Source organism: Bidens hawaiensis, unplaced genomic scaffold (genome assembly GCF_021521415.1).
Source record: "Bidens hawaiensis isolate Kalapana, Puna unplaced genomic scaffold, B.hawaiensis_p1.1 tig00012182_1, whole genome shotgun sequence".
NCBI classification, from domain to species: domain Eukaryota; kingdom Viridiplantae; phylum Streptophyta; class Magnoliopsida; order Asterales; family Asteraceae; genus Bidens; species Bidens hawaiensis.
In genome coordinates this window covers 362,583-426,606 of record NW_027491980.1, presented here as the reverse complement: position 1 = coordinate 426,606, position 64,024 = coordinate 362,583, and the positions used below count along the sequence as shown (strand labels likewise).

Genomic DNA, 64,024 nt, shown 5'->3' with positions numbered 1-64,024 from the left:
ATACCTTATCAAAAAAGAAAAAAATGTCACCATGTTTGTTCGCAAGGGCCACAATAACTAGTTGAAGCTGGTGAGCAAAACAATGTATATAATACGCCGAAGAATTATCCTTCAAAACTAAAGCTTTCAAACCATTAAACTCACCAGCCATATTGCTAGCACCATCATACCCTTGACCTCTAACCCTTGCCAAACTCAAATTATATTGTGAAATAATTCATCAATAGCCGATTTCAGACAAGCCGCAGATGTTTCCATGCTATGAACAAGGCCAATGAATCGTTCTTTAACAACTCCATATTTGTCAACATATCTCAAAACGACAGCCATTTGTTCCATTTTAGATATATCCCGAGACTCATCAACTAATATAGAAAACACATCATCACCTAGTTCTTCAAAAATCCTTTTTAAAACTTCTTGTGCAAAACAATTACATATGTCTTTCTGAATTTTGGGAGACGTCATTTGATTATTCCCCGGAGCATTTCCTAATATAACTTTACCAATGGACTCGTTTAATTCACCCAATAATCTTAAAAACTCCAAGAAATGTCCTTTATAAATTGAAGTTTCAGACTCATCATGACCACAGAAAGCTATTGCACCATTCAAAAAAGCTTTAGCAAGAATAACCGAGGTGCTTAATCGGATTCTATACTCGTCACTATTTTTTTTGCTTTTCTTTTGAAAGGCAAAACCTATAGATTGTTTTGGTCGAATCAAGTCTTCACATATTTTAAGTGCTCTGTTGTGGTAACTATTCGGCTTACCCACATGACCAACCAATCTCTCTCGTTTGTTCCAACCACAAAATCCATCGGTCACAAATGCATCTTTTTGACCATTTTTTTGACCATTTTATTAGGGTAAATATGGGTTAAGAATATAGCCATAATTATAATTATTAGGGTGTGTATAAAATTGAAAAAACAAATCCAATACCGAAAAAATAAACCGAAATAATCAAATTGAAACAAAAGTTGACATTTGGGTTTTATGTTTACGTAAAAACTGAACCGAATCAAACTTATAGATTTTAATTTTTTGTTTTAAACTTTAAGAACTTTATAATAGTTTAATATAAAGTTTAACCCAAATCTCTACCCCAAATGTATAATAATAAATTAATCATTAACTAACCAAAATTTAGGCCAGTATTCATTATTTTTGGACAACTTTTTTTCGGTCCAGAATTTTCAACCCATATGGTAAAACGAAACCGCATCAAACTCAAACAAAAAACCGAAACCAAATTATTTCAAAAATTCAAAAACTCGAAACAAGCCGAGCCCGGGTGTCAAATAAAGCTAGTATAGTTATCGAGCCAGGGCATGAGCCTTGTATGGAAACTCGTTTAGGCTTGTCGAGCCTTAACGAGCCTTGTTTTTTAAGTTTTACCTGGACTTCTCTATATTAATTCCTCATTGCATAGTGGAGCTCAAGCCAAACTTTGGCTCATTTAAGGTACAACATGAACTCAAGCCGAGCTTAGGCTCGTTTTAGGTCTTTCTTAAAATATATAAATATAAGTAAAAGCATATATAAATTAATTAATAAATAAATAATAAACGAGTGATCCCGAGCTCGAAAAAGTTAACTCCTGAGCCGAACTCGAGCTCCAGTAAGTTAAAATGAGCTGAGTTCAAGCCTAGCCAGCCCAGGCTCGGCTCGTTTACACTCATGCACACCATCATTTACACACACTTAAAAGAGTTTAACTACACCTTATTCTTCGGATGGCTGCAGTTATACAACACCATCGACGACCAATTCTTCCGCGGGTAACTCGTTTGAACCGCCCAGTCCGTCTTCGTACTCTCCTTTGGAGCGTAATCATGTTGTATACACATCAATGCATATTTCTCATCAACCAGCTCACTCAACTCCTTAACATCTCCAAGATACAAGAAATCGCAGTCCACGAACATGGCCCAGCCCTCGTAACCCGCCAGAAACGGCGTCAGGAAGCGCGTGAACGAGAACTCGGTACTCTCAAGTTTGTTACGTTCCCGCCAAAAGTAGTTATTCTTGCGCAATTCGGATTGTTTGATTGGAATGACTTCTACGGGGATCGAAGAGCGTTTGATGATCGAGTAGCGGCACACCTCGAACGCGACGTGTTCGCGTGTGTCGTAGCCGACGAAGATTCGAAATGGTTTGTTGATATTAACATTGACATTGATATCGACCAACATTTCGGCCTGTAAATATGAAAAAATTAGCAAGGTAGTGATTAAATCAAAAAAATTTATTAGAATATTAAACAAATACTTTAATTCTAGTGAAAATAATTCATTAGAATATTAAGAAATTGGCAATGTATGGGAGAATATATGATTTTACCGTTGGAAGAATGCAAAGATTGTCTTTTGGGATTGAGATGTTTTTATGTTAAAGAGTGAGATGGCAATGGTTGCTTTGGTTTGTTGATCACTAAATAGTAAATGCAGTCATGTAGTTTTATAGAGTGGAGCTAGAGCGGTAGATTTGTTGACCAATGATTTAAGGTTATTACGAGGGCCCTTGTGTATTTTTAAACATTTCCATCCATTAGGCTATGTGTAGTGATTTGTATATCAATATTATCTCATCGTCACGCTGTGGGGGGGGGGGGGGGGTGGTAACCCCATTTCGCTCAAAAAACTTCCCACATTTTGCCCACTACGCTTACTCTTAGGGTGGACGGAGTGCACTCCTCAAAGGTCTCGGGAAAACCTCTCGGGTCTCTTGGGGCAGAAAAAACTTGGCTACTGGATGACTACCCCAACTTCTCTCTCTATACAAATTAAAAATACAATAGGCGAAAGATTGATTTGGGTGAAATATGAATATTTTCATGGTTGAAAGATGGGCTGAGAGAGAATGATGTGATGCTGACGTGAATGGGAGAAAAGGTGAAAGATGGTTAGGGGTGCGTTAGGCAGTCCCACCACCTTTAGAAAATTACAACGTTACCCTCTAATATTTACTCAAGTTTAAAATTTTAATAAATGCTTGCAACTTTCTCCTTTCATCTTTATCTGCACATATCATTTAATTTTATTCTCAAACCAACGTCCCCACAATTTTTAAACACTTATAATTATTTAATACGCTTTTATATGTGTTTTAAATTACACTATAAAATAATCATTTTATTCTCTTTGATCTAATATGCTATTACTATCGATTTTTTCAATTCAATAAAACCTAAAATGTTACGTGATTAGTAGGGTTTGTGTTTACCGCCGCACCGCACGAACACCCGTTTAACAGTGTATGAAAGATTATCATGCTAGTGAAGAGAGAAGGTGTGAAGCTTACGTAACCGCTTTATGTATTACTTTTAAAGCACTATGTATAAATTTTTATAAATACATATAATCTAGTTATCTAACTTATACTACTAAAAGAGAAGATAATTGTTCACATGACATTCAACTAAACTATTCACATAAGATGCCAAGTAAATGTCGTGTTAGCGATTTCCTATTATATAATGACCAATGATCTGTTTTCTTATTATAACTCATGATCCGTTTTCCATGACAGTAAGACATTGTAAAAATTTGAAAAATAAATTATTGTGTGATACAGGTCTTGAATCCAAGACCTCATATTTCAAAATAAAGATGGTTACTAACTCCACTTAAGTGGTAATTGTGTTAGATTTGTTAACTTAACATATATAATAATGCATTTTCAAGTATAAAACCAAAATTATATTTAGTTATTGAGGTTTTTCATAATTCACAATATACAAATTGTATAATATTCAAACGATTTATATCTTCTTTTTCTTATTCTTGTTAACCAAAATCAAATAATTATTTATGTTTTAATTAAATTTATAAATTATTTAAAATTATCCATTCTTATAACTATAATATTTGAAGTTCATTAAAATATATTACATACACATATTGCGTTCTCTTTATTTTCCACCTGTATATGTAACACGGGTAACTAACCTAGTTTTACAATAAATCTATACTTGATAGTTATTGATAATATTAATGGTCAAGTTAAGAACATGTTTAGAATTGAGTTTGAAAAATGCTTATTGGCTTTTTAAAAGTCAGATTTAAGGTTTTTGGAAAACTGTTTTTTAACCATATCAAAAAGCTAAAATAAAAAAGATTTTTGTGATTGCCAAACACAATTTAACTTATTGGCTTTTGAAAACACCAATAAGCATTTTTCAAACTTAATTCTAAGCATGCTCTAAATGACACTTAAGAAGACAAAGAGGTGTTTGTAATATGATTAAAGTTGGATAAAGCTACGTATTAACAGAAGATTGGATAAAAATATCTGAGCTTCATCTAACGTTTGTAGGGTGTTCACAAGCCGAGTCGAGTCGAGCGATTTTTCGATCAAATATCGAGCGATTTTCAAGCATTATTTATTTCTTTTTTACTTTAAAATTTTCAGTAAGAAACAAGATTGAAGGTTGTAAATAATGTATTTTGTAAACAAATTAGTAGTTTTCAGACAAACGTATAATAGGTTGTAATTTTTTATAAGAAATAAATTTGAACTGAGATATAATAAACATGTAAACAAGCTTCTGGTATTCTGAAAACTTAAAGTGAACAAATAAAACTATAAATCTGACAGAATTGGGAAAATTTTAAAGGGTTTAAAGAATTATATACTTACATTTATGTATGTTGTCTATATATTTATATATTTGTTCATAAATAATTAATTATATATAAAATAAATTAAAAATATTCGAGCCGAACCGAACCGAACTGAGCAGACCTTTGCTCGTTTCTTGGCTCGTTTACAAACTGAACCAAGCAAAGCGACTCGTTTACAATCGAACGAAAAAACGAACAAGCATTTTCTGAGCGAGCAGCGAACGGTTTGCACGGCCCTAAACGTTTGGCTGGAAAAGAGGAAAAAAAGAGTAAAAAAAGGAAACAAAAAGGTGTGTTGGGCTTGGCGACCAACAGGCCACAAACAAAGCAGCCCACGATTAACAAGAACTGGGCTAAATAGAGTCGGTGAAGCCGTGACGTGAGTGTTCATCGATTAATTATGTGAAGAGAATCAACTTATTAGTTTTTTCTAATAAAGTTCATAATTTTGTAAAATCCTAATCAAGCTATAATTTTTAATATAAACATTTCGAAGGATGAGGTGTGTGATTAATTATAATTGATACTTGTATCACGGCGAACTACGCTAAGATAAGAACCAACGTGAGGTTAGAGTAGCGGGTGACTAATTGCCGAGCTTCGCTTGTTTAGACATTAGATAGACTGATGTTCGAATGGCGTGATTTTGGTATTCATACAACCCGTTTAAATAGAGGATCATTACACCATGATTTTTAGTGATCATAACTCGAATCCGTTCAAGAATTTGTCTTTGTGTTGGAATTAGTTTTGAAATGTCTAAATTCACCCTACGATTTAATCAACGTTTTAAAATAATTAAATATCCAATTTTGTTAATAAATTAACCAGCTGTTAATTTTAAGTTTATTTAAAACCCCCTTTTTCTTTCAAAATACTTCCACTAATACTAGTCAATGAGAGTCATATTAGGTCATACGTTATACCCACCGTTATCTATTCACAGTCTTAGCAAATCCTATACCATTCATCCCCACTACTCGATATTTGTTACACCTATCATTCGTCATTCTTAATTCTTTATATTATTTAAATGTAGAGAGAGAGAGAGAGAGAGAGAGAAAGAGAATGTTGTGTGGGTTGTGGAATGGACCAAGTGCACCATTCCACCGGTGGAATGGAGATTGTGGGGGGGGGGGGTTAATATTCCGTTGACCATTCTGGTGCCACGTCAGACTAGTGGTCATCTCATGACCATACTACTTGGCCTTAGGTTTCAGTTACCATTTATTATATTTGCTTGGTTTGGCACTCATCAAATTATCAAACCAATGTCGGTGCTGGAGATGCTATAAATTTAAGTGTTTTAGGCAAGCTCTTTTGTTTAAGTGCACCGCTTATCATTGACCCAAAGATATCGAAAACAACAAAGAGATAAAGGAAGCAAGCAAAAGACCAAGAAAAAAATGTTTACAAGCCCCTCAACCGCTACATCGATCCTCCCCTCCCGTTATCAACATCTGGCAAGACAAATCTGAAACTGAATCACCATCATTTCTACTAACTCCACCAGAGTCACCCACCCAAGAACCACATGCACTCACATACTCAGACCACCAAAATATTTAAGATCGATAGATCTTTAAAGAAACTCTTACGTTGAACCACTAATTGCGGTTTTTGAAACGAGTCAACAAAAATCCAATCCGACCAAGTGGAGTGAATCCGTACTCCGTAGGACCATACAACTTTTACACTGTATTCTTGAGATTTTTATTTAAGGGTTTGGAAAAGAAAAGATAAGAAAATTTTTCTTTTTTCATTCTTGAGTTTTTTCATTAAAAGAAAAGAAAGAGAATAGAAAGAAAAGTTAGTGTTTTTTTCCTCCAAAACTTTCCAGCCAAATATGGCCGGATTCGGAAGGAAAGTTTATAGTCATGTATAATATTACTAATTTACCCCATATTTTCCATCCTATCTAACTCAATAATAAGGACATGATTGTAAAGTTACAATTTTTTTCCTTCATATCTAACTCAAGAATGTAATTGACACTTTCTTTTCCATTCTTTTATTTTAACTCGAGAATTTCTTTTACATATATATATTTTTTTCATTTCTTCCGCTATCCAATCTTATCATTTCTTTTCCTTGTATTTTAAACCCGAAAATGCAGTGTTAATGATTTGGGGGGGTTAATGGTTAGTCCTTAGTAGCTAGTAGCATAGTACTACACGTTTTATTTTAATTTTATTAATTTATATAAAAAAATTTAAAGTGATAAAGATGGTTCATGAATACAATAATTATACATAACATTCGTAACTCCATACATGACGCTTTTAAAGTCCAGACATGAAAGAATATGCCAAGACAAATGGTTAAAATCTCAAATCAGTCATAACAAAACAGGCAACTTAATACTTCACCAAGGTTATATAAGTTGGTGCATATCTTTATAACAAAAATAGAAAAAGAAAAAAAAATGATAAGGTTGATTTACTCAATCTTGTTATAACATTTACGTATTATAAGTTTATACTTTGTACCATCATTTTCCACTAGTCTTCTTCTATCAAAATCCAAAAAACATCTTCACATCAATCTCAAAAGTTCTTCAACATGAGACTGTGCAAGTTTTGAACTTATTCTGGAGCTACATTTACCTAAATACTCCATTATCCATTAATCGCTTCCGAGCTTCTCATTAACCTTATTCGCCTACAAGTCTGGACGAACATCCTGCTATTAACAAAATAAACAAAAGAAAGTTGTTAGATTCATTCTAAAATTGTGAGTTTTTGACATAATATGAAATGAGACTAGATTAAATTTTGGGAATTAATTAACTTACTTCCATGGAACATCACCAACAAGCATCCAATCCCCATCATTATCCTCATATGTTGATACATAATTTATTTGATTCACAAGATTATCCATCCACTTTTTCTCAATCAATGCATTTCCTGTGATATGAATTAATGTAGTCACTACATTAATTAATCATCACAACCTTTTACAAATTCGAATCAAAAAAATCAAACTAAAGCAAAAAACACTTTGTTTTTTATGTTATGTAAAACCCCTACTTTCGATTCAATTTCGGTTTTGTATGGACCTTACAGGAGTGTCTCCTTTTGTCGGGCTCAGGGACGCTGATTTGTTGTGGGTCAGGCTGCGTTGAAGGCCGAATCGGGCAAAGTTGTCAAACACGAGAAGGCCTGTTTAAAAAATCAACATGTGTTTCTCCCTTTTGCTTTTGATACATTTGGGTTTCTGGCCCCGGAGGCTGTGAATTTTCTAAACTGGGTTCAGCGTGTCGTACATAGTACTTTTTCGTCTCCTACGACCCAACACTTTGTTTTTAGTAGAATTGGTTTTGCTATTCAGAAGAGGGTTGCGGCGCAGCTTATTGCCCGTTTGTCTGTCCCTTTATTGTAATCGTTTCGATTTTAATGAGAATGAGATGTTTATTATATAGTTTAACCTAGATATTTTTGCCAAAATGTATAATACCCAATGCTAGATGCTGAGGCGTATAATAGATCGATATGAACATTATGAGCTATCCACAATAAGACCAGTTGTTGCTAATCAATTAAATATTAACTAACAAAAAAATTTAAACCCGAATTCACTCTTTTCTTTAACTAACAAAAAAATTTCAAGCCTTAATCACAAAACCCAAAAAAATAAAAAGAAAAAAACGAAGCTGGAGTGCTGGACCAAACCCAAATAAAATATAACCGAAGAACCTGAATGGTTTCAAAATCTCCAAAACCGACATTTCGGTTTTAGCACAAAACCAAACCGAATCAAATTGTTGAATTAATGATGCAAAAGATGAACATTTATCACAATTTTGGAAGTGTAGATCATAAGATATATAATTACCAAGTGTGAAATAAGAAAATTTGTCCACCAGATCACATTGAAGCTGCTGATATCCATCGTATGATTCCAGATCTACCTTTCTCATATACGGTGCACCATCAACCGCCACCTTTACAAACTTATTATTACTCTTCACCACGTTCTTCCTGTACAATGCCACCGGCGGCCATCCGGCCACTTGTTCCCTGTAACATTCATAACATGTATGCAGCAGTCGATAAGTTTTAATTCGTTAACATTGTATCAATTTATATTTTTTATTTGAACGACAAAGTTAGAATACTTTTAATAATATTAATGCTCCCAAAAATTTTAAAAAACGACACCGGAGAGACTGAGAGAGACCTTATTTGATGATATTATGTACTTTTCTTTTGGTATGATTATTGTTATCGTAAATTTAGAATTTCATGGATAGAGTGGTTCAAAAACCATTGGCACTGTTTACGAAATTAAAAAAAAATTCTGAGCCCGTCACTGTTTACGAAAATAGGACACCGTTGTTTATGTCAATTTATTTGCTTATAACTTCTTGCTAGAAGTTTTTGTCTTAATAAAATCCACCATTAAAAAAAAACATGCGACAAGAACCTCTGCCAAATAAGCCAGCCTGCCCACATTGGCATGTGCCAAAAATGAGTTACAAGATTAAAACTTACTCATCCGGAGGAGGTTTTGTAGCCGCATCGTAATTTTCATCGCTACTTGAATTTACATTAATTGCATCCGATAATCCTCGCTTTCTCCTTGACTTTCCGCCTAGTGATCCACCCGGTAGACCTAATGTAAGTTCGGTTTCGTTGAGATCAAGAGCGTAAGTGGTGAACTCGGACGTGATTTCGGACGTGTCCGACGACATTATTATAGACAGTGGTGGATATATTTTTGTTATGATATGAGTTTTGTAAAAAGGTTTTTGGTGTTAATAATATAGATGTGTTGTGGTACTCATGTTGCGTAGTTACAATTGTGTGAGACCACAATCAATGGTACAGTTAGGAGTTGACACGTGGACATGTGGACGGTGGAGATGGGTTCGTGTGGGTGATGGATAGCTGGTAGATTGGTTGGTGGGGGTACCGAATCATAGCCATTTGCTCGTGTGTGTGTTGATGTTAAAGGAAGTTAAATGGATCCACATGTGGGTCTTTAGTTTGGTTATTGTTATTTTTGTAATTGTGTTTTGATGCATAAGTCTTCTTGAATTAATGATTGAATGCAATTTTTAATTATCTATTTAGCAATGGGTATAAAAATATATGAGTATGTGTTATGTGAAGACTTAGGTTTTTCGGTGGAGACTAAAGTACAATCTTTACTTGTGCTATTTTTGACGGATTCAGTCATTCCGGTAATAAAGGATTTGAGCTGGGCCTTGTGAGACTAGCGGTTCAAATTGTGAGTCCATCTGGGTTTTCGTCCCACCGTATGTTACGCTAGAGAGTTCTGCTCATGTGGCGGCACAACGGCTATCAAGTGGCAGTAAGTGGTGTGGTTTCCTGGGGGAACGCCAAAGCCAAACTTTGAAGCCAACGATGGCCCGATTAAGACAATATAGTCTAGCCAGAGTGAGGCAACGAGGCTCTTCAATTTAAGGAGTGTGGTGACCTAAATACAAAAAGAAAGTCGTCGTTATAAAAAAGATGTGGTATGGGAGTGTGACTAGACGTGATAAGAAGCCATGGTGGCAAGTTTAGGTGCGTCATCTAGACACAATGGAGAAAGAGGGTGTCGTGAGAGGAATAGCAGGCGTGAGAGGTACTGTGATCGTTGGCTTGCTTTGAAAACTGAGCCCAACAGTACTCTACAGTAAATAAAAAAAGTTTACTAAAATTAGTTACATATAAAGCTTTATATGCTAATCAAGTCGACACATTTATTTTTTACAACTCTACTGCCCTTAACCTTCAACTTTTCTTTACACCTATACTACGCTAAATCTTCATAAAATAAAATAGAAAACGAATATTTATTATCTTCAGATTCTTTTAAAGAAGACGAGTTATTCATGAAAGTTGCTCTAGTCAGTCGTCACTATCCAATATATTAACCATAATGCGGAAAGTTGATGTGTACCGTCTTGTACATGACCACATATACTAAATTTTATTTAAAAAATATTATAAATTTGAATTCCTTAATATTCTAATTCCAATTCCAATTCCAATTCCAATTCTTTTTTATTTACTTAAAACAAATTCTTGAATGACAAAACTCCTAATTTTCCAATAAAACAAATAAAAAGCCACATATATTGAGTTATTATTTATGAACATGCTTTTCATCATGTGATGGCCCTCCTTTTGTCTTTTTCCAAACATGCATAGGAACCAATGATTACGTGATAGAGAAGCAAGGCAGACCTCCAAGTGATAGACAACGTTGATACTTTAATTTCTGATCTTTGTATGTTTAATTTATTGAGTTTATGAATTTAAGTTAATATAAATAAAGGGATCAAGAAAATTAAAGTAAATGAAGGTACTTTAATCATTTTGTTTAGATGATTGACCCTAAAGGCGAATGTATGAAATTTTATAGAATAAGAACTATCAATATATAAAACATAACCTAAGAGCCTAAACTATAAAGTTATAAAATCATATGATGAGAGCAATAATTTAGTCCTTCAACTTTTATGAATAATGTTTTATAATATTGACAATGAGATATAATCGTTGATATCAAACCTGTCTGGTTACATTTGGGCCAACTGGTTATAATACTTGTCGCGCGCCTATCGGCTAAGTCAACGAAGCAAATAGGTTGTTAGAGAAAATTTTTAAAACGATCCTTATTTTTTCTTTTAGAGTTAATCACATGTATGATTCATTTATTACTTCTCAGTCTATATATATTTTTATTAGCGTTCATATTTCACGATTAAATTACTTCTGTCATTTATTTTAAATTAATTACATTTATATTTTTATTTAATTTTAACTTTGTATGGTATGGTGCTACTCGGTATTTAATACCGGTTGATCAATCAATGAGAACCAAAAAGGTAGATTTTTTTTTCTTCATAACGATGACTTTCATTAAAAAATTATTAAAAGAAAAAAAAAACTAGCAAAACGCTAGAGGTCCGAACAACAAACAATAATTAGAAATTGAAATTTCGAACTCGCAATCCACGACAATGATTTAAACGAAGACCTATTTTAATTCAAAAATACCGCAATGTTTTCATGTTCTTCACCAAGGGTCAGCTAAACAATTTAGAAGAAGAAATAACAGATGAGGTTAAACATTGGATATGCATATACGTACACCTATTGATGTTTGACTATTACAAAAGATATTTAAAAATTAAAGAACAGTGTAGTGATGAATTCGGGTCGGGGCTGGACAAGCATGTGAAGCTGTTGGTTTGTCGGATAATCTCATGAATATCAAAATAAAGTTACTAGTTTATTTTAATATCTTTAATAAAAGCTTATAATTTGAAAGGTTTTTAGAAAAACAATATAACTATGATGAAAAATAGTAATAAACAAAATAACTTTTTAGTAAAAGTTATTTATAAAATGTACACATTCAAAAGAAAAAAAAGTTATTATTGCTATCGTTTACCTTATTTTAACTCGACTCTTCTGTTCTATCTAGGGGTGTAAAACGGGTCATGTTTGTAGGTTGACGGGTTCAACTTGATATGAACTCGAAAATTAGACAAGAATCGGAACATGACCCGAATTCTAAAATCGTGCAAGATATGTGAACCCGAACACTGCACGCATATTTGCAAGTTGACCCGAACACGGCACGTTTGACCCGTAAGTTTTATTTACTTTTTAATTTTTAAATATAAATACTTTAAATTTACATTTTTACAACAAAAAAATAATACAAAATTATGTAAAACAATTGCATTTTAGTTATAAAATTTTATGCCAATTTACATTTTAGTTTTAATATTTAATAAAATATTTTCAAAAACTAAAATAAAAAATAATACGTTAAATGGGTCAACCCGAATACAGCCCGCTTTACTAAATGGGTTTGTAAGTTCGACCTGAAACTGACCCAAACCCGTAAGTTTCATGTTAGATTTGTATCGTGTTTTCAGATCATGTCCGAAAATTCAAACCCCTAATTTTGTTATGAACTAATTGTGTTATTAATTGTATAAAATATTATGTATCCCTTTTTGCTTTCTAGAAAACAAATTGTGTTATTGAAACTCATGTACATTTTTTTGAGTGAACCTTGAATATGATGGCATAACTATAAAGTATCCATTTTCACTAAAATCAATGCCTTTCAATTAATATTGTGTAGAATTCATAGTGTTTAGCCAACTTCATGTATTAACCAAACTTAGTGTTGAAAGTGACAATTGAGTGTGGTTTCGTCTCTTTTAGGAGAACAAGAGGTGGTTAGGTCTTTAAAACCTTTCTATATTGGCCTAAACATTGCATGTGCGTACACATACATCTTCCTCTTTAACCCTTTGAGCAAAGACAACATAATTAAAATGATAATTAAAGTGACACGCAAATAATTACGTTACGTTTCTTAATGTTTCTTTAGATTCTTTTCTCTTTAGAGTCTATCTGTGATTGGATTTCAATAATTATTTAAAAAATCGGTTTATACTGGCCTGTAATACCGGTTAAACTGGATTTCAGGTAGCTTTCTGATATGTTTTAGCCCGGTAAACTGGACGAATGGTTTGTAATTTGAACAAATACTGGTTTATAGCACCGTGCCAGTTTAAGCACAAGGAAAATTTATTGTTTAGACTTTAGCGTACCCATATTTACCTCAGATTAATAAATGTAACCTAGCATTTTCTATATCATCGAATCGATCAAATTTGGCATAACGGCTTTTCCTATACTATACAATCAAGTACTTTTGGATTACTTTTTGAGTTGAAGTTGTATGCTTATTGAATTATAGGGTTAACTAGCTAACCCGGGTTGAATCGTCTAGTACAACTGACCGCACTATTTTTTAGCCCAACATGGTAAGGTTCAAAACCGGTTTTAAAACATTGATTTCAACAATCATTAGTTTTTTAACGCTTCGGATCCAACTTGAAACTTCTCACAGGAAAAACAACGGGACTACCACTAAGCCAGAATTGAATGATTCTTTAGATTCTTTTTAAAAGGATGAATGAGACATTTAAGCTAAAGTATGTTAGATTGCTTTTAAGTGACATTTATCTACTTCAATCAAAACACAAAGACATGTTATATATCTATTTATTTTCCATTCAATATGGTTACACTTCAAATGCACACTAATCATGACTAGGTACTATAACATATTCTTGCCTCGTGCATGTTTCTCTCCTTTGTGCTTCAACTTTCACGACCATTTAATGTATCACTTTATTAGGTACTAGATTTTATCCTCCGTATTATGGGGTTTTTTACACTATTCATTTTTAATATTTATATATGTATATTTGGATTTTAATCTTATTTGTTGTAAGAAAGTTAATAATTAATATACTTGGGTTTGATGATGAAACAGTTTCACAAATAAATGATATGTTATAATCCGGTTTAAAAGCTATCTGGGTTTGGTGATACATATTACCCGTTTATTTTCTTTATTATAAAATTGTTTCTTAATTATAAATAATATATTTTTTTAAAATAAAATAGGATATTAATTTTTAGTATATTCTAATTTTATAGGAATTTCATATCAAATATTTGATTATATTATTTTTTTAATATAATGAGATGTTATAACCTGTTTAAAAGCTATCTGGGTTTGGTGAGACATTTACCTGTGAATTTGGGTCAAATGCGTGAGAAGCCTTCATTTACAAATAAAGTAATCTGATGGCTTGAGAGAATGGTTGTTTTATATTGTTTGTTTTTTAATATTAATTTTTTGGATTTTAATTTTCTTTATTGTAAGAAAGTTAATAATATACTTAGGGTTTGATGATGAAAGTGTTTCATAAATAAATGATATGTTATAATACGTTTAAAAGCTATCTGAATTTGGTGACCCATGACCCGCTTATGTTTTTTACTATAAAATTGTTTATTAATTATAAATAATATCTTTTTCTTTTTAAATTGGATATTAAATTTTAGTATATTCCTATTTTATAGGATTTTCATATCAAATAGTTGATAAGATTAATTTTTAATTTAATGAGATGTTATAACCCGTTTAAGAGCTATCTGGTTTTGGTAAGACCCAACCCATGAATTTGGGTTAAATCAATGATAGACATCCATTTAAAAATCAAGAAATCTGGTGGCTTTCACAAAAGGGGGGAGCGACCACATCGCAACACGTATGATTTTTGAGTTTTCGTTTATATATATTATTATAGATATATAAAGTGCGTAGCACGCAATTGTTTGTCAAATAAGTGCAAGCAGCAAGCTATGGTGTGCGTATATATGTATATTCGCATATAGTTATGATGCTCGACACCAATCTATTAGGTGTTTAATGAAAAGATAACCAATCCGAATTTTGTATACTTTTAGTTTTTTTAATGCTATGTAATTAATAAATAGTTGATCCAAATAATTTATCCAAAACGTATAATTATTAATTTATAAAAAAGATTTAATATTAAAATATGGCTTACATTCATTATCATGAACGGAGTTTTTTTCAGCCTAAAAATTTAAGCCCAAACGGTGGAAAAAAAAGCCGAACCAACTCAAAACGAAAACAAAAAATTGAAATTAAATAATTTTCAAGAACTTAGAAACCGAATTTTCGGTGTTTGGTTTGATTTGACCAAAACACAACCTATACACACTAGAAAAGTAATATAAACCTAAGAGAGAGAAGCGATTAGCATGTTCTTGACAGTGTGTAAGAGCATGTGTTGTAAAATTGTATGCGGGCTTGTGAGAGATGGAGCTCAATACCACATACGTGAGGTGCGCCATGGGCGCAGACACCGCAACAAGTGGCTCGGAAAGGGCAAGGGATCAGCTGGAGTTAAGGGCGTAAAGAAGGTTGATGGGTTTTTTCTTAATATCAAATAATATAACCAGTCAATCATATCTAGCCACCTCAACGCAATGCTACATTTTACATATATAAAGGCCCACAACACCCCGCTGGTTGTGTCATATATGAAAAAAATTATATACAACATCTACAAAGAAAACCTAAGTACAGTTAACCATATATTATGTCGACAAATAAAACATATTTGAGTACGTACATATATAAAAAGGTCTCATGCATCACCAACTTTATAGTAACTTAATTAAATAATTTAACATATGCTTGATGACATTATTAATCAAAATATTTAACTATAGATAATTGAACTTAATCAACTAATGATCATCATTAATATAACTTTCATTCTTCAGTCTGACCGGCTTCGATCATCAAGTTTGGGTTTGAAATCCTCCGTCTGACACTCTTTTCTTCATCCTCAGCCTCTTGCATGTTTCAGTAAACATCCTGTAATTAATTTCAACTTTATCATTACATTATGTATATGTATATTAACTGTACGTATGTATACATGTACACGTTGTTTAAATTAATTAGCTTCTAAACTCGTATATTTTTCATAAACCATTCTTTTAAAAATGTCCTTTTCATCTCCAAGTTTTCATGTTTATTTCGTTGTTAAAATTTACATAAATCCAATCAGGTCATTTCAGGTTTTTTGGGTCAAAGTAGGGGTGTAAACGAGCCGAACCGAACCCGAGCTTGACTAGGCTTAAGCTCGGCTCGTTTCGAGCTCTATTTTCAAGCTCGGGCTCGGCCCGTTTATATTTATCAATTATTTTTATATAATTTTAATTATCTTTATATACTTTTTTCTATTATAATTTTATGTATAAAATAATATATATTATTTAGTTATTTTTAAAAATAATATATATATATATATAAAAATAATTATTAAATATATATTCTTAAAATTCATTTAAATGGCAGGCTTGTTTAGCCGGTTCGAACTAGATAAGTGAAGCTCAGGCTTGGGCTCGTTTATTAAACGAGCTTACTTTTAGGCTCGAGCTCAATTAAGCTCGGCTCAATCGAGCTTTTTAACGAGTTGATCTCGAGTAGCTTGTGAGCAACTCAGCTCGTTTGCACCCCTAGTCCAAAGTGAATAATAAAATATGTAAAAAAAAATGCATTGTATACTAAGATATACTTGTATCGTTTGTGTATACGCATAACTATAGACCACAAACCTACCACGACAATAATCGATCCAAGCCCAAATTAACTACTAAAAATTCATGGGCCCTAGAAAGTTGCGTTCAAATCACTTGCTTTGTTTCATTTCCCATTAAGCCAAACCCCATAATTCAACATGATTAGCATCACAAATCAAAAGACTTAATTACACAATATTACACTGATTGTAGAGATGTCAGTGATCTTAGACAGATCACTAACTAATATTTACAAACTAACAATTTTGGTTGTCGGTTAAGTTGGTTGCTTTGTTAGTAATTAATTCTTTGTAACATCAAAGTTTCAATGCACTCTTAAATAATACACTAGTAGTCCGGGTTACAACCCACGACTCTTATCAAGAGTCAAGTACCTCTATCAAGTGAGATCAGTAATTACTTACGAACGATAGTTTTCTCTAAGATCATGTTTTATTGCCACAAATTCTTTTATAGGCAAAAGATGTTTTATTTTCCTACTATATATATGTTCGATGTCCAATTTGCAATGTACAGTCGATTTCTTTTTAAATATTATTCATCATGTGCTTATGCCGAACTTTTTAGGGTTCATTTATGGTATTGATGAAAACCATTATTTTATAAAATTTAAAAAAAAAACGTACACATGGTACAACCTGTTGATACATGAAATTAATGTATCGGGTAGGGGCTGTGTGTACAACTATCTACAAGCATTTATTGCATTTAAATAATTTAACGACAAAAAATAAACTTTAAATGATTAAAAGTTAAAAAATAATAAAATAAATAAGAAACTTACTCCCATGGAACGTCCCCCACAAGCATCCAATCTCCATCCTTGTCTTCATATATTGGTATGTACTCACATTCATCACCTTTTTAAGGAACAAAAAAAATATTATCATCATATCCATTTCTCACTTTTGACCATAATTAAAGGACTTGTCGGGCCAAATATAATCTCGTGCTGGTTAAAAATAAATTGAATATTCATTTACTGTTTAGTAAAAGGCGAAAGAATAGTTTATTTGTGTTCATTACACCCCATCTATTGTGAATTGAGTTTAGAGTGAAACCCTGAGTAGTATACTAAAATTTTTCAGGAATTCTGTCGGTTATCCATCGATGAAGGTGTTGAGGGTAGTACTAGTGTTATATATATAATATATGTGTGTGTATGTATACATGAGTAGTTTACAACACATCTTAGGTGGAGTGATCCAAATCTAGTAGTAACTAATTAATAAGCATAGTGGAGTTTTTGGATTATGTCATTCAATATAAATGCAAACTTTTAATGCTAAAAATATCATAAAATAAATGGAAAATAGGGTTAATTTTGTGTTCTTTTTAGTATATTCAGAGAATCACAGAGATAGAAAGCAAATTAATTTGCTTTTCTTTCTATTAATAACTTACTAACTGTAAAATAACAATATTATTTTAATAAATTATGATAAAGAAGCTTAATTAAAATCCACAAACTAAACTTGTGACTATCTTCCATACCAGAAAATTTATTTATATTGACGAAATTTTTTTATAATGTTGGTGCTTTTCTTTCAAAAGATTGATATTTTCTTGTTTAGGTATTTTAAATTTTTTAAGTTATGCATGGGGAGTAATTTCTTTAGATTTTGCCAAAAACTAACTTGTTCATAACTTTTATAAAAAAAAAAGAATATAAGTGTGACATTTGGCATAACTTATAGTTACTAAATACATCAATGACTGTTCATTTACAAGTACAACCCACTAATTAACTTGTTAATGAACCCTAGCAAATATTTAATATATACAAAGAATGAAAACCTACCAAGGCCAAAGAGGTTCTCAAGAGCCCTAACGAAATCCGAATACCCTTTGTAACCATTAAGATCAATCTTGCGAAGAAATGGCGCCCCGTCCATGCTAACTTTCACGTACATTTTAATTATAGTTCTCTTCCTATATGAACAAACCGGTGGCCATCCCACCGCCACTCCAGTATTTCTATTTTTTCCATGGCCACTACCACCACCGTTACCACTGTCCCCACCAAGAATATCCAAAAACACCCTCTTTTTCTCTTTCCTCTCACCACCACCGCCCGGTAACCCTAGCCGAAGCTCGGTGATCTCAAGCCCAAGCCCTTCTGTACCCATGTTTCCACAACTTATAATTAGGGTTTGTGTGGTTTAACAATATAAAGAAAAGCAATGAGTTGTGTTTGTACACAATGCTTGTTATATATAGGCAAAGATAATTAAATGAGAAGACATGGGGAGGACAATCATGTTAGATGTTGGTCACATGAGTTACAAGTGTGGGGTAGGGTGTAGGTGGGGTGGGGGTAGGGGTGTACTCATATTACTATATGTATTCCAACCAACAAGACACTAAAAGGCCGGCAAAGATATAAAAATAGACTTGGATATTAGGCAAGATCGTAGGGTTAAAGATTTTCTTGATTATTTGGTGGGTTTCAATTGTGGCCGTGTGATGTAGAAATTTTTTCAAAATAGGAAGAAAGAGAGGAAATGGTTTCTAGGATAAAAGAATTTCGTTTTTAGTTTTTGGGTGATCCGTTATTTGAAATGACGGTTCTTAAAAATTGTACAAATGTTATTAACTGTTGTCTTGTGACATAAAATGTTTTTTTTTGAACGACCAACGAATCTTTCAAATGGGCTACTGACTAAATTCACTGTATTGGGATACACTCGTCTTTCAACCCGGAAAAAATCCTCACCTAAGGCCAACGTCCGTGAACACTCACTCGAAGGCACGATAGTGCGGTAAGATAAAACCGTTTAGTTCAAGGATCTAACTAGTGAAAGCCACATAATTGTGTAGCCTCTCATTATCCTGGTGTCTCTAAAATTAAATGTTGTGGGCAGGAATCGAACCTGGGTCACATGAAACACCAAGTCTCTTCCTTTCCACTCCACCACTAGCTCATTGGAGACAAAAAATGCTTTGAATAGTCAAACGTATTCACCAGACGTATTTTTGAAACAATTTTCTGGTAACCAGTAAAGAAATTGTCATGATTGGGGAAGATTATCGTTAGAAGCAGATCTGATTGCTCAGGTATTTTGAAAATATTTAACTAATGTAAATTATGTTTTTAAAGTTAAACAATGTTTTGTAATCAACTACGATTGTTTAATTACCGCTTTATTTTAATGAGGGTTTTGCATGGTTGCCAAGTTCGTGATCAATCACCGACGATTTTTAATAATAATAAATGTATTTGTGAATATTGTTTGATCATCAGTGATTATCGACAAAATCAGGGATCAAGCCGAACATTTCTCACCAAGCAAAGTAAAAACATTGCTCATAAACATCATATGCTCATAACCCTCCCTCATCAAGACAATAATGGGTAGCAAGTAAATTACATTCTATACAAGTTAGGGATTAGAGATCGATCCATTGGTGTTCACTTGGACACAACCTTCAATCGATTTCACCTAAGGGGGTGTTTTGGTGAACTTTTAGAATTGTTTTTTAGCTGATTTGTTTTTTGAAAAGCAAAACACACTTTTGAAAAGCTCCAATATGAAGCTTTTGTAGGAGCTTTTCTAAACATCTTTTGCTTTTCAACAAACAAATAGCAAATAAACAAGTTTTAAAAGCTCACCCAAACACCCCCTAAAGATGTACAACCGTTGATCAATTCAAATGGCCATCGCCTCCTTTTTTTAATAGCGACAATATTTTACATTAACTTAACCAAACAAAACTAATAGGTTGGTCATTTGGATTGAAATGAAAAAAAAATGAAACCGTAAGGAAGAAAATGACAAAAAAAGTTTGAACGAAATTGAAATTTTTCACCAAATCTAAAGGACGTAAATGACAATTTACTCTTTTTATTAATGTTATCTTCGTTTCAATTCATTCAATTAAAAGAGGGTTGCGACGCAACTTGTTGTCTGCTTACATGTCTTCGTTTCAATTTATATCGTGTGGTTTAACAATATAAAGAAAAGCAATGAGTTGTGTTTGTACACAATGCTTGTTAGGCTGAGGGGTGTGGAGCGCGAGAGGGGGCGCGTGAGCCCATCCGGGGCGCGAGCACCACACCACCGAGGCGCGAGAGGGGCGCGAGAGGGGCGCGAGCGCGGAAATTCAGGCAGGCGCAAGAGGGCTAGCGGGTGAAAATGGGCGTAAAGGGGTATTGGGAAGTGAAATAGAGCCGTTGGAGAAGTTTTTCCTATATTAATAATAAATTAATCATCTTTATTATCCAAATCAACAAACAAAGGCATAATATATAATAAAAGCGGGTCTCTGGAAATAAACTTCCGGCAAACCCAGTTGGCGAATTGGTAAAAGCAGAAGCCGAATAGGAGTGGGAGAAGCTCGGTGCGTTGGTTGAATAAAATTTCGAAGAAAACAGAGACCGCCCACATGATTAAAGTGGCCATGAAGAAGAAGAAAGCACCGGTGGCGTTCTTCTTCCGGTGATCGGTCGCCATGACCTTCAAGATTTGGTGGTTGGGTTTTGTTGACTGTGTGATGGAAACGATGTGGGCTATCTTATACAGCAAGCCTTTTTTCTTTACCTTTTCTAATAATACGTTTTTTAATACATTTTTAAAAAAATAAAAAAAAAATCCGCTGGAGCCCCTGCTCGCGCCCCTCCACACCAGGGCCAGGGGCTCCAACACCCATCTTATCAAGTTTCTCTCTCTGCCACACGTCACAATATTATTGGCTGGAGCCCCCACTTGCGCCCCCTCTCGCGCCCCCCACACCCCTTAGCCTTATATATAGGCAAAGATAATTAAATGAGAAGACATGGGGAGGACAATCATGTTAGATGTTGGTCACATGAGTTACAAGTGTGGGGTAGGGTGTAGGTGGGGTGGGGGTAGGGGTGTACTCATATTACTATATGTATTCCAACCAACAAGACACTAAAAGGCCGGCAAAGATATAAAAATAGACTTGGATATTAGGCAAGATCGTAGGGTTAAAGATTTTCTTGATTATTTGGTGGGTTTCAATTGTGGCCGTGTGATGTAGACATTTTTTCAAAATAGGAAGAAAGAGAGGAAATGGTTTCTAGGATAAAAGAATTTCGTTTTTAGTTTTTGGGTGATCCGTTATTTGAAATGACGGTTCTTAAAAATTGTACAAATGTTATTAACTGTTGTCTTGTGACATAAAATGTTTTTTTTTTGAACGGCCAACGAATCTTTCAAATGGGCTACTGACTAAATTCACTGTATTGGGATACACTCGTCTTTCAACCCGGAAAAAATCCTCACCTAAGGCCAACGTCCGTGAACACTCACTCGAAGGCACGATAGTGCGGTAAGATAAAACCGTTTAGTTCAAGGATCTAACTAGTGAAAGCCACATAATTGTGTAGCCTCTCATTATCCTGGTGCCTCTAAAATTAAATGTTGTGGGCAGGAATCGAACCTGGGTCACATGAAACACCAAGTCTCTTCCTTTCCACTCCACCACTAGCTCATTGGAGACAAAAAATGCGTTGAATAGTCAAACGTATTCACCAGACGTATTTTTGAAACAATTTTCTGGTAACCAGTTAAGAAATTGTCATGATTGGGGAAGATTATCGTTAGAAGCAGATCTGATTGCTCAGGTATTTTGAAAATATTTAACTAATGTAAATTATGTTTTTAAAGTTAAACAATGTTTTGTAATCAACTAAGATTGTTTAATTACCGCTTTATTTTAATGAATATCTGGTGCTTAAATCCTTGATAAGGATCTATATAAAGTAAAAATATTTTTTCATGCGTATTCAAACGCTGATAAATTAACAAAAGTAATATCAACTGTTGGCCACACTCCTAGGCCTATGTGTCGGATGTTCCAGAAACCATTTATTCCCTAGTTTTGATTAAAAAAAATCTTGGGACTTGGGTTTGAGGGGACAAACCATGTGGTTTTTGCCTTTTTAAACTGGGAGTAGACTTGGACCAGATTTGCAGACCATACGTAATATTAGTTCACACCAATGATCACTTGATTAAAAAAATACGAACCTTTAGTATCTTTTTGAAATTATATAGTATTATGGTTATCATCACCTTGGAAGTTTAAAATATTAATTTATTGTTGAATGTCGTTTGTTGTTTCGAGACCAAAACCATATGTTGGTATGTACTCTAGCCCTACTATGCTTCTTTGAGTGGAGCAGCTATTAGATTTGTGTTAATTAGTTGGATAAATATACGATTAAATATGTTATATTATTATGTGATGTTTGTTGGCAATAAATATTATTACTATTCTTAATTGAGGGTTTTGCATGGTTGCCAAGTTCGTGATCAATCACCGACGATTTTTAATAATAATAAATGTATTTGTGAATATTGTTTGATCATCAGTGATTATCGACAAAATCAGGGATCAAGCCGAACATTTCTCACCAAGCAAAGTAAAAACATTGCTCATAAACATCATATGCTCATAACCCTCCCTCATCAAGACAATAATGGGTAGCAAGTAAATTACATTCTATACAAGTTAGGGATTAGAGATCGATCCATTGGTGTTCACTTGGACACAACCTTCAATCGATTTCACCTAAGGGGGTGTTTTGGTGAACTTTTAGAATTGTTTTTTAGCTGATTTGTTTTTTGAAAAGCAAAACACACTTTTGAAAAGCTTCAATATGAAGCTTTTGTAGGAGCTTTTCTAAACATCTTTTGCTTTTCAACAAACAAATAGCAAATAAACAAGTTTTAAAAGCTCACCCAAACACCCCCTAAAGATGTACAACCGTTGATCAATTCAAATGGCCATCGCCTCCTTTTTTTAATAGCGACAATATTTTACATTAACTTAACCAAACAAAACTAATAGGTTGGTCATTTGGATTGAAATGAAAAAAAAAATGAAACCGTAAGGAAGAAAATGACAAAAAAAGTTTGAACGAAATTGAAATTTTTCACCAAATCTAAAGGACGTAAATGACAATTTACTCTTTTTATTAATGTTATCTTCGTTTCAATTCATTCAATTAAAAGAGGGTTGCGACGCAACTTGTTGTCTGCTTACATGTCTCTCTATTGTGACCGAATCATTTTATGAAATTGTCAATGAATCAAAATTCAAACTAAAAATAATAATAAAAACTCTGGAACACAACTATTTTTCAGTTTCTTTTCAATTTTTTTTCACTTCTCTTTGTAATAAGGACTCAAGAACGCATTAACCGGCTGCCTCTCTTTTCCGCGCCAATTTTCCATTAGAGTTACTCTAACAAAATACAATTCAACAAAATATTTATTCAAAAAAATTTACTTACATATATAAAACTTAAAATTGTATTTGATCTGTTCATTATTTTATATATAACAATTTAAAACATGAACAATCCAAATTCAAGAGTGGGACAATAATTCTTTTTTAAGCGATTTATGTTTTTACTCTTAAACTTTAATAGAGTTATCAGTTTAATAAATTCTTTTATTCTAACTTTTTTAACAAATATTTATGTGCAGTTCTTCATTTAACTTTTTTCTTTATTTACCTTTTATAGTTAAAGCTAATTTTCAACTTTAGTCATTCTTATTTATACCGTTGTTTAAGTTAAAGTCTACATGATTTATATTAATTAATAATTAAATAATACCATGTATCAAATACATCCTTGCCAGGAAAACGCGAGCTTCAAAGCTAGCTACACACAAAACATTCAATAACATTTAAACAAAAAGATATGTAGTTATTAATCAGTCAATTTAACTCAACTTGTATGATGGAAAAAGGGGGTGATGTATTTATTCTAGATGATTGTGGGAATCCATTTACATGTTACGTTTGAAGACCTCCTTCTATTAAGTCCACCGACAACTTAAATTTTATGTTGGGAAGACTTTGAATATTCATTTGTTTTCTTTTTCTTTTTGTTGGTTTTTAAACTTTAAATTTTTAAAGTTCAAAACAGATGACTTTTATGAGTCGAATTATTTGGTAGGGTAGCAATTTCATCAAGATTATATTAGTTAAGAGATGCAGTAAAGAATAATTTAATCAGGGTCTGTTTAGTATGTGCTGGCGCTATTATTAATGGCACGTCAACTAACAAACTAATGACAAGTCAGGCGAGCTCCATATCAGCATAACACGTCATTAATAATAGAGCCAACAGTATGCCGCATGTAGTACGTAGTGTCTGATTTTTAGGTCAGGATTTTATGGGATGGACTGGCCGATCATGCTTGTTGGATCCAAGTCGGATTCCCTGCCTGTTTGATTCAGTAAGATTGAATCGGTTTTAACTTTTTTTCATACCTTACTTTTTATCTCGTCTGTCTTGCAACTCTCTCTCCATATAAACATCAAATCTCAGTTTTTCTATCTTATCATTTTGTTTCCAAAACCCTGGAAATGCACAATCCTTTCAGACAACAATTTTTAATATTTAACTCAAATTAATAAAACTACTATTATTAATAAGTTATTAATAATAACAACAAAATGATATGAGTATAGGGCGTTCAATATTTGAATTGAACTCTAAATTCGATTCAAATTGAATTCGAAATTAAAGCTTCGAATTTGGCTTTCGAAGCTGATTTGTTTCGAATTCAAAGTTACACAAACAAAAAATGCTTCTAACGATTTTAATTACATTTAAGCCACTAATATAATATCCAACCGAATTAACCAAATTTAAGTTGAAACTAGGTTCGTTGAACACATACAGTGAAGCTTAATAATACCATAACAATGTTATATACCTAAAAAGGATAGCTGGGTTACGAAAACTCTTTGAATCAAGACAATTTCATCCCAAAAATAATGAAACTTTCGGTTTCAACCCATCCCGACAACAATGTGTGCCATTAGAGTCGAATTGGTGAGTAGTATACTTTGACCGGATTTTTAACTATTATAAAATTTGGCACGTATTTTAGTATGATATCGAACTATAACCAAAATCGAAAAGTAATCAAGTTAAAATTTATGTTGTTAAACTGTCAAAACACTAGGAATATTATGTCAGCGTTTTAAAGTAGTTTTCTTTAACACGGATATTGGAAAGATTTTACTTTTATCGTATATTCGTGAAAAGACAATACTAGGTATAATGGAGAGAAATGTCGTTGACAAGCGTGTTGAATAAGTTGTAATATAGTCATCTTTTAAGTGGAGAATTGTCAATAAAAGCCGCTCTAGCATGTTACAAGACGTGGAAATTTCGACTTAAAGTAAAAAAGAGGATTAATACCACACGTTTTGCGTAGTGTCTAATTATTAAGGAACCTAAAAACAGCTATTACTAATGAAATAAAATATTTTAAGTTGATATGAGTGTTAAAAAGAAAAGTAAAGAAAAATATAGCAGTAAATAGTTCACTGAATTAAATCACAAAAATGTCCATTGTTAAGGGACTTCTACATTATAATTCACACCTCAAATTTTGAATAAAATTTACATTGAAACGTCGATAAAAATAAGTAAATCGTAAATGTACGTTTAATTTTTTTTTTTTAAATATCTTATTTAAAAAGACAGAAGAAAACAAATTAAAGGTGTTGTGGGCTTGTGGCTGGGACACATGTAATCGTATTATCAGTTAAGAATGAAATAAAAAAAAACAGATTACAAACTGTACAGGTTTTGTTGGACATATTCTTAGGTTATTAAAGACTCGTAACATACGCAAACAAGATTGTAAATCAAGTAACGTAACATTTTGTGGGATACTCAAATTTTCATAATTTGACCAAACATAGTGGTGGAGGTGGAAATGCCTCTCCTTCTCCGTTGGTCCAAAATACACAGGCCCCGCCTCCCAATTTTAAGCGCTTTATACACAATGGTGAGAGACATTTGAGCCCTCAAAACTCCCTCAAATCGTCCCAAAAGACGGTGTATCTAGGCGTTTTAGGTTATTTTCCTCTCTAAAATGCCCCACTACGGATAATATAAGTACATAATCAACTAGCGTGCAACAAGACCTAATGATTTCTTATACGTGAACTGTAGCAAACCGAATCAATACGGATCAAATTCGTAAGAAAATCCACGGGTTAATATGAAAACTGTTGCTTTCTTTCAGCACTTATTTTTCTGATATTAAATTTGCACACATTTGTCAAAAGTCTTGTGTGACGGTTGGGAAACACTAAACGAATATTCATTATGATAAGGTGGAAGTCAAAGATTTGTTATTTAATCATTATATGTAAATTTTTCTAATAGTTTACACATGACAGTTCCAAGTCATATTATTAGTGTTAATATAATAGTTTATAATAAGAAAATATGATGAATCTATTTTAATTGCACGAGCATAAAACTGGGTGCTATAATTGTTGACACGACCTGATCCTAGTATGAAATAAAATAAGTTTTGAGTTGACTAAGAGGTTAACCTGTATAAATATGGGTTGACTCGTTAACCTGTTTAAGTATTTGAAAAAAACTTCTATAATTTTATTTTTGTTTTTGTTTTTTCTATTTTTTTATTTTTTTAATATGCACTTGCAATATCCAATTCATTTTCAATATTTTTAATAATGTTTGAAAAGAATAACCATATTACTCATTTACTCGATCTACCGACACTAAATTATATAAATTTTGTTTCTAATCTTTCTTTTTGATAATTTGGTTAAATAGGTCGTGTTCATGTTGACTCGAATTTTTGTGTGTGCGGGTTAGAGTAGAAATATTTGACACGAATAATAATATTGGTCAGGTTGCACATTTTAACCCATCAACCCGCCAACCTGCAACATGCTAACCAGCGAACCCGACCATTAACACAATAACACCCCTACATAAAACTCATATTTAGAAAAGTAAGGTTTATGGTGGTTGGAGACTGATTATTACATGCTTTTGAAATGCTAGCTTCAATTTGAGTTTCAGTATAAGCATATTTGTTGCATATATTTCATTCAATTCCGTTTAAGATAGGGTTTTAATTATAGATTGTACATCAATGCGTTTGCTTGTTAGGCTGGTCGTTATGGAGGTCTTGGAGCCGATGCTATGGCTGATCTGGTAGGCCCTTAATGCCGGCTACACCACGCCTCAGCGCTAAGGACCCTGAATTATGGCTAGGATGTTAACGTGGTAGCGGGCATGACAATGGTTGGAAGGTGGGTCCACCCCCAAACAAAAAACAAATAACCAATCAATTTTTATTTTATTTTTTTGCTTTTTTGTTTCTTTATTTTCTCCATCATTATAACTAGCTAGTTAACGGTTGTGCTAGTAAGTTAGTTAAAGGTTGCTGCATGCGTGACAATGACAACGCTTTAACAACCAAAACACATAACCTTATGGAGGTTTTGTGAATTGTGTATAATTAACTCTAAGTTTAAAATATATATTTCCAAGCTGATTTCTAGTCTTACCATTCAGTTATGAGAACATTGCGTACTTCTAAAGAGAAAATTAGTAACTTAATTACAGTTTCAAAACTTCTTAGATATTACTTGTCTCTTTTTTTTTCTCTGAACCACATAGATTTTATAGAATAAATATACCACAACATGCATCATACGTGATCCAAACCCCCAACCTTTTGATCATAGGGGACACCACTTAACCATCAGAACGTCTCTTTAAACACACCATTTATATATCCTTTACATACCCTATGAATTGAAATTGATTCCAGCCTGGTTCTACCCTACTCAAACCAAGCAAATCCTGAAAATAAACCCGGGATCCATAATCAAACTGAACCCACTACTTCCCTCTTCAAAGACCGGTTCCATACCCATCCGGGTTCTACCAAAGCCAAGTCATTGGCTCATTGACTCAGATATATAATTTATATAATTTTTGTAAAAGTATTTGCTAAACTGAACAACGATTCATCTCAGACGTTAGCATGCGTTTGTCTTCCCCTTAATATGATTAAATATTTGTTTTATATAAAAAATAAAACGAATAATAACTATTTTCTACTTATAAACGTTATTGTTTCTCACCAACCCAACATATTCTGTCTTGAGGGTCACTGAATTTTCTTGGCCATATGATATATTTACAAACGTAAATTCAAACAAAAACCATTTAATATTTAAAATGTATTTTATTCATCCTTATATACATTTGTGTGCTCTACCTTGTATCAAAATAGCATGTTAAATAGCGTGTTCGGAAGCATTACGTGCTTTTACTTTCTTTGAAAGAAAAATTTCTTTTACTTTTTGAGGCTCAAACCCAAGACCTCTAAATATTTAAGATACATCATCTCTACCACTGGGTCACATATTTCAAACTAACAAATAATGGTCTGTCCCCGACAACTCGACGAGCAACAACCTTGAAAAGATTGAGGGACGACAAGTCAAGCTTACCAGTTTTTCTTATCTTTCCAAAATAACATTCAACAAAATATGTCAACCACTAATATGTACATATTCTTGGTTTTAAAACAAATAATGCATCATATTTGTTCAAAAAAAAATAATTTATCCTAATTTTTAATAATATATATATATATATATATATATATATATATATATATATATATATATATATATATATATATATATATATATATATATAATTATTAATATTTTGATACCTAAATTAATACAGTTAATTAATATATTTATATAAAGAATATGAAAATATAGCTGTTTCTTTAAAGGCAGCACAGCCCAATACAGCTATGGTGTTGGTGGTTCCAGCTTTAACTGTAACTGATACCCCATCCCTGGCCCTAATGTTCTAGGGCCCAAGCCCAATACCAACATCACGGCCCACAACTTCTGGCTTCTGCTTTGTTTTTTCTTCCGTCAATATTAATCACACGGTTTGACCAAACCTGTCGGCCCAAACGCGGGCCACTAACTAGGAGTCGGGACCCTGTACTGTCCGGTTCACGGCTCGTGCACGGTCCTAAATGTTTCAGTCATGCTCTCTTTGACCGAGTATGGCCAAATGATTTAGCTAGCGATCAAAGTTACGCAATTCGGTGTTTAAATGTTTAAATCACTTATCATAAGATCTAAATTCCAAAACTTTTGCGGATTAATATAGCATTTATACAACATGAATGAAAAGAACCAGCCAGTACAACATACTCTCAAGATTCACAACCCCGATCGGTGTGTACTTGCCTAGCATCGGGTCCGGTGGACACAAGAAACCGTTGTCTCATGTTCTGTTTCCTTTTCTCAAGGGGACCGTGTCCTATAAATTCTGATTAAACTTTTTTTCCCCTAAATGGCTAGATTCTTCATGATGTCCACTGTACCATTTAACGAAATAGACCCGTTTTCAGCATTCGGTTTGGAAGCTTTGTTTGTGGTTACAGCAGACAAAAGGCTGCCTTCAAAGTAGGTAGAGTACGGAAACTCTATTGCACACCGGTGTTTCCATCCTACCACAAGACAAAAAAGCCCTTCAGAAATAGAATTGGCAGATGCGCGATAAAGAAAAAAATAAGAGAAAAGGAGTAAGACGGACTTAGTGCAGCTTCTTGATCATCGAAAGTGGCCTTTACAATTTTATGAACTGTAACACAATCTTTCAGCTTCCATTGTTTCACAGGTCCGAGTGGTCCGTTGCTAATTTGGTTACAAAACAGACATGTGCAAAATCAGGCTCCGAAACCGTATCTGGTTAATGAAATTATGAAATCATTTTATTAGATTGGCTAACCTTGAAACGGGGTTATTAGTAGATGCTTCGATCAATTTGATCGCCTCTGATTTCTTATTTGGTTCTAAGCAATACATCATTTCGGCTGCTGCCGCCCTGTGCATCAAGGAGTCTGCAAAAAATCAAAAGCATAGTGTCTTAAAAGGTGTTCATAGTATGTAATTTCACGCGCATGCGTATTAGAAAAAAGATGACCTTTATGTTGCTCAAGGAAGGCCGTATTTGCCTCCATCAGCGATTTGTCTTGCAGTTGACTACAAATAAAAAAGACGAAAATATAATAAAATATTACTTAACGAAACAGATAAGAATGCATTAAAATGCACAAAATAAGTTTAAAATTTAACCTGAAAGTAAGTCGTTCTGCTTCTAATACCCCTGAAATGAGTTTTTCAGCCTCAGTTGTAGGAGTGGGCCTTGATGCCATTTTGTGAAAGAATCTTATCTGTGAAATCCACAGTTATTAATCAATATATCGCCTATTTCAAGATGAGATATAAAGAAAAGAATAAAGAATTGACATACCAAGCACCGATGAGTGTCTGGATTTTCAGCATCTAGTTGTACAAGGTGCTTCAAAGCCTTGATGAAATACAAAAGCAGTCAATAGGTTTAGTATTTAACTCAAATGCTTAAGTTTTCTCACTAAAAGTAAAATTACCTGCAAGCCGAGCAAGATCTTTTCCTTTCTCATGTTAACTTCAAACGCCATTAAATGTGTCTCCAAGTATTCAGATGAGTGCTTCTGAAGCGGTTTCAGGTACTTTCCAGTTTCCATTAAAGGATCTTCAATCTAGCTCAGACACAAAATATTACTTAACAAACTGCTTAAAAAAGACATTATTTTCACAACATAAATAGTATTTAAAAAACCTGCAACAATTTGTCTCCATGAGGATCCAAATCAACTGTCTTGGCATTTCGTTTCCCATACTTTGAACCGCCACCGGCATGTGCTTCCTCATTCTTCACCTCTTCCTCCTGACAGAACATCAAAGTATATATACTAACAAGTTAACCAAGAAAAATAAAAACCGTTAAAAGATGAAACAGAGTAAGGGTGTAAATACCTTTTTCGCCCTTGCTTCAGCCTTCCTCTGTTTTTGCCTCATTTTCTTCTTTTGAGAAGCAGGTAATTTTGCTAATTCACCGTCTTCCTCTTTTGATGTCTTTGGAGTATCAAAAAGCTTGATGTAGCATCTACATCATTCAGTGGATCACAAAAAGTATCAAACAATAATAATGTATAAGGCACAAGAACTCAAATGCCTAAAGAGGTAACCGACTTTGGTCCAATTAAATTCAAGATAACAAGCCTCTATAGGCCAAAAAACCAAAAAAATGTTAGAAACAAAAATGATTTGAGATAACCGGCTTCCAAACGTTGTGATATAAGGTAATATGATCCAGTAACATGTCAAACTGAATAACTGATGATATGGCAGTAACTTTGACTTTGTTGACTTCTGTTTTTAAAACACGACTACAGAAACTTCACCTTATAGCTCCAGTGGCTGCCTTGCGAAAGTAAGCATGAGCATGAAGCCGATCTTGGAATCTTAACATTTCAATATAGGACCGCAGAGTCATTTTTCTTAAACAATAAGAGTGGAAATCAAACTGGTCTTCGGTTATATCTGCATAATGTTTCTCAACCGTCACAAAGTTTTTCAATGACCGTCCAAGCTCACCCTGCCGAAAGTAACTTTCACCAGAAGCAAGTTCATACCTTCAAAAAGAAAGATTCAGTAGATTATTCATATATTTCTGTTTGGTATATATAAATATATAGGGTAACAAGCTTGTAATAACACTAACCACATGCATTGCATATCATGCAAGTTAGTATGTTGTTCACCGTCTTTTGTGAACAATACAGCTGTCTTTTCTGCAAGGGGAACCTAACAAAATGCATATAAAACCAAAATAACAAAATATGTACAAACGTTTAAATTCAGTAAGCGATTGACATAAACATATAGCGTATGTGGAGGTTTGAACCTGATCAGCCTGAAGCATTCTTTTAACACACTGGCTATTTACATAACGATCTGCAAGATCCATGCACCTAGCTTCATCTGCTAATGCAGCTGCTGCTGTAAAGTCCCCGGCATGTTTTAATATCTTGCTCTAGAGTAAACAGAAAGACATTAACACCCTAAGATTATCTATAAAAAACTAAGAGAAAAAAAGGATATCATAAGCAGACCTTGACAGAGTATAAATCAATAACTGTTGGAGTATGTTGCATAGCTTCCTCGATTTTAGCAAGGGCTATATCGTACTGGGCCCGCCTATCAAAATGCTGCATAGTCACAGCATAAGAATAATAATAATATGATATGCAAATTAATTCAAATCCAAACAAAATGTGCAGCAAGAACAAACCTGAGCCAAGTAAAACAAGGTCCACAGAAGTGTCGAAGGTGGCTCTTTTTCTGATCTGGACAATAGATTTAACAGAATATTACACTAAACGCACGAAAAAGGGACCCAAAGAACAAAGCTCGTGATCAAGTTTTACCTTCCAGGGTATCCACCTGTCTTTTTAAGTGATTCTTCCAAGCTAAGGACCAATTTTTCAAGAATATCGGCCTATAAAAAGATCAGAATATGTCACAATAAATGCAAAATTCTAGAACCTTCAATGAGGTAGCTTGCACAAACCTTGCCAGCATGATCATACAGTGGAGAAAGGTCAGAAAACAGAGACGGGACTCCCTACATTTTCCATTGAAAAATATAAGTTCGCGTTAAAAAATGTCACCAAATAATCAAAACTCAAACTGCAAGTACCTTTGTTAACAGAGGCCTGACATAATTATCCGCCGCATCCCGAAGCTTTTCACCATGCAAAAAATCTAGTGGGATCCTCTAAAAGATAACATTTTGATTTTAAAGCATCACTCAAGACTTAATAATGACATTTTTATTGAGTATTGAGTCAGAAATTGGTAAAAGTATAGAAAATTTTGTCACCTTAACAGCTGAAGACCAGGTGTACTGCTCTGCGAGAGACTTGTACAAAGCATCCAACTTATCTACCTCATCCGAGGAATATTGACCAGTCTCTGAATGCAGCCCAACAGACTTCTGTAATCCCTCATAGTATCTAAATTAAAAAGGGTCAATTCAATATTTTTTGTATTGTTTCAGAGTGTGAAATCAAAAAACCAAATCAAGTATCAGTGTTTCATGTACCTGTAGTTGTCAGGATTCATAGTAAGTAGTACCCTGTACAATTTTTCACCTTCCTCAAGACAATTAAGCTTCATAAGAAGAGAAGCTTCCATTTCCTTGTAGGATAGTTTATCAACCTGTTAACACAGAATACGTTATGAAAAGAAGTTAATTGACCTAGTCAGCGATTTCATCTTAAAAATTATACAAAGTAAATGAAAAAAAACTTACAATCTTGGGCTCTTTCCTGCGCAACTCCTCAAGTGCTTTCTCAAAAGAACCACACTCATCCAATAAAGATACCTAGATAAAGAATTTTCTAAATTAGTTCTTAAAAAAAGTTATGCATAATGGTTTTAAAACAATCAATGAACAGGTTTCAGTGTTGTTAGAACTAGCCACTATTACTTATCATAAATATTACCTTGTATAACAGCATTTCCCCGTGCTCACAGCGTTCGCTTTCTGGAGGATAATCATCTTCAAGAGTCCCTTCATATGCTTCCAGAATATCAATTGCTTTTGATGCACTTGTAAAAAATTTCAAAAAATGCATGATAAACATTTGTACCCCACATGTATATAAGATGTAAACAAGTTGTGTGTATTAACTACCAAGAACTTAAAACAACTTACTTTGAGTTTAGATGATGAGAAACAGCAAAACCAATCCAATTCATACGATGATTAGGTTTTAAAGTCAGCAATCGTTGTCTTGTTTCAACAAAACCTGCCAAATCACGCATTTGTGCCTGTAATCGAATGGAAAAGGCTCTGTTAGCTACCCAATACAAAGAAAACATGGGATGACAAATCTAACATCATTTATGCTGATAATTTATGATATGCTAAATAAACATTAAGGATACATACCTGTAAGAGAGATAGGTCCCTAAGTATTTCGATGTTGTCGGGATCTATCCTTAGAGCATTCCTGTAACATTTTATTGCCTCCCTATACTCTCTGTCTGATCGATAGAGAAGACCAAAAACGTGCCAGCAAACATGGCTTTTCAGGTCATTCTACAGTTAAACACTAGTGAATTCAATATGTGGCAATAGACTGATATAATAAATGATTTCAAATAAGTATACTTTAATGTATAGTTAATAGTTTGCAAGTTAGCCAACCTTCAATCCTAGCTTTACAAGCTCATATGCTTCCGGCTTACGGTCCATGCAGTTCAATGTCAATCCCTTCATCGAGAGGGTTTCTAGTAACAAGAAAAGTTAAACAGATGAAAATATAATATACTTAAATGTTTCTACTGGATTAATAAACTCTTCACAAACCTCCATGATTTGGGAACTTCTTCAATATAGCATCTGCAGCCTTAAGCCCCTTTTTATACTGTTTTATTTCATAAGATTTCTGCCAAAGTGACAATCGAAATACTATGTATCATTTTCTCAGTATACAATAAAATATATTTGGTTTCAAAGGTATAGCAGCAGCATCAAAGCAATAAAATACAATGATCATTTGCAGTTTAACCCTCATAAGGGGGTCAAATACTATGAGGAAATGAATATCAGAATGTATTTGCATAAACTAAAATAGCAGGAGCGACATATAAGTGAGTATGCTTTTCGCCTATGATATCATTTGAATGATGGCATTTGCAAATATTGAGGTGGTGTATGTCTTCTTAATTATAACTAACATATTTAAAAGATTGTCAAGTGGCATTCTTTAAAAAGCTGAGAGCACATTCAAGATATCTAGTCTAGCTAATGCTTTTATCGTATCTTGTACGGCACATTTAGAATATTCCTGTATTCTACACTCTATTAGGCATTTAGATTCCAAGATTTACAAACGCTTCTAAATGAATGTTTAACCAAGTTAGAACTTTGGTCCAAATTGAGTTACAACAGCAATTAAATTAGTAACAATCTTAACCACATACAAAAAGAAATTTGCAGCGTTAAAATAGACCGTTTCCAGTAAAACTGTAAAAGTGTAGCCCTTTGTGCCAACTCAGTTCTATTTCAAAAGAGTGGCAATTGGCAAATGGCATGAATTTCAAATTTTCACCAAATATTGTCCACAGTTCATTCAATTTGATAACCCAAAATGCATTACTGATTAATGCCAAGTACTAGCATGCAGCCAATTTCCTGAGTTAAATTTACAGGAAAATCGAATGCTCAGCTCACGTCAATTCAAAATGTGGAGTTTATACTTTCAATTGACGAACCAAAGCCATTACAATACAAGACTAAGTAGGATTTTTAATACAGTGGTGAAAGAAAAAGTGACGCCGTTAAAGGTCTCAGTCCACAATACAGACACAGAGATGTCTTTCGACGACGGATTTTCCGGTGTTTAGTTCTCCATTTTTATCTTTCCAAGTTATTAAAATCATGAGACGATCAATAAAGAGAAATTAAAATATAAGTTAATTAGAAGAAAATAAACTGGTGAGATCACATACCAACGGGTTGGCGAGTTCAACCTTTAGAAGGGAGGATCAAACTACAGGGTAGTGTATAATGGCATGCCCACCCCAAACCCAAACAACATGCAATGTCATCTACTTGGTGGCGTAAGAGTTCTAGATATGTTTCAGCGTGTGCCATGTGTGGTCGTCTGATGTAAGTTTTCAAAGCTTCTTACATCAAATGCTCACCTGACGCATGTTGAAACATATCTAGAACTCTTAAACCAACACGTAGACGACGTTGCACGTTGTTTGGTGTGGGCGTCACTATACACTTCGTTGTCATTTGCTCCTCCCTCCTCAACGCCGAATTTGCATGCGTGATGGTCTAATAAACTCATTGGTCTGTTTTCTTCCGATCAACCCCATGTTTATGCATACTCCTCTTTCATTCCTCTTTATTAATCGTTTTATGAATTTAATAGTAGAAAAGGATAAAAATGGAGAAGAACGCAAAGGAAAACCGGTTGTCTAAAGACATCGCCGTGTCTTTATCGTGGACTGAGACCTCCGACGTCGTCTCCCATCACGTTTTCTTTCAACCCAACAGCCACTTCTCCATTAGTTTTGAATTCACTCTTTACATTCCAATTAATATCAATTTCTTAAGCAGGCTTAAAGAATAAATTATCTTAAGTGCTAAGATTTAACTTGCTAATCCATTATTATCAACCTCTGATGCTAGGTTTCTACTAAATTTGTACCTTGTAGTTATCTCCTACATTTTCCTAAAGGGAAGCAAGCTCCTAGTGATAAAACATACAAGCGAGTCTGCCTTTAACCTATGATATCATTTTAAATAACGATACTAGCCAAATTTTAAATAAATATATCAGAAAGATTGTCAGGTGGCATTCCGTAAGAAGCTAAACGAACATTCAAAATATTTTAGTCCTGCTAATGCTTATGTAATTTCTTACATAAGAAGCTGAAAGCACATTCAATGATTCAAAACACTTTAGTCCTGCTAATGCTTATGTAATTTCTTACATAAGAAGCTGAAAGCACATTCAATGATTCAAAACACTTTAGTCCTGCTAATGCTTATATAGAAACCTTCAAACATTCCTGCATTCTATAAAACTTAGTACTACTTCGAAAACAATGATTAACTAACTTAGAACCTTAATCCAAATAGTGTTACAACAGAAACTAAATGAATAACAATATTAATCATATGCTAACAGAAACTTGCAGCAGTTCAATAAACAGTCTCTAAATTAACTCAATTCTATTCAAAAGAGCTTCAAATGAAATGAATCTCAAATTATCACCAAAAACTGTTGACGGTTCATTCAAATTGATAATCTAAATGCATTACTGATTACATACGTGCATGCCGCCAAATTCCTGAGTCAAAATCACATGTTCACACTACTTGTAAAAACAATGTTTAAGTAACTTAGAACCTTAGTCCATATAGTGTTGCAACAGCAATTAAATGCATAACAATCCTGACCATATGCTAACAGAAACTTGCAGCAGTACAATAAACAGTCTCTAACTTAACTCAATTCTATTTCACAAGAGCTTCAAAAGATATAATAAATCTCAAACTCTCACCAAAATCTATTCACAGTTCAGTCAATTTAATAAACCTAAATTGCATTACTGAATCTTATATCGCGAATTACAATTAACGATCCAAAGCTATTACAATACATGACTGGCTAGGGTTTAAATACACAGAGTTCTGACTTAACTAAATTCTAAAGGCATTACTAATTATAATAATACATGTAAAACCGCGTGTTTACGTGAATCTCAATAGACGGTCCAAAGCCGTTACAATAGATAATAGCTACTGTACCTAGGGTTTTAAATAAGTGAATATAGAATAGAATTGAGCTGAAAGTGATTTAAAGTGATTGAGCTTACGACGATGAGTTTGAAGAGATTAGCCTCTTTAGGAGGAAGCGAGGCGCCCATGGCTGTGAGGTAATGATGATTCTGGACTGAATGAGGGAGGGAGGCCACGAAAGTGGTGACTGTGGGCGTTTGTTTATGTTTATGTTTGTTTTTATTATTGTTATTATTATCTATCTTCTTTCTGCAACCCTACCCGACTGACTACTCACCAACGAACAAAATGAAATGGAGGTGTGATGGTGGAAAATGATGTTTGGGTGAAATGAGGGGTTGAGTTTGTAAAAGAGATTTTATTTATATTTAGATATTGTATAGTTAATTACATGATTGATCCGTTTCCATGAATTTACAAATTATAGGGTGGAGCTATGACTTATGACTGTGGTATAATGCGTCTAGTGTATCGATTTCTTGAGCAAACATGAAAATGCGGGATATTCAACCTTCTAATGTTGATTTCGACCAAGATGTTTGTTATGATATGTTAATCTCTAAACCCTAACTATTATGCATTAACAAAAGAAACGATATTTGTTTTATCGGTATAATGCGGTTTCAGAGAATTACCTTGACCATTTTACCAATTAATTCCACCATGGGGAAGAGTTTCGAAAATGTCTAGAAACTAAATACGAGGGGAGGGGCATGATTATTGTTGTCGACAGAGTAAATGTAGATCTGTTTTAGTCTATGCTCGATGGTTTTGGGCTTGGATTACGCTCTTATGGGTTATAGACCAAAAAAAAAAAACTGAAAACTGAACTAAATTAAATATAAAATTGACAAAATTTAAAACTTTGGACTGAATATATAAAAAATATTATTTAATTAAACAAAAGAGAGAAATGTAGTGTTTTTTAGTGTAATTTTAGAAACAGAGATGGGGGACGAGCTGGATATGCTCTTGGAACATTCCCAGCAGCTCCCTTAAAATTATGTGAGCAGGTTTGCAAATTATAGGATGGGTTTATGAATGGTTGATAGTGCAACTTATAGGGTAAGGAGAGAAATGTGGTGATTTTTTGTAAATTTGGGGAAACTTTGTTCGCCCCTACTTATTTTTTAATATTTGTTAAATTGGTTGTGAGTAAATGAGAGAGAAACCTGTAATGAAACAGATATAAAAAATATTATTTAATATAACAGGAGAAATATATGTAGCGATTTTTTATGTAATTATAGAGATAGTGATAGGAGACCTGCTGGGAATGCTCTTAGTTTACGTGCATTGCATTAGGTCTTTAAGGATGTTCACTATGGAGGGGGCTTTAATAGTGCCACAACACTGTCACATCATCGTCACATAGGTTTGTTGATCCTCTTCATAACGTCTCGCTGTGGTTTCTTGCTCCATTATATATATACATATCTATTTGTGTGTGTGTGTGAGAGAGAGAGAGAGAAAGTTGGTTGGCCCCCCACCTCAACCTCTCAGCGTCGCGTCGCCCTTCTTCATAACACCCCCCCCCCCCAAATCGCCCCTATAAGGCCCATAGCGGATGGTCTAAGTATTAAAAAGTTCACTAACTGTGAAAGCATTTACTAACAGATAATAATCTAATATAGTTGAGTTGCACTGCACTCAACGTTACATAAATCCATAGGGAACTAGCAATTATTTGGATTGGAATTTATATGTAAATTTGTAAATATACATATATATACCAAATTTTGTATATAAAATTTTCGATTTTGACAAAATAACGATTAATCGACAACTAACCGGTAGGGTCCCAACTAGCGATTAATCAGCGCCTACACATGATTTTTACAACCATGGCTACACTACACAAGTTAACCTTTTGTTGTCACCTCTATCTTAGAGGTGGAAAGTTCTGATTCTGCAAACTAAAGGTATAGGTGATTTATAACAACGTAACATGCTATAAGTTATACCAAACTAAAAGTATTAAAAATTAACTATTGTGCTTCACTTACATCGATCTGTCTGAACAGGGTGGGCAACGTCACCGTCTATTTCCAACTCGCTGCGTCACCGTCTATTTCCAAGTCACTTTGGACAAACGACACGTAATACTTGAACTTGGTTGTTTAAAATACAAATTGGCTTTAATCAAGTATTCAGGTGTCCTAGTTATCCTCAACACCATGAACTTATATTAAACAGTCATTTAAAAGGGGATTATCCTTAAACCTTCATGCTCTAAGCCAAGAATCTTCACAAAGCTCATGTCTCGAACGAAACTTGAAATGTGTACGACTACCAGTTCCACATGGATTCGTAATTCTAGTCATTGGATATGATATGCATTTTACTTTTTGGATAACAATATCATTCTAACTAATTTAGCATAAAACACACATTAACACCGGATAGGAAATTTACTCAACCTCTACTAGATCAATCATAAGCCAATCTCAAGCACGACTCAACCCTCAAAAGGCAAGAACAATAACAAAGTGATCATTCATTGCAAACACAATTATCCTTTGCCTCCGCCTAAGTCATACAGTAAACATGAAGAAACAAAGTTAAAAACCATCTCCAAACAAGCTGCACAGCTACTCGAACCCCAAACACGACTCAAGTCGGTAAAAACAAGCACACAAGATAAACGATTAAAAGCGCACACACACACACACACATTATAGCTAAAAGTTTCATTGCTAGATATCTCTAAAATCTCTTGTACTTTTACTACGCCTTGCCGAAAACTTTCACCAAATAAAAGTTATAGAAACAAGCCAGAATAAACCTGAAATTAGAAACAAAAACGCCTACAATCAAAAGTATGTTCAGATTTATAAATCGCGGTAAGGTTTTTCTATACCTCTCATCCAAAATGAAAAATTCCTGCCACCTGTCAGACTGCATTCTTTTACTATGAGGACGCAGTATGAGCAGGCATATCAAACGCATACCTGAAATAATAACACTTTCATGCATACAACTAAAACCAATAACTATGTAAAAAGATATAAGTTTGTAGTTATTTAAGCAATAACTGTTCAAAAGAAGGCGTTACCGTAAATATTTAGTAATATAGTAGCTGCCCAAATTGATCCAGGAGCAAACGGGAGACCATAGAAGGCTTAAGGCTTGCAAAACCACTCAGCGCAAGAAATTCGTCAGGAAATTTTCAGTTGGAAAAGTGTTCTTTCTCAGCTAATTTCAATAGCTTTTAATACTTCACTTATCAAACTTCATTTCAGTGTATCTGCACAGAGAGCAATAAAAATCTAAAATCAATTCTTCTGTACACAATAAAAACTAAAACGATGGTTAAAGAAAACTCAAACTTGCCTGCGAGCTTTATTTTGTCGTAGTCTCAGCTCATCCTTTTCAATCTCTGCCAAAACAAAGCGAATTAAAATAATTGCCAAAATACAAATTTAACAAAATTTAGTTTAGAAAGCAAGCATAAAGTCGTACCAGGTTTCTGATAAGGCTTCACTTCACTGCTAGATTTATTAATATTACTGTCTTTGCTGCAAAGAAACCGAACAGATAAAAATTAAGCAAATAAACTGCAGTAAAATCTGTTGAAAATAACTTTCAGCAAACATTGTTGTACTTTATAGGATGAGCTAGTGAAGCAAGTTGACCAGATGGACGAGCATTATAAGAGCCATCCATTGTAATATACGGGTGGTACGGTGCATTTAGTCCAGCAGCACCTAAAGCTCCAGCAGCGCCAGCCAAAACAGGTAACCTGTTATGACATCATCAATGATATTGGTACTCAACTTGAGTTTTAAAAAACAAATTAAAAACTATTAAACTAAAAATCCTAAGTTTTAGTACCATGTCATCTCTGAATTTCCCATCCCATCGGGCTGTCCAACATAGCCAGGAAAAGCCATGCCAACAGCAGGAACTCCAAGACCATGAGGATGCTGCCCCGCAAATTGCATAACTACATACCAAACCACAAAAGTAATATTTTATTTGCATACCATCATTTCATATCTCCAAGAAACTAATGAAATAGAAAAAATGAATTTGATTAGGCCTGTAAATAAACCAAAACCAAACAAAAACAAATGAAGCATGTTCATTCGTTTAACTTTAACTGATCAAACACAAACAATTAAACAAACTGAGTTTCCTTGTTTGTATCCGTTTGTTATGAAAATGAGCGTGTTGGTGTTTATGTCCGTTCACTATCAGTACAAATAAACAGTTCATGAACATAAAAAAACATAAACGAACAAACATAACTGAACATAGATGATTGGACACGAACGTAGTTGAGCGAACACCAATTAAAAGTAAGCGTGAGCATCAACGTGTCTAGCCAAAGAAAAGATAGCAAACCTAGATTCAATTATAATGGATGATATTTTATTTTTATAAACTTAGTCTAAACTGTAATGAACCTAACAGATTTAAAAACATATACACGAATGATCTTAAAACAAATGTAAACTCGCGAACATCAACAAATGTTCACGAACATAAAGAAGGAATGAGACATCTGTCCATGTCTGTTCATTTAACTAAATGAACAAAAACTGCTGTTCATGCTCGTTTGCTTATCAATTGAACAAATATAAACTTCCTGCCGAACAGTTCACTGACGTTCGATTCGTTTACAGGCCTAATACTGATTAAAAACATTATCTAATAGATGTTTACCTGGCAGAAATCTTGGAGCCCCGGAAAAATTCTGATCACCATAAGAAAACGGGCCAGTTCCACTGCTTGGAATACTACCTTTTCCTCTTAAACCCAGCACAGCCTTAAAATCATTAGATTCTGTAGAAGATTCCATATCTATAGACTCAAGACCTCGTGCAGAATCGGATGTTTTAGGCGGAGAAAAAGCTTGAGGCCCTCTGGCAGATCGAGCCTTAAACTGCTGACTAAAAGGCACCGATTGATGGCCCTCTTGCCCAAATGAAGCTGAGCCTCTCCCATGGGCCCGCGTTTGTGAGTTCATGGGCTTAGAAATTGGATCATCAATATAAAGCTTGTCCATACCTAATGAAACAGAAACATTTCTTCCCTGTGAAATACTAGACTGAGAAACTGGATAATTCTCCGACATGGCATGAGGACGTGGGCCCCGAGTAACTGATCCGCTTTTGCTTTCTTTATTTGAAGAACCCGAAGGATAAAATGGTAGAGAAGCAGAATTCAAGCTTGATGCAACAACATTTTTTCTAACGAAGCCGTGAGCAGATTCTGATGCTGATGTGGCAGGAGCTGCAGTTGCTCTTCCTGAACTAGCATGTGAGGTTTTCTCCATTGGTTTGGCATGCCTACAACACTTGGTAATCAAATTCTGAACCAATCATACGAGTAATAGTTAAATAAAAACTATAAATCATGATATCTCTGCTTACTGTCTGCTTTGTGCAGGAGGCTGCACAAAAGTGTTTTGTGTAAAAGGCTGATATCTTCTTGGGCCTCGGCCCCTTACAGATTTGGGCCCAGTTGTTTGATTATTATTATTATTATTGCTGTTGTCGTAATTTCTAGAGAATCCACGGCCTTCACCTAAATTTCTGCCACGGCCTCGATTACGACCCCTGAGAACCCTTCTATTCTGAAATAACAAAAAATATCAAAATAAAGAGTTGTGTGTACACACACACACATACATGTGCTGATACTTGATAAGAAACAATGGTTCACCTCATGGTAACGCCTATCCTGTGTAGTCACTTCTTCAAACTTGTCATGGCCCCATTTTCTCTCATCTCTCAGCTCCCACAATTTCCTCCCGCCAAAAGTTCGCCTGCATTTACAAACAGAACTTTATAAAATAAAGAACCCTCTAATGGCATGGAAAAATTGTAAAGAATTGACTCAAATTATGACATTCTGTCAATGTAAAACAGATCTCAAGTTAATTATAATAAGCTTTTTTCTTGGTGGAGTAAATGTGGTTGATATCAGATAAACTTGTAATGAACAAATGGTACAACACAAATTTCTTCTAACTGAAGCTTCATGCTTGAATAATTTAGTTTATACATATGAACGTGTGCCTTTTGTCGCATACTTCCACAACTATATCAAAAAGAACTTATGTGAATCTCAAATTCCTTTTGAAAAATTAGTGTAACTATTGTAACAGACTCACAAACTAATAACAGTTATATGGGTATATTTTCCTTTAATTCATTAAGATCTATTTTTTAATCCTGCATGGAACCAGGTCACTTCCTGATGTTGAAAATCAACATAGAATGGTAGTTTGTTTAACTCAAAAATAAACGAACACAGTATCACTAAAACGTCCATGTGAGCTCCTTTTTGGAAGTACATGAATTATGAAGTATCAATTGATAAATTAGTAAACAGGTGGATTGCAAGATAAAAGAAAAGAAATACCTTAAAACAAATATAGAGGAAATTTGGAGCATAAAGAAGGCCAATGACTAAAAAAAGGTTACAAATCTATGGAGGAAAAAAATAGATTGGTGGTTCCAACACATGGATGTTAAAGTGGAGGCTTAATAAACATGAGCACCATTCAACTTTATTCATGCCATACTCTTGCAGAATATGAATCTAGATTATTCAGCTTGTCACATTTCAAATTTTGTTGTGTGAGCATTCAACTTGGCATAATAATAGTGTTCATGACACCCTTTCATATTCCAATCTAGCTTAATAACAGTGTAACATGCCATTCCTATATACTACTCATGAAGGCCATAACACGGTTTTTTTTTTCCCACAATTTCACCTACAAATGTTGATGCCCAAAGAGAAACCTAAAGGTGAAGACAAATTATGATTATTTAATAAAAAAAGAAGCCGTAATAAGACATAAGAACATGTCTGTCCGTAAATATAAGACAAACAATCGTGCATGTATATATAAATTTAAACAATATAATAAAAAAACCAACATATGTAAAGAACTTAATATAAATACAAACAAACAACTTACATAGATAATAAAATTAGTATTATTTGACTTCTGAATAACAATAAAATGTGTAGCATTGTGTGTATACTTAAATAAGAAGATAAGCACCATTGAGTAGCATGTTTCTTTCAAAAGTAAAGTAGTGCTTTGCGTATAACATATTCTCTTGCACGATAATGTTTATATATTTTATATACACAGACAAATGCCTGTCTTGTACCACCTGTTGTTATATGTCTTCTTATGGCTTTTCATTATCTTACAAAGGTCAAATAATGAGACCTTGGTTTCAAAGAATGAGAGACGCCCCGATCCATTTGATCCCAAATGTCAATTTGCAATGTGTGACGCACGAGGCAGCCACATAATGTCCAATCATTCATATTTCATAGATGATATTTTAACTTGTTAACTTCTAACCACTAAAACATAAGACACTTTTATCATCTCTAGTAAGTAGTGTTTAATCGATGGCCTGTTTTTAAAATACTGGTCATTTTGTGATCCCGATGCGCACATTTTCAAACCAAGAATGAAACCGATTAACATAACTTAACTAAACCTGCAACTATGTAAAGACTCACTCCAATTAATTATAGCAATGTACCTAAACATGTGCAGTACAAAATCACCTGCTTCTAACTAACTTAACTAACCCTACAACACTTCAAAGGACCACTCCAATTAATTATAACATTGCACCTACACATACACAAAAACAAATATAAAAGCACAAAATCACCTGTTTCTAACTAAATTAACTAACCCTACACCACTTCAAAGGATCACTCCAACTAATTATAACAATGCACCTACACCTACACAAAAACAAATATAAAAGCAGAAAATCACCTGTTTCTACCCCGACCACGCCCACGGCCACTATCTCTAAACCTATCATCATGCATATAAAACGCCCCAGCCGTCGGCACCGCAAACGGCTCGTTCTCTTTCTTCTCCTCCTGTCTCCCCTCACCCTCACCTTCCTCAACTCCTCCACTCCCATTCCTATTATTACTATTATTATTATTATCAAACCGATCAACACTCTCAACAACACCTTCAACTTCCTCCTCAACCAACTCCAATTCTTCTTCTTCTTCATCATCATACTCTGCCGCCGCACCTTGACCGTCAGATTCATAATCCGAAACCCTAACCCTAACCCTAGCGTCACTAACATCATCATCGTCATCGGCATCTTCATCGTCACTGGCTTCCATCCTCCGCCGCATCGTCAACGAAAGCTTCGCCTGCTCTGGATCACTCTCATACTCATCTTCTTCTTCTTCTCCTAAATCCGCCATTGATTCAAACTCGCAATAACCGCACGAACAAAAACCCTAACCCTAACTAACAATTGGAATGACGAAGATTTAAGAATATGATTTGATTTGATTTGATTTGATAGTATTAGAAATGAATGAAGAAACAAGTGTCGGTATAGGGTTTGTATGGACTTGTGTGCAGGATGATAATAATAATATTACTAGGGTAAATAATTTGGGTGAAAATGGGAGTAGAAGAAGATAAGGGGAGACATGAACAATAAATGAAACCAAACTGAAAACCGAGTAACCGGAAGTTGGTTATGGCGTCTTTAGTAAAAAATAAGCAAGTCACACGGTTAACTAAACGTGAGCAAAAGCTTTTTTTTTAAAGCGTTTAAGTAAAAAAAGGATTAAAAATACATTTGTTAGAAAAGAAAAAAAAAACAATTTACTAAACTCATATAATTCGTTTAAAATTATTATAGCTCAGGCAGCGTATGATAACTCTATTGAAGTTTAATGCTAAAAACTTAAATTGGTTAGAATTAAAAAAACGAAAATAGTCTGAATAACAGAATGGACATGACCCAATACTGAATTAGAACTGTTAACGCAGGTGTTGACCCTTTTGAATGTCTTTTTGTAGAATACACACACAAAAAACACACTCTAAACTCTAAAGCATGTGTCTAGATTTCAACCTAAATGGGAGTAGAAGATAAGGGGTCGTATATGAATAATGTCTAAAACCAAACTTAATGATTAACCGAAAGCAAGTTACATTGTTTTACTAAATTTGTCTAGAGTTAAAAGCTAGCTTTAGTTATAAAACGTTACTAAATTGATAAAGTTAGTCGTAGAGGTACAACCCGGAACCGGTTTCTACCCGTACCCTACCCGAAACCCGTAAAAAAACCCGGAAAACCCGGTCAAATACCCAACTATACCCGGAACTGGTTCCTACCCGACCCGGTTTTGACTTTTGTTGACCATACCTGGAACCGGTTCCTGAAAATACTAAATTTGTGCACCTCTAGTTAGTCGTTTAAAAAAAATATTAAAATTCAGGGGCGTGTGATAACTCTATTAAAGTTTAGTTCTAGAAACTTAAATTGGTTAAAACTAAATAAATGGAAAAGGCCATATGACAAAATGCATATGACCCAATACCAAATTAGAATTGTTGACGCAAGTGTTAGCCCTTGCTGAATGTCTTTATATAGAACACACACACGAAAGCATGTGTCTAGATTTCAACCTAAATTTTCTGCTAAGGGTGGGAAGGACGCTCCCCAATCCCCTTGCCCCTTTCCCCTTGCCCCGTGGAACAAGGTACCACTCGAAAAGAGTACATACCAAATGATCCATGATGAAGATGCTAAATCGTTGGTGGAACGCGGCCCGTGATTCATATACCCATGAGTATATGACGAAATATCCATGAGAAGATTAGCGCGATACGAATTCTAAGGGGGTGTTTGGGATTTGCTTATTTTATATCCTGATAACTTATAGGTTATAAGTTATAAGGTGTTTTGGAAACTTAAAGGAGTGTAACTTATAACTTTGACTTATATAAGTCATAAGGAGATAAAATAAGGAATCCAAACACCATTATGTATATGTTTTAACTAAATATGAATCGGTAATATTAAACATAAATAAAAGCTAATTATGTTATTAAAAACATAACCATAAAATTACATGATGATTAAACACTGTCTTACAATAAACCAACAATTAACAATTGTGTACTGTTAAACCATAGTGCAACTAATAAATGGCGAGCACGGAATTCATAATTTCTTCTTCGGTTCACTCAACAGGTCCGCCCATCATAGTGCGTTGGTAGAGCATGTTAAGCTTTCTGCATTTATAGCTGACTACCCTCTGTTTCGTCGATAACTGGTCAACGAAACGGTACCATTCCCAACTCATACGGGTATGAAAATTTTCACTAATGATTTACCAAAACTGAAAATTGTAACCATTATCAGTGGTATTGACTCACGCCATCGACAGTGGAGAGTGGAGGTTCAGGTTAGACGCACCACCCACCCTAATAAACTCAAAATCGTTGACCCGTTACCAACTCTAGTTACAACAATACTGCACCATGTAGCCAAGATGAAACAAAAGGTGTATCTATTTGAAACAATGTCACAAAAATAAACCTCATGTGCATAAAATACAAACCGATTACAAAATTGCCGAGTAAAACACGGGAACTAACAAAGTAAAAAACATAAAACAAAAAATAGTTTGTATCGTACTTCTAAGTTTCCACAACTCTTCTTTTCTTTCCCTTAATGTTGACATCCCCGTTACCTCCCACATCCTGTGTCTTCTTTCGCTTCACGTTTTCTGGTTGTCGCGGAATATAAATAACCGACAACGGGACACAAAAAGGTCAAAGGGGTCAAGTCAAAAAATTTAGCTAAATGGGGAATAGGTCAAACGAGTCAAACATGTTGATAGTGGTCCCAAGTCTTGTCTAAAACACATATTTAAATTGTTTTAATTAAAGAACCGAATTATTATATCGTTTAGAAAAATTTACCTAGTGGACATCTTTGAAGCAGCCTTCTCTATAATACTTTTATAGTATTGTGTAAATGGAGTATTCAAAGTGCCTTTTTCAAACTGCACAAAATATCATAGTTGATATAATCAGTTTAAAATAATTAAAAAAAACAAAAAGTAGGCTGATAAAAAATATATGAGGACCTGCAAAAACTGATCAACAGACTCCTGGTCTTTCGGTGAAAATGCCACATCATCCCTTTTCTTCTGCACAAACTCAACATTCTGTTCCACCTGCAATAAAGTCAAAATGAGTAAGTTGAAACAGTTGTTTTTTTTTTCAAAAAGATGGGTTGAAGAAATCATTGCAATACCATATCCATAAGACGTTTGACCACACGCTTCAAACTTTCAATCGTACTTCTTTCATAAAACTTCTTTAATCTGATAAGTGGAATAACTGCTAATTCAGAAAATGAAATGTGGCAGCTCCATTGCATGAAGTGCACTGCAAGCAGCTCAATTGCTGAATTCACACATTGCTCCGTGAAGTTTTGTGATTTCAACCAAAATTTAGGTAGCTGAAAATAAAACAAGTTAAAAAAATTAGATAATAAAAGTAGTGATGTGCACAAAACTTATATAACCAAACCGTACTGGAATAACCAACATAACTGAACCCAACAAAATACTAACAGCTTGCTATCAAGCAAAAACCAAAACGATTGACTGAAAAAATTGATTTGAAGTAATTTATAAGAATTTGATAAAGTGTGTACTACAGTGTAGGCCAAAAATTTGAGGTCAAAAAGTTTGTAATAATCAATTAATCATTAATTAACAAAAAAACCTTTGACCCAAAGTTTCAAGCCCAAATTCATTACTTTGTGCATTTTTTGGCCCAATATTTCAAGCCCAAATGAAACAAAAAAAAACTGAAACTGAACAGTTTTCAAAACCCAAAAACTAACTTTTCGGTTTTTGGTTCAGCTTGAGCCCAAAACCGACCCATGCACAACCCTAGATAAAGTCTGTAGAAATGTATACAAACATACATATAGATAATAACAACCCACTAACCTTCAAATCCGATGCCAACTTAACAGATTTTCTAGATTTACCGCCCTCGTTAACTTTATACTCAACCATATCCAAAATAAACGAAGCAACGGGAATAAAAACTCCACAAGAACTCGAAAGTTTGTTTAACCACTGAACGCATCTTATCCTCAATGGGAGATACTTGGGGCCCGGAAATAAGCAAGCAACTCCATTTATAAGCTGGATCATCTTATACAACAATAACTGAACATCACTTTCGTTTACATTTGCTGAAATGAAGTGAACCCATAAATCAATGCACCGAGTATACTGCCAGCTGTATATTGTCTTAATTGCTTCTTTATTTTCGTTCTGCTTTGCATGCTTCAATATGTTAGACAGTTGTTGAGTAGAGAAGAGTGCTTTGTTACATGATTTTTCCAAATCAAGGGTGCATAAATTGATGAAGGAATCCCTAAGGAATTCAATATGTTTTGTGTCAACGGTTTCCATACTTCTGCATCGAGCAATGTAGGATTTGTATGTTTTGATAAAGCAGGTGTCGAAGTAATCAGGGCCGCATACAGATACGATATCTTGGATTAGAAGAGAAGAGTTAATGGAAAGGACCCCGCCACCTGTAGCCCATAAAGGAACTATAATCTGCATTATGGATAAATACTATATTAGAAGCTGTTGAACTTTGACTTGGCTAAAAATTGCAATCTTGACCCATATACTAGCAATTGGTCCAATAAGAATGCGTTTTTATCTATAGCGTTTCCTGTGACTCTGGGTCACACATGTTAAAATGGGTCGATTAGCTCGAATTTTGAAAGTTATTTAAAGTGGATTTTTAATGAATAAAACCGCTTAACACACTCTATTTAAATGAAATAATATTAAGTAATATAATCATAAACAACATGCTAATTATTTATAAAAAATTAAAAACGTAAAATAGATGACATCCAAAGTGTTTACAAAACTTCCTAAAATGTACGATACAAAAAGTAAATTATAATTGTGAAAATATGACTTTTAAATCACAAGTGACAATAATCATTTGGAGAAAAGAATATTTTTTAAACAAAAGTGTTTTAGTTTACCACTTATACAAAAATCAGACACTAAATACCTGAATAAGCATGTTTAGCAAAGATGGAAACGCAGCAAAAAATACTAAAGATGCTCTCAAACGGGCAATAGATAAAGCCAATATCTCTGAATCAGTGACCTGCTTTAGAAGAAATAATGTACTTCTAAAATAAGACTTAATCAACGGTTGGACTTTTTTCCATCTTGAAGTATTCTTTAATTCCAATAAGGTCGTTTTTTTGCAATTGATAGGAATCTTTAACAAAACCCTAAATATATTATCAGCTTCAGATAGCATGAACGTATATATGCTGCAAAAAGTCTCACTGTCTTGAATTGTGGGGCCCATTTCTTCTGGACCAAAATGACATGCAGCTCGATATGCATTTATTAGATTTATAAAAGCAGGCTCGTTATGCTCTTCTGTAACTAATTTACTCCACTTATTTATAACTGAAGATGTCAATATTTTCTGGTTAGCTGTAACAGAATCATCTAACACCATATTATCTTCATCTCCATCTCCATCTTCATCTTCATCAGAATACTGTTACAAAAGACGTGGTACAGATAAATAATTGTATAAGTAATAAAAATAGCATTTTAAGTGATGATGTCCTACCATCTCTTGATTTTGAGATTTCTTTCCTTTATTGCAGCTTTCTAAAAACTTAACAAACTTCTGATCCTGAAAGTTTTCAAATTAAAATGCTTTAGAACACATACATTTGAGTCAAAGTCAAAGATCGGATGGATTCTGCACAATATACATAGAAAAATAAAAATGTACTCACTTTTTTCTTCAACTTGTCCAATAATTTCTTCTGTGCTGCAAGTTCTTCGTAAACTTTTCGATTGTTAACAGACAACGGGCGCTTATTTTCAACATCTACGAAATGAATTAACCGATTAAAACCCGATGGGTAAAAACACAAGACTTGAAGATTACTAACCTTCTAAAGTAGCATCATTGTCAAATTCCACAAGATTTCCACAGCTTGGGTCCTATGATTTGTAATCAATACCAAAAGATAAGCATATAAAAGTTTTCATTGTAAAGTAAAAAACATTGCAAGTGCTAAAGTTAGGTAAGTCTTAAACCTCTGAAAGATAACCGTCGCTGTCAGAATCATATAGAACCATGGTATTATCATCCTCAGAAAATAGTGCATCAAAAGAAGTAGTCATGGTGACTTCATTGTCAGAATTCCTGATAAACGATATAAAAGTTAAAACACAAAGGATGTATACGAGCATACAACATCAAAACGCATCTATCTCTTTATTGATCATAAGAAGGTTAGAGGTGTTTTCTAACATCAAGATACTAATATTTGAATTATAATAACATCTATGTTGAATAAAATACTGTATTTCTCTAATTTGTTTGATCAATTACCTTCCATTAGACAACTCTGCTGCCCTCACTACTTTCTCAGCAACATCTTGTTTATCTTCTGCACCAATACGTTAAAACGTAAGTTCTTCAATCCTATCAAATCCTACTGAAACTTAAAGTTCTATTCTCTACCACACAGTTTCAAGCTATAACTGTCATTCAATAATCAAACTGTATGCATAACTAATAATTTCATCTCCATCTACCAGAGTGCAAACAAGCCTAATCGTTTTGACTTACGAGAGCTCGGCTCGGGCCGTGTATTATGTAATGATTAATCTATTAACACTTTCAACTATTTTTATAACTTTCGAGAAACCTTAAACGTGCCAAAGTTCAGCTTGAGCTTGGTTGTGTAGTGTGAAATTAATACATAGAAGTCCAAAAGAACTAAAATTAAAAACTACACAAGGCTCTCATTAATGCTCGACGAGCCTAAACAATCTTCCCATATAAGGCTCTAGCTCAGACTCCATAACTAAAACTGCTTAACAACATTCAACAAAACCGTAGCAAACATTGCATTCTTATAAATTTCAAAAAGAGAGCCTGAGCTAGTAAGCTCGAGTCGAGCTCGTGTGCAGTACCTTAAACAAGCCAAACCATAGCTTGAGACGGTTGTGTAGTGTGAATTTAATATATAGAAGTCCAAAAGAACTAAAAAATAAAAAAATACAAACGATCTTCCCATACATTGCTCGAGCTCGATAACTAAACGAGCTTTATTTGAGGCTCAGGCTTGGCTAGTTTACATCACTACTGGCATCTACACCGACTAACACAAAACTACTGAACAACATTCAACAAAACCCTAACAAACATTGCATTTCTAATTTCCTAACAATTTGTGTACGCAGCCAAAGCTCAGCCTGAGATCGGTCGTGCAGTGTAAAATTAATACATAGAAGTCCAAAAGAGTTAATTTAATGCACACACTCACACTCACACACACACACAAGGCTCGTTAAGACTCAAAAAAGCTAAACAATCTTCCGATACAAGGCTCAATAACTCTCAATAGCTATACAAGCTTTATTCATCTACACGAGTAACAGAAAACTACCTAACAATATTTAACAAAACCCTAGCAAGCACTGCATTTCTAATGTCCTAATAATAATAATAATTCGTGTACGCTTAAAATAATTAAATTAAGAGAATAATACTTTTGGAAGGTCGTTTTTTGAAGACGATTTTGCTTTTGCGGCGTAGTTTTTGGGCAGCCGGAAGATTCTTCTTGGCGAACTTACGAGCTTTCTTCCCCAGCTTCCCCATTCAATTCGACTGTTGGCTTTTACAATCTGTATGTATATGTATATTATATAAGAATCGCAATAATAAGCATTACAGAGCAAGTGAAATTGTAAAGTATTGAGATTGATGTTACCTGTGTGAGGTTTTGATAAGGGTTTTGGGCGGCGAGACTTTTCAAGGGTTTTAGACACCGAGAATCAGGTCAAAACAAGTCGGCTGAACTCGACCCCCACCCGGTGTTACAAACTTACAATCCAAGCCCGAGTCTTAAATAAATCTCGTTGGGTTAAACGTTTTCAAGGTTTCAAACGATTGTTACATGATTACTAAGATTTTCGTATCTATCCCGTCGCATCACGCGGCCACAGTATTAACGCAACGCATGCCCGTTCTTTAAAGCTAAAACTAAATCAAGATTAAATTAGCTGGAAGGATTATTGTAAGGATGTAACGAGGCCGATTTATACTTGAAATACTCAAGATTGATTTGATAAAAGCTTGAATCAAAACCTGACTTTTTTTTATAAAATCAGTAAACCTTTGTTAGATGCCTTAATCTTATAATTTTTTTTCTATTAGCTAAATGGAACATGTGCTGATTTACCATTTGTTGATTATTGTTATTTTCAAATTTGATTTGAAACAAAAAATAATAGTGAAGAAAAAAGCCAATTAAATGATAAAAATTTCATAATTGTCTATTTTCATAATTGGCTATAAATTTCATAAATATGATTCATACAAGTTCTATTTGGTTACTTAATTTATGAACATTTTAAGTTTTTAACAATTTAACATTTATAATAAGTTTCTTTAATGAAATTTGACCAACTGAGTGTGTCTTTAATAAAACAAAACTTTAACAGTTAAAAACTACTAAATAACAAAAAAACCAAGCCAAGCCGAGCCAAGCCAAGCTCAAAAATTTCAGACAAGCCAAACTAGAGCTCTATTAAATTTAACAAAGTTAAACGAGAGAAATTTAAACTCTCGTTTGCACGAGAGATTCGATAAAACAAGCTATATGGTTGATGTAAAAAAGTAAAAACACCATTACAATTTGATAAAACAACAAAAGCTATATGATTGTTGTTACCTCCCACATTTATAAAGCAGCAGTCATTGTAAAATGTCTTATAAATCACAATAAAAATCGCCTCAAAAGGAATATCATAAAACACTTAAAACCAGAGGTAACTAATTCACTCACTACCGAACCCAAGCCTGTATCATATGTTCTCAAATCACAAAATTCGGTGCGCCCTACAAAATTACACCATGTTCATATCAAGCAATCGAGCATCCTGCATTTTCCCCCTTTCAAGTTACCTGCAAACAAAGTTTCCGTTCAGAAATCCTAACCATAATTGTTGCAACAAACTGAACATTCAGTGAATCATTCAGTTCGCTTGTTTAAAAACAAACAAACATGAACCCATCTTTTTGTTCATTTGGTTATACGAATGAACATAAGCACATGCCCCGCTTGTTCATTTATGTTCGTGAACGTTCGTTTAAGTTAGTTAATGTTCATTTATTTATGCTCGTTAGTCTACGTTTGTTTATGTTTGATAATATATTCATCTACACTTGAAGCTTGCAAGAATTTAGCCTAGTTATGTGGTTGTGTCTTAGTTATGTGCATTCATTTATGTTCAGTTATGTTTGCTCGTTTACGTTTTTTTATATTGTTAATGGACGAACACAATTGATCATTTAACTGTTCGTGTTTGTTCGGTTCATTTACAGGCCTACGTATAATTGTTCATACCTCACTCTTCATCTGCCTCATTGCCATTAACTAGTACAGCACCATCTGTAGAATCATTATCCATTGCAACTACCTCTTGTTGACTTTCATTTTCAACCGCTTGTTGACCATCAATAAATTCCTCCTCGTCTTCATTCTGTTCCACATCCTGTGCCAGAAAGATGACGAAAATAATGTAAAAACATATAAAGGTAGGTGAACTTAAATATAATACACGCGAAACATATAATAAATGTACTTCATGTTCATATTCTCCATTTTCCAGTGGCTCCTCATCTTCCAATTGCATGTTTCTAAACTGTTCCACTAAGGTAACATGTGACCTATCAACATGGTTCACATACTCCACTGCTGGAGGATAATTGCCCCTGCAGAATATATAATAGTTATATTATTTTATTAATAAATATGCAACAGATTCCTGAAAAATATATTAGAATAAAGAGCAAATGAAACCTTGTCTCAGCAGCCTTTTCTGCAACCTCGACTGCAACTTGCCAGTCCTCAAACATATTTGGGTACTCTGCCGGATCTGCTAAAGATTCTGCAGCTTTCTGGTTAACCTGCACTTAAAACAGTATATAGTTTTCTTAATCATGATTAAAATTTTAATGAGGGTTTAGTGGGAATTTAATATTTAACCTTGTTGAGGTCTTTTCTCCAAAGGGCAACGATTTCAGAAACTTTGCTTGGAAGATAAGACCGTGCCATTAGAGCAGCTTCAGGTATCCGATTGCTGCACAGTTAATTTCAGAAACTGTATATTAGGGTTGAATTCATATGGATTTATGATTTATTTATGAAATTTGATGAATGATTGATTAACCTGTCAATCAACAGCTGCAGGCAGTCTTCTAATTTACCCAACATAAACAAACAAGCAAACGCCACGTTGTTCTTTCCGTTTTCTTTTGCAAGCGACGCGAGTTTTGCTATTTCTTCAGCATCTCCTAAAGAAGAATAAAGAAGCAACAAACCACTCAAATCCTTTGCATGCTTCAAACATTCCTCGGCCATTTCCAACTGCAATAAGCAAAATGTCAAATACAGGTCCAATATATTAAAATAATAATAATAATAATAATAATAATAATAGTAGCTAAGCTAGTAGGTTATACGATACCATTCCAGCAGACATGGCTAGTTCACCCAATTGCTTCCATTTTGACTCGCTTTCTGCTACTAGAGCAATATCCTATATGCATGTTACATTATTATTCAGATAATAGAACTTTTGTAATCAAATTTACTATGTATTTATTCAAGAAAAAAGAATTACTATTATTACCTTTGCAATCTCTAATTTACCGAGCTGAATGGCCAACTCAAATCTATAGTCAGGATCAGTAGCAACTTCCATGGCCTCTTCAACCATGCCACGTGATTCCAGGAAACGTGCAACACTGTCAAAATAAAACATTATATCTGATTAAAGTCCATTTTTTGCTAATACAATATCTAAAAAAATGCATAAATGTAAAAGAGAGGATGGAAGGAGGGTTATCGTGAATAAGCGTGTGAACGAACTGAAAGTTCAGTGAATGGTTCATAAACCATCCGGCAGGATTTTCATATATATTAAACAGACGAACATGAACAAAACTTTTTGTTTGGTTAACCCAATGAACCTGAACATGTGTATTGCTCGTGAACATCAATTTACGTTTATTCGTTTATGTTCGTTAATTTATGTTTGCTTAAGTTCATTTATATATTCATTGAATTTTTTACGCTCATCAGAGCTTATTCTAGTTTATGAAATTAATACATCAACCATTAAAATTCAGTCTAGTTTTATTAATTCTTTACGCCCAACATATTTATTTGCACGCTTACTTTTAATTAGTATTTGCTAAGTTATCTTCTTTTATACTTGGTCATCTATGTTCAGTTATGTTCGTTTGTTTATGTTTGTTTTCCATTAGTGAACCGTTCGTTTATACTATTAGTAAACAAACATAAACACGCAGCACGCTCAGTTTCTTAACAAAGAAACATGAACAAGAAAACTCCGTTTGTTTAATTCTTTATGCCCAGTTAAAGTTAAAACAAACAAGCACGAACAAGCCCCGTCCGTGTACTTTCGATTCGTTTATAGGCCTAATCGAGAAACATGGTGTCTAAGGTGATACAATCATTTGGTAATCGGTACACATAAATCATATATGTGATTAAGGCCAGACAAGTATAATATGCATATGCATTACTCATACAAAATATTGTAGAATGTAAATAAAGACAGAAGAAGATACTTGAACTCTACCTATTATGATGCTCCTTTGGAATTGAGGGTAAAACTGCATTAGCCCGGTCTATATCTCCACGCATCACAAGTGTCTTATACTCGATTAACGTGAGAAGCAAAGTGTATCCAACGACACTAAAATGTAAATATCATAAATGTTAGCAGCAATAATAACAACAGTTTATATCCAAAAACAATCAAAAACTAACTTACTTGAATTCTTTGTCAATGAGATAAACTTTGCTCTGATTAGCTAGATATCCTAGAAGATACATAGGACGATCCAGATGAAACATGGTGGTTACCTGAAACATATGTGATATCAATTACAAAACTATTACGTTATCAGTCAAACCATGAAAGTAGATATTTCTGATTTCTTACTTCACCACCAACACAGTAGTTGAGTCTCCAGGAAGCATTAGTGTATATAAAACAGTCCCCGACCCATAATCCAGCTCTAACTCTTTCATCTACTTCATACAGAATCTCAAAGGAATCTTCAATGCCTTGCTCATCTACTGATCTACCACTACCTAGATGTGCTGACACAACATCGCGCTGCAACATGACCACATTTGTTATGTTAATCACATTTTTCTGCAGAAACATTAAAGCAAGCATATGTAGATAAGGATCTTACATTGTATTTTAGCACATAGAATGATGAGTCACTGGAAATTGCCACCAAATCACCACTGTCTGCCCAGTATAGGTTCTGGAAATGAAACAAGCTAAATGGTAAGAAAAATGGTAATATAGTGACATTTAAGCCAAAAAAGATAAGGTGGGTAATTTTTACTTTGACATTAACATCAATCCGCTGAATCAATCTGCACTCAGCCCAATCATAGAAACATATAAAATCATTTGAGCACATTGCTAATAAAGATCCTCCAAATATGCGCTCGGCTGAAAATGTTGGCCGGATACTCTTCTTTTCCTGATTAACATAAAATGGTAAACAGTGTCAAAACTCAAAACATGCTTATAACATTTTCAATATTGTCAGTATACTGGTCATTAATAGAACTAGTAAGCATAGAGAGCGCAGCAACCTGAAAAGATTTATTAAAAATCTTGATTTTAGATGTGCTCTCCCTAACAGCATATTCACCATCGGTGGACCAAACGAACTCCAAAGCGGAGCCAAAGGATCTGTTTCTCCATGCTAAAGCTGTGTATATGATGTATTCACCATCGCCACATACAACAACAAACCTCCCATTTGGGTTGTGCTTTAAGCTCTGAACACAAGGCAAGAACAACAAATACATAATCAACATTGTGAAAAGGTAACAAATCATCGCCATGTATTTATGCATCTCTTTCTTTTGTTTGAAGTTTAAAACATAGAGAAAGCTATATATATGACAAAACAAGCATAACTTACTTGTGGGTACATATCACATGTTCCCAACTCTTTTACTGCTAAAGGTAACCTCTCTCCATCAGAAACCTGTAAAGAAAAGAGGGCCATAAATTCAATTTCACAGAAAAAGAGAAACAAGAAATAACCATTTTCTTTTTATTTTTTTTGTAGAACAACCAAATCCAGACCTCATAATCAGCTCCCACACTCTTAATGTTAACAGTCTGAATCTCATTATGCTTGGACCATATAACTTTTCCACTATTATCCATACTAACGACAGGCTCCTCACGACCAATTTTCACCATTATGGTCCCTTCATCATATCCAATGGCGACCCTGTACAGTAGAACAAAATACTAAAATTAGTTGGTAGTGAACTTTATGGTAAAAACAGAATACAGCAGAATATCCACTAAGTATAGATGCCAGCCTTAAATGTAACATATTCACAGGAATGATAAAGAAACCAAAAAACCATGAAAAATATATAATTAAATAACAACTTACCTGCGTGAACCTTTCATGTATCCAATGGCCCATACCCTTTCAAGTCCATAATTCAAAGTGTTCTCAAGTCTGCGCCAAAAAAAACAAGAAAAGCTGAGCAATAATTAAACATCCAGCAAATTGAGCTTAATGATAAGTTGGTGGTTTTTATTGCAACTTATATTGTGAGTTTTATGTTCTATATTTTGCAGTAATGGTAAATGCATAGCAGTGGGATTATATACACAACCTGAGGCGCATTTTATTTGTGTAATGATTTAACAAATGCTAACATTTAGAAGACACAATTATGAAAGTACCTATAGGTGGTTGAATGCCATATACGTACAGTACCATCCTCGGAACCTGTAATAATAATTGGGAGCTCAGGATGAAAGCATACAGCAGAAACATTGTGTGTGTGACCATCTAAAGTCTGGACACAAGCCTTGGTTTGATAATCCCACACCTGTTCCAAATATTTATAAACATAAATACAGATTCAGTTGTCAACCAAACACAATAATTAGAAAAAGACAATTATCATCAACACAAACCTTAGCAGTGTGATCATCTGATCCAGTAATTAGATAAGGTTTATCACCACCTGTAAAATAATCCACACAATTCACTCCTTTGGCATGAGCATCAAGTGTGAAGTTAGGATCAGGTGATCCAAGATTCCATATCTAGAACAGAAAAGACAAAGGATCATAAACATACATTACAAGATGTTAGGCTGATAAATATTAGATACCAATATACCATAATCATCAAAGTTACCTTTACAGTACGATCGAGCGATGCACTTGCAAAAGTATTGGTATCTTTAGGGTTGATTGTCACTTGCATCACATAATGGGAATGACCCTCAAATATTTGAGTACAATACCAGCTCTTCTCCCAATCCCAAAGCTTTATAAGCATGTCATCAGATGATGATAATACATATGGGAGGGTAGGGTGGACCGCCACACACCGAATATAATCTGTATGTGCCTCAAATACTTTGACTTTATCCATTGTATTGTAATTGTACACGCGGAGAAACATGTCATCTGCACCAGCGACAATCCACTGTTTGCGTGCAATGAACTTTGCTGATCTGACTGCATTTCAATCATGTGGTCATCAAAATATCAGATTCAAGTTCCTATCGGGGTCCAATCATGCATGAGAATACACATTAGAGAACAGAAATATCAATCACGAACCTGGTAGCTCAGTAACTTCAAAGGATTTTGCCACAGTCTACAACAGAAAAAACCATATGACTCATATTAGAGAACATTATTGAAACTTCTACCAAAAGTCAAAAGCAAATCACGATAAATTGACAAACTGATGTTGACCACTTAACCCAACATATACTTTACAGGTCTAGAAGCTTCATCATGCTAACTTTATCAATAAGAAAAAAACTGGCACTTCAAATGTTTGAATTAGTTTGAAGAGATGATGATTACAGTATGCTACTAAAGAACTTGTTGGATTTGATGTTGGGATGACTCAATAGATGACGCGTTTACTCAATACTGATGGAATTAAACTGTTCTTCATCAAATATCTTTGTATTTAAGTGTTCACTAATCCTCTTTCAGAGTTCCTGGTCAGATTTCACTTCACCATATTCTTAGGTTTTAGTTCACTTAAGCAAATAGAAGGGACACTGTAAGAAGTCACTATGTGCTGCTTTTTGTATACCTTAAACTTAGAAACAACTATACATGGTTTCCATCAATAGTGAGACAAACAATCATAAGCAGATAAAGTCAGAGTAACAGTAATTGTTTATAGTTGATTTAATAACCGATTTCCGTTTACAATTTTTATAAATTATTACAGAAAACGGATGATTTTATACGTTCATGGGGCCCAGCAATTTTACACGAAGGGTAAAAAAGACAATTAATAATGTAGATAAACATATGCTTAACATCAGACATCATTTATTTGTTATATTCCTTGTTCCTTTATACATTTAGTATTAGTTATTTACCACCAAAATTTTGACTGTCTTTTCCCAAAATCTTCTGTTAGCTAAGCTTCACTATAAATCTACATGTAGTTAGTTTGAACTAGCAATTTTGATGGCCTTTCCCAATAAATTTTGTTTGATAGGCTACACTACAGATCTAAACCCCAACATCCTATACCACGCTATGGATTTGGATACATATATTCAATAGTTGAGAAAATCATCCCAGTTTACAAAATAAAGATAAATCTTTGAGAAATTAGGAACAACATGAAGATGCTTTTACCAACTACGATATAATTTATAACAGCATATCATGAGTTTGTCCCTGAATAAAAAGTAGAGGTGACTACTACTTTAAATAAGTCAAAACGGTTTCATACCTGAGCCTGGTAATCCCATATGTTGACTGTCCCTGAATACAAACTGGTGAGGATCCTATAAAAAGACAATAGTACCCATTTCCATCAATAAACAGATGCATAACAACTTGATATCCAATTCACTTCCTCCCACCCTTACCATTGAGCCCCAATTTTATGTAAATTCGGGATGAGCTGGGTACCATACCGGTACCGATCCTGATTTTCTTAAAAACTTGGTACCGGTACCGTAGGCAAAAATCCGGTTTATACCGGTACCGTACCGATCCCAAAACATCAAATAGTTGGTACTGAAACAGTACCGGTTTCGGCACCTGTACCCGATACCATTTGCTCATCCCTAAATTGTGAATTAAATCAAAATGTAAACTATTAACATTATCAACCAATGCCAGCCAGTTTCATAGCAAAACTGTCAAAACATATATGAATCATCAATCATCCTTACCATGGTTCGGTCGGATGCAAGTCAACTGACTTTACTCTTTCTGACCTTTGAGCAAGTTTCCTCTGCCAAAATTGAAACAAACAAATTATTATTATTATTATTATTATCATCATCATCATCTAGCTAATGCCTTACAGCATTTACTCAAACAAACTGAGATCAGCATCAGTACCTTGATATCGAGTCTGAGCGGCTGCACCAGAGCACAAATCCACCACCAAAATCGAAAGTCTCAGTTAGTAAACATAATTACATAATTACATAAACTCTCAAATCAAAATTCAACAATACGAATGCAATTAAACATTGACTAAATGTCAATACCGCATCAATTCATCAAGGATTCAATACCGGATCTAACCTAGAGCATCGATAACAAGCATCAAAGTAGGAATTGAAAGGTTACCATAGTAGAAGAATGAAATTGAGCTTGTATGAAACCCTAGGATCCGACTAAGATCCGATAACAGCAGGTTGTGGATCTCCGTTCGAATTGGGGATTTCAGATCGGAGGGTTTGAAGAAATGAGAATTAATACTGCTTATTATTATTATTATTATTATTATTATTATTATTATTATTATTATTATTGCGTCAGCTGCTGGTTTAAACCACCGTCGGTAGATCTGTGAGCTTCCTACGGCTGAGATGAAAAAATGAACAAAAGTTTTTCCTTTTTTTTCTTTTTACGTTTTATTATTGGATGAGGGTTAACTAGCATAGATAAAATCGATAAATCCCGGTCTCGAAAATCGCAAATTTTTTGTACCAGTGCTGGTATCAAAATCATCGGTTTGATACCAGTATTGAAGGTATAAAAAAGCAAAAATACCGGTACCGGTACCGATACCGAAAATCAAAACTTTGGTACCGACGGTACCAAATTAATCGGTACCGACGGTATCAAATTGATACCGATTTAAGTACCGGTATCAATCAGTACCAGTACCAAATTTGTTCATCCCTAATACGAATTAGGCTAGGTACCAACTCGTCTCATGCTCGGCTAGTTTATTATAACAATCCGTATCAGGGATGGCAATTCGTATTAGTTCTCGATTGTCAGGAACTAATACGAATTTGTTCATCCATAATACGAATCTACCTTGTAATAATAAACTTGCACGCGTTGTAGTTGGGAACTAATGTGAATTGTCGTATTCGTTGATTCTGAAATCAACGAACAAAAAAACGCGGTAAAAAAACCACGTGTTGTGTTTACAAACTGATGCGAATTTGGTTGGAATTGACGTTGCCGACACTAAATTGTACAAAGAAAACACGCTTTATGGTTGTCAAATGACACGTGTTTGGTCGGTATCAGGTTACGGCACCGAAATTAAAGTAATAAGTTAATTCGTCCCCCAAAATACAACGAATTAACAATTTAGACAAAAAAATCACGGCGAAAACCAAAAATATATACGCGTTGTGGTCGCGAACTGACGCGAATTCGTTCGGAATTGACATAAAAAAAACTCACAAGGAAAAAAAAAAGAGTTGCGACCACGAGATGACGCAAATTTGGCCAGAATCATTTGACGATGTCAACGGTAACAAAAACTTGCGTTTTACAGCAGTGAACCGGCGCAAATTTAAACAAAAACAAATATAAAGCAAAAAAAAAGGCCGACCGACATTGCGAGACCACATGGGCCGATCACGTGATTGCGTCGTCAAACCTCTCTTTTGTGATATATATAATAATAATAACAATAATAATAATTTATATATGCTTTTAATTATTTCATATGGTTTGAGAAAACCAAAACGAGCTTAAGCTCGGCTCGAGCTTGTGTATTAACTCAAATGAAACAAAACTCAGCTCGAGTTGAGGTGCGAGTGTGAAATTAATATATAGAAGTATGAAATAGGTAAAATTTAAAAATACACAAGGCTCGTTATGGCTCCACGAGCCTAAACGAGCTTAGCATACAAGGCTCGAGCTCAGGCTCAATAACTAAGCGAGTTTTATTTAAGGCTTAAGCTCAGCGTGAGCTTGGTAAAGCTCAGATCGTTTTGAGTTTTTTAATCATTCTGAGCTCAAGTAGATGCAACTCGCTAGTAGCTCAGCTCTTTTGCATCCCTTCTATACCTTGTTTTCTTATTTACTAAAATACACAAACATAATGAATTTAACATGGTTTTGGATTTTCATTTTAATTTTGAGGTAAAATGTATTTAACATGGGTTTGAACCTTG

At 34.1% G+C, this 64,024-nt stretch overlaps 6 protein-coding genes and 1 long non-coding RNA gene across 7 annotated transcripts; all 7 read right to left on the bottom strand.

Annotated features, from left to right (window-relative positions):
* Positions 1-7,246: 7,246 nt before the first annotated feature.
* Positions 7,247-9,324, bottom strand: LOC143540179 (auxin-responsive protein IAA1-like). The gene is made up of 4 exons (XM_077033313.1): positions 9,125-9,324; positions 8,466-8,650; positions 7,423-7,537; positions 7,247-7,310 (listed from the first exon to the last, which is right to left on the bottom strand). The coding sequence occupies exons 1-4, from the start codon at positions 9,322-9,324 to the stop codon at positions 7,247-7,249; spliced, it is 564 nt and encodes a 187-aa protein (XP_076889428.1).
* Positions 9,325-15,776: 6,452 nt separating this feature from the next.
* On the bottom strand, positions 15,777-19,001 carry LOC143540215 (auxin-induced protein 22A-like). Its single transcript, XM_077033337.1, has 3 exons — positions 18,411-19,001; positions 17,394-17,469; positions 15,777-15,878 (listed from the first exon to the last, which is right to left on the bottom strand). Exons 1-3 carry the CDS (start codon positions 18,736-18,738, stop codon positions 15,803-15,805), a joined length of 480 nt encoding a protein of 159 aa, XP_076889452.1. The 5' UTR covers positions 18,739-19,001; the 3' UTR covers positions 15,777-15,802.
* An 11,012-nt stretch (positions 19,002-30,013) lies between these two features.
* Positions 30,014-30,450, bottom strand: LOC143540214 (uncharacterized). The gene is made up of 3 exons (XR_013136561.1): positions 30,405-30,450; positions 30,210-30,321; positions 30,014-30,115 (listed from the first exon to the last, which is right to left on the bottom strand). It is a non-coding gene; the product is annotated as an uncharacterized LOC143540214 (long non-coding RNA).
* Positions 30,451-30,501: 51 nt separating this feature from the next.
* LOC143540178 (N-terminal acetyltransferase A complex auxiliary subunit NAA15-like) lies at positions 30,502-37,773 on the bottom strand. The gene is made up of 22 exons (XM_077033312.1): positions 37,712-37,773; positions 34,683-34,761; positions 34,521-34,603; positions 34,263-34,412; positions 34,026-34,141; positions 33,814-33,919; positions 33,621-33,692; positions 33,411-33,526; positions 33,189-33,321; positions 33,006-33,083; positions 32,877-32,930; positions 32,734-32,804; positions 32,598-32,652; positions 32,419-32,514; positions 32,211-32,339; positions 32,028-32,110; positions 31,708-31,938; positions 31,280-31,409; positions 31,083-31,190; positions 30,871-31,002; positions 30,735-30,791; positions 30,502-30,654 (listed from the first exon to the last, which is right to left on the bottom strand). The coding sequence occupies exons 1-22, from the start codon at positions 37,760-37,762 to the stop codon at positions 30,502-30,504; spliced, it is 2,283 nt and encodes a 760-aa protein (XP_076889427.1). The 5' UTR covers positions 37,763-37,773.
* Positions 37,774-40,796: 3,023 nt separating this feature from the next.
* On the bottom strand, positions 40,797-45,857 carry LOC143540213 (protein MLN51 homolog). Its single transcript, XM_077033336.1, has 9 exons — positions 45,403-45,857; positions 43,305-43,407; positions 43,013-43,215; positions 42,303-42,928; positions 41,469-41,580; positions 41,239-41,376; positions 41,097-41,152; positions 40,968-41,013; positions 40,797-40,881 (listed from the first exon to the last, which is right to left on the bottom strand). The coding sequence occupies exons 1-9, from the start codon at positions 45,855-45,857 to the stop codon at positions 40,854-40,856; spliced, it is 1,767 nt and encodes a 588-aa protein (XP_076889451.1). The 3' UTR covers positions 40,797-40,853.
* A 2,048-nt stretch (positions 45,858-47,905) lies between these two features.
* Positions 47,906-53,157, bottom strand: LOC143540212 (protein REBELOTE-like). Its single transcript, XM_077033335.1, has 12 exons — positions 53,049-53,157; positions 51,883-51,940; positions 51,585-51,693; positions 51,437-51,488; positions 51,278-51,372; positions 51,106-51,171; positions 50,524-51,030; positions 49,425-50,048; positions 48,719-48,925; positions 48,549-48,638; positions 48,382-48,464; positions 47,906-48,199 (listed from the first exon to the last, which is right to left on the bottom strand). Exons 1-12 carry the CDS (start codon positions 53,155-53,157, stop codon positions 48,097-48,099), a joined length of 2,103 nt encoding a protein of 700 aa, XP_076889450.1. The 3' UTR covers positions 47,906-48,096.
* Positions 53,158-54,168: 1,011 nt separating this feature from the next.
* LOC143540219 (coatomer subunit beta'-1-like) lies at positions 54,169-62,344 on the bottom strand. Its single transcript, XM_077033340.1, has 25 exons — positions 62,229-62,344; positions 61,995-62,015; positions 61,823-61,884; positions 61,375-61,429; positions 60,228-60,264; positions 59,797-60,122; positions 59,571-59,702; positions 59,334-59,482; positions 59,035-59,103; positions 58,713-58,863; positions 58,546-58,611; positions 58,211-58,399; positions 57,955-58,095; positions 57,796-57,870; positions 57,537-57,713; positions 57,366-57,457; positions 57,171-57,287; positions 56,196-56,310; positions 56,031-56,102; positions 55,734-55,930; positions 55,550-55,643; positions 55,364-55,470; positions 55,146-55,275; positions 54,908-55,055; positions 54,169-54,465 (listed from the first exon to the last, which is right to left on the bottom strand). The coding sequence occupies exons 1-24, from the start codon at positions 62,229-62,231 to the stop codon at positions 54,909-54,911; spliced, it is 2,724 nt and encodes a 907-aa protein (XP_076889455.1). The 5' UTR covers positions 62,232-62,344; the 3' UTR covers positions 54,169-54,465; position 54,908.
* Positions 62,345-64,024: the final 1,680 nt, after the last annotated feature.

Bases quoted from the DNA above. Each gene is read 5' to 3' on its own strand.
- LOC143540179 (XM_077033313.1), bottom strand. From the start codon at position 9,324: ATGTCGTCGGACACGTCCGAAATCACGTCCGAGTTCACCACTTACGCT. The intron at 7,538-8,465 runs GTAATTATATAT...TTCATATCACAG, and splicing joins ATTTTCTTATTTCACACTTG to GAAATGCATTGATTGAGAAA. The intron at 7,311-7,422 runs GTAAGTTAATTA...TGTTAATAGCAG, and splicing joins GTTGGTGATGTTCCATGGAA to GATGTTCGTCCAGACTTGTA.
- LOC143540215 (XM_077033337.1), bottom strand. From the start codon at position 18,738: ATGGGTACAGAAGGGCTTGGGCTTGAGATCACCGAGCTTCGGCTAGGG. The intron at 17,470-18,410 runs GTAGGTTTTCAT...TTCCTTAAAAAG, and splicing joins TGAGAACCTCTTTGGCCTTG to GTGATGAATGTGAGTACATA. The intron at 15,879-17,393 runs GTAAGTTTCTTA...AATTAATTACAG, and splicing joins GTGGGGGACGTTCCATGGGA to GATGTTTACTGAAACATGCA.
- LOC143540178 (XM_077033312.1), bottom strand. From the start codon at position 37,762: ATGGGCGCCTCGCTTCCTCCTAAAGAGGCTAATCTCTTCAAACTCATC. The intron at 33,527-33,620 runs GTAAGTTTTTTT...CTGTGTTAACAG, and splicing joins GCAGGAAAGAGCCCAAGATT to GTTGATAAACTATCCTACAA. The intron at 33,084-33,188 runs GTGACAAAATTT...GTTATCTTTTAG, and splicing joins CCTGGTCTTCAGCTGTTAAG to AGGATCCCACTAGATTTTTT.
- LOC143540213 (XM_077033336.1), bottom strand. From the start codon at position 45,857: ATGGCGGATTTAGGAGAAGAAGAAGAAGATGAGTATGAGAGTGATCCA. The intron at 43,408-45,402 runs GTGATTTTCTGC...TTGTAAATGCAG, and splicing joins CGTGGTCGGGGTAGAAACAG to GCGAACTTTTGGCGGGAGGA. The intron at 41,014-41,096 runs GTACGACTTTAT...TTGTTTTGGCAG, and splicing joins GAAGCCTTATCAGAAACCTG to AGATTGAAAAGGATGAGCTG.
- LOC143540212 (XM_077033335.1), bottom strand. From the start codon at position 53,157: ATGGGGAAGCTGGGGAAGAAAGCTCGTAAGTTCGCCAAGAAGAATCTT. The intron at 50,049-50,523 runs GTATTTAGTGTC...TCCATAATGCAG, and splicing joins TGCTAAACATGCTTATTCAG to ATTATAGTTCCTTTATGGGC. The intron at 48,926-49,424 runs GTTAGTGGGTTG...TTTTATTTTCAG, and splicing joins AGTTGGCATCGGATTTGAAG to CTACCTAAATTTTGGTTGAA.
- LOC143540219 (XM_077033340.1), bottom strand. The intron at 58,864-59,034 runs GTAAGTTGTTAT...TCTACTGTACAG, and splicing joins TACATGAAAGGTTCACGCAG to GGTCGCCATTGGATATGATG. The intron at 56,311-57,170 runs GTAGAGTTCAAG...TTATTTTGACAG, and splicing joins CCAAAGGAGCATCATAATAG to TGTTGCACGTTTCCTGGAAT.